The 72089-nt window shown below is 39.2% G+C and overlaps 1 long non-coding RNA gene across 1 annotated transcript; it reads left to right on the top strand.

The window, feature by feature from the left end:
* Positions 1-18810: 18810 nt before the first annotated feature.
* On the top strand, positions 18811-47683 carry LOC117090992. The gene is made up of 4 exons (XR_004440196.1): positions 18811-19083; positions 25004-25149; positions 45163-45205; positions 47372-47683. It is a non-coding gene; the product is annotated as an uncharacterized LOC117090992 (long non-coding RNA).
* Positions 47684-72089: the final 24406 nt, after the last annotated feature.

The following is a 72089-nucleotide window of genomic DNA, read 5'->3' on the forward strand; positions in this document are numbered from 1 at the left end:
AAATTCAAGACCTTTTAGAAATTCTGACATTCTTGAAAAGGGATTTCAGGCCCCCTTAGTCTTTCTTTCAAGATTCAATTTATGGACCACTTTTAAAAAACCCTGCTGCTCCTTACATAGTTTTGAGTGGTGCCTTCTAAGTTCCCTGTAAGTGAACTTAGAAATAAAATACACTTGCCTTTATGTTAATACTATTTCAAGTCTAAAAATGGCATTCACAAGTTTCGTCTTGCTCTTTCTACTCTTTTTGCAGTATGTAGTCTCCAGAATATGATTGATGGATGGGCTACTCCAGGAAAGAACACATCACACACACCTCAATTCCATTCTATTAGTACAGTGATGTTTTTGGGTTCTATTTATTCTCTGTCCCTAACCATGCCTCCTTCACTACCCTTGCAGCCAAATGTTAACTGAAATATCAACAGCTTCAAAAAAATATGTTTATTAACAGATGACCCAGTTATTGCGGGAATGAAAGAAAAGAATAATGGCTTTTAAAGGGAAAGAGAATAATTCGAAAGCAGTGGCAAGTCACACCAACAAACACTAACATATAGGCTGAAGGGTCTTTTGGAGGGTCTCTCAAATCAGGTGTCTGGCTTTCTCTTCTCTTTATGTTATGGTCAGCTCTGAACCTCAGATCTTCTCCAGAGGTGCGTTGACTTCATAGATAAGCACAGTGTGGGAAACACGTCCTCTGCAGGATACACAAGAGCCAACCCACTGTTCCCAGTGGTAAGATTTCTAGAGAGGCACTGAGCTTCTTACTTTATTTTGCAACTGCTCTCCCTCTCCCAACCTGAAATGGAAGGATTAAATAGCTTACATAGCCCGTTTATTTGGTGGGAATCCTGTAACAGATATTTCAACTATTTTGAAAGTTTATTCTAACTCCCCATTCCTTCTTTAAATGGAATTCATGGCTCTGTCCTTTGGCTCACTCAGCACCTATTCTTATTCCCTTACCCTCCTGAACACAATACTTTATTATACTTAATCATATACTATGTTGTCTGTTTCCCCCCACTAGTCTCCTTGAGAGAAGGGACTTGCTTTATTTATACTTGTATTCCTGAATGCATGACAGAGGTGTTATTTCAGTGTCCTACCTAAATGGAAAGATCAGGAAAGCATTTCCACTGTATTAATCCCTCCTCCCTCAGGGCACCATAAAGTAGTGATTCAAAAAGCAAAACAGGTGTTCAAACACATCCATTCCTTGCTGGATGTGTTCAGGTCACCAAGAGAAGTGTGGAAGGAGGTTTAATGGAACCATACATAACACACAATACTCATCCATGCCACGTAGTACCAGTAGTGGAGATAAAAGGAGAAATGTGACTGGGTTTGGGGCCATTTTCTCCCAAGCTTCTGGCTTAGGAGGAAAACACTATTGAAATTCTGCACAGTCAGACACCGTGGACACAACTCAAGGCTGTGGAAGTGACTACTTGTCTATTATTATTATTGTCACTGTCAGGTAACACCTTATCTTAGCATTCCTACATCTGCAGCCTTAGAGCAGAGGAGCCACTGGATTTCATTGATCTTAAAAGAACTTTCTTGAGTTCAACCAATACTGTTCATAAATTTTAAACAGGAAACTCAGAAACCTAGAAGTCAATGCTATCATTTCAAAAGAACGGTCTTAGTCAATTCAGCTTATCACCCTTGAATGTTCAATCCCTGAAAATGCAGCATATAAACCTTCACTTCAGGCTCCCTTGTTGTATTACCAGGGCTACTAATATAACCTTCTATTCTAGTCAACATTACAAAGTCTTTGGCCAGGAACCGTGTACTTTATAAAATAAACTTTCTGGTACCACTGAAGATGATGCCCAATGAATGTTTGGTGAATTAATAAATGAACTAATGAATGACATTTAAACTGGCTCAATTTCCCTTCTTCCACCCAGTATTCTTCATAATCACTTCCCTTGACGTCATGTGCGAGACACCAGTATCACAATGTGAGTTTAGTTCTGGAAGATGACAAATGTAAAGAAGCAACTTGGCTACCAGTGTCACAAAAATGCATCAGAAAAGTTATAGATGACTCCCAAAAGGAGACTTGGTAAAGTTATTACTTTTTTTAATCAACAGAGCCATAAATTCCAAAGACTAAGCATTGATAGGAGTTTAAACATAGAGTCCCTGTTCCTCAAGAGTATCAAAATAGATTGAGAGAAAGTCATAACACCAAATATATTTTTAAATTTACCTTTCTCCATAATTTCAAAAGATGTAATTAGGAGAAACCTATGAACGATTTCTAAATAGATCATTTCAGTCATGGTACTATCTGCAACTTTTGTCATGATGTAATTAATTTCTCTCTACAAATCTTTCCCTCCTTCCTTCCTTCCTTGCTTCCTTCCTTCCTTCCTTCCTTCCTTCCTTCCTTCCTTCCTAGTACCAGATATTGTTCCAAGTGCTTCGCATGTGCTATCTCAGTTAATCTCCACAGCAACCCTGAGAAGAAGGTACTATTATAGCTTCATATTATAGCTGGGGAAACTCAGGCACAGAGAGATTAAGCAACTGGCTACTGTTACAGGGCTGGTGAGAGGAAGAACAAGACGTGAGCCTCAGGGGTAGATTCCAGAGCCCATTATTCTCTCAGGCATTGGCTAAATTATCTCTCTTAGGATGTCCTATCTGCCCACTCCTGGCATCCTTCTCCTTGAAGTATGCTTCCTCATAAGTTTTTGTGAAATTATTTGTTTTTGTCTATCTTTCCTACTATAATCTCTATGAGAGTTCAATCACAACCCCTGTATCTAGCACTGTGCCTGGAATGTAACAGGTGACCAATAGATATTTGAAGAGTAAAAATTAGAAGGTCAAAGAGAGGGACAGATGGAGGAGCAGATGGTCTTTACTGGTGTATGCCTTTAAAAAATGGTGCCAGTCCATCTTGGCTGCTGAGCTTTATTTGCACACAAAAAAGAACCCTGTCCCTGGGTCAGCAATATTATCATCGTTTACAAAGAGCAGGGTGCTTAGGGCTACATATTTTGGACAGACCAGGTCTTGGCCCACCTTAATTTGATTTTTTCAACAGGAAGCACTACTGTTGCAGGATGCCCCAGACCTGACCAAACTTTTAAGAGGTGAAGAGGTCAACAATAAAACTGGTATGGAGCAGAGGAGTGGAATAAAATGGTATAGTATTTTTAAGCTGAAAGAGACCATACACATAGCCAGTGAAGCTTCATGCTGCAGTAGTTGATGTAGCAATGATTCTTAGTCGCTTGAGCCATATTTCTTCAACCATATCTTCATCTGTTTTTGGTATAGGCTAAGGAATTCAGGAGTGTTCTGACAGTGCCCTCCTATCTGGTGTGCTCTGCCGCTGTCAGACAAACATAAGATGCGGGACATTTTAGCAAATCCACGTGACTGTGATGCTGACCCTTTCGTCCAGTCTATGAATGAGACAGTGACTAATAATACCTTCAGAAACATCCTCCACTTACCAAATGTCTAAATTCAAACACAAATCGACAGTCTTAAGGCATAAAGCAGTTGTTTCACAGAAGTGTGAGGTTTGAACACAGGCTACTGAGGAAACAGCAAAGGTTTCATATTTGAAAATTGCAAGGCAGTTTTGGTGAAGATCAAAGGCTGATTTCAAAGAACAGACTTCCTGAATATTTTTCTTCATTCTGGTATCTAACCTACCTAGAAGTACAACTCCAAACCCAAAGGTTGCATACAAAATAATTCTTGGAGCACAGATATGTAATGAGAAAACTGCCCTCTTGCTAGCTGTGACCTTGGGCAAGTCAGTTGACCTCTCGGAGTCTCAGTGTTCTCATCTGCAAAACGAAGTGAGTTCTTCAACAAACACCTGGATAATGACTTCTGTGTGCAATGTATTGTAAATGATGGGAGAGCTATCAGTTCTCAAGTGCATACCATGTTTTGGGGGCCTTACCTCTATTATCTAACTCCATTCACAACAAAGCCCTTTAGTGGAAATATTGGAAACCAAGGCTTGGAGAGGTAAGCAACACAGTGAGTGGAAAAGCCAGGATCCAAATTCGAGTCTGGACCCCAAAACCTTTGCTCCTTTTGCTCAGCTTCACACAAGCCCATTGTGGGAAGGGGCTCTGAGAACTGGAAGGGCAAGATATTGATCACTATATGTATATGATCACAACATATCATTTATATGTAGTTTTAAACGGATTTATGCTCTCCTCCTAAATTCTTTCGTCTCCCATTGTTAGAGTGAAGCAAAATCCTTGGGGAAACTTTATTTACTCCATGGAATGCCATAGAAAAATGTAATGGAGCTTGCAGTAGATTTGCCTACCTGCCTGTGGCTCAGCCTAACCTCCATATTTTATGGGGTAGGAGAGTGGTTGTGATGAATTCTCTAGAGACCCCACAGGCTGGGGCAAGGGACCCAGACCTCCTTTCCTTCCTCTTTTCCGAAGCATCAGAGCATCTACATGCAAGATCCCTTCAACCCCCAGCATAAGTGTACACTTGGGGAGCATTTATTCTCTTGAAGATGATTTATCTGTAAAGGCTTCGAATGACGGAAGTGTTGGTAAACTCAGATGCTATTGTCTCATGCTCTTTTTTCACTTCTGCAGCTGCTGGTTGGTTTGAAGAGAGGGTTAGTGCTCCCAACAGCAATGGCCGGCATTGGGTCAATATTCAGCGGCCGGGAGACGAACTGGGTTACTACTCATGCTGCTTTGTTGTGAACTGGAATTGGCATCATGTCTCCAACATTCTGAAGCCAAGGCTGAGGGTGTGCAAGGTCTAGAATCATTAAGGGTGTGATAAAGTGCTGAAAAACACAGGAGAATGCGTTGTTCAGTGAATGAAAATTGAAAAGAGAGATGGAGACAGATAAAGAAAAAGACTGAATAATTGAATAGCTGATTTTTTTAAACCCTCAGGATGTTTTCTCCTCCTTGGATGGACACAATTGTGGTGTTACATGATAGTATTGCCTGGGGTGACCATACAATTTACCAACCGACACAGGAGATTTTGAGAGTAACGGAAGTGTTAATCGTATTCCCATACTCCAACTGCCTTGAGCAAGCCTGGAATGTCAGTCTCCCCAGTATTGCCCAATACATTTATTTTGCTAGCCAGGATCTGTCTTCAGAGATGTGTTTCTGATGAGGTGTGATGCCTCCTGGCCTGCATACTTGGCCTAATGCATAATTGCTGCTCATTAAATTATGGTTCCGCTTTCATCCCAACCCTGCTAGGCTCCTCATTAAGCTACATTTTCTCAAATGTGAAGATCAAGACTAGAGCTCTGCAGTCAAACAGACTTGGGTTTGAATTCGAGCTTTGTCAATTTCCAGCTGTGGGATTTGGGTAAGTTACTTAAACATTTGCAATTCTCCAATTCTTCATCTGTGAGGAGGAGAAAACAATAGTACCTGACTCCTATGGTCATTGTAAGGATGAAATGAAGTAATGCAGGAAAAGTGACTGACAGCACCTGTCACATAGCAAGTGTTCAATAAATGTTTGGTATAATGATTAGCTATTATTCATTATTAATGAAAAGACAGGGATGATATAACTCCTGATGTTTAACTCCTCAAGGGCAATGAATACCTAGAACAACATCCTTCTGCCCTCCCCATAAAATTAATTCCTTTTCCCATTTGACTCATACTCTTACACACTCCTGGTGTAAAGTTGATAGTGCATTATGGCCAACATGAAATGTACTTCCATCTGTATTTCCTCCCATTCTTTTCTTCTTTGTATCACTGGGTGCCTAGCACTGCCCAGCACCTGGTATATGCTCAGTAAATTTTTATTTATTTATTTTTATTTTGAGATGGAGTCTTGCTTTTGTCACCCAAGCTGGAGTGCAGTGGCACGATCTCAGCTTACTGCAACCCCTGCCTCCCAGGTTCAAGCTATTCTCTTGCCTCAGTCTCTTGAGTAGCTGGGATTACAGGCACCTGCTACCACGCCCGGCTAATTTTTGTACTTTTAGTAGAGACAGGGTTTCATCATGTTGGTCTCAAACTCCTGACCTCAGAAGATCTGCCTGTCTCAGCCTCCCAAAGTGTTGGACTTACAGGCATGAGCCACTGTGCCCGGCCAGTAAATATTTATTGAATTCAATTGAGAGTGTACATGTTAGGCTGTTCTTGCATTGCTATAAGAAAATACCTGAAACTGGGTAATTTATAAGGAAAAGAGATTTAATTGGCTCACAGTTCTTCAGGCAGTACAAGCATGACACCAACATCTGCTCAGGTTCTGGAGAGGCTTCAGGGAGCTTTAACTAATGGCAGAAGATAAAGTTGGAGCAGGTGTGTCACATGGCAAAAGCAGGAGCAAGGTGGGGGCACTGCCATACACTTTTAAATGACCATGCCTCATGAGAATTCACTCACTATGGCGAGGACAGCACCAAGCCATGAGGGATCTGCCTCGGACCCAAACACCTCCCACCAGGTCCCACCACCAGCAATGGGGATTACAATGAAACATGAGATTTGGCGGGGACATATATTCAAACTATATCAGGGTAGTTTGAAAAAGGCTGTTCAAATTCTTTTCAACTTAGTAAGTGTATTGTTTTGCATCATGTATGAAACAACCCATTTGCTCTTTCTGATGGGGAAGTATGCACTTTATTTTTTAATTTTATTTTATTTTTTATTTTTTTTGAGACGGAGTCTTGCTCTGTCGCCGGGGCTGGAGTGCAGTGGTCGGATCTCAGCTCACTGCAAGCTCCGCCTCCCGGGTTTTACGCCATTCTCCTGCCTCAGCCTCCCGAGTAGCTGGGACTACAGGCGCCCGCCACCTCGCAAGGCTAGGTTTTTTTTTTTTTTTTTTTTGTATTTTTAGTAGAGACGGGGTTTCACCGTGTTAGCCAGGATGGTCTCGATTTCCTGACCTCGTGATCCGCCCGTCTCGGCCTCCCAAAGTGCTGGGATTACAGGCTTGAGCCACCGCGCCCGGCCAGTATGCACTTTAAATTGAAGTTCCCAGCTGGGCGCAGAGGCTCACGTCTATACTCCCAGCACTTTGGGAGACCAATGCAGGAGGATCACTTGAGATCAGGAGTTTGAGACCAGCCTGGCCAACCTGGTGAAACCCTGTCTCTACTAAAAATACAAAAATTCGCCTCATGTGGTGGTGGTTGCCTGCAATCCCAGTTACTCAGGAGGCTGAGGCAGGAGAATTGCTTGAGCCTGGGAGGTGGAGGTGCAGTGAGCCGAGATCACGCCACTGCACTCTAGCCTGGGTGACAGAGTGAGACTCTGTCTCAAAAATAAATAAAAATAAATAAATAAATAAATAAATAAATAAATAAATTGCAGGTCCCCAGAATAGAGGTGTAGTTTTCAGCTGAGGTTTGGGAGCTAGGTCCGCAGACTTGTGGTTTGTTGTGCTGGGCCTGGGTGGACTCAAAGCCACCGAAAGCGGAAAGAATGGTGGCTTGAGAGACAAACAAACCTGGATTACATCCTGGCGTGACCACTAACTTGGAGGTTTGAGGTAACTTTCCATCATTCATTGAGCCTCAGCTTCCTCAGCTGAGGAGTGGAAATAATAACAACTGTAATATGTGTCAAGTGTGTTACATAAGTGGGAGCCCCCCAAAAAATGATGAATATTTGGGCATCCGGACATAAGTCCAGTTATCCAGATAATAATTTCCTGCAGGGCTGAGAAGATCGATTTAGAAGGTCAATAGGAAAATCACTTAGAAAGAGTCAGAAGACAGGAGAGGGGAGCTTCTGTTAAAAGTTGCCCAGGCTCTGGGTAAGGGGCAGATTTCTGCTGTAAAATAGGCCAAATCCTCAGCCAAATATGGGAGCGCAAGTCAATTTAAGTTTTTGCCTTATGTTTTTATGTTTTGCCTTATGACCCTAAGTAGCATCAGCAGCACCTGGAAACTGGTTAGAAATACAGACCATCAGGCCCCATGACTAAATCAGAATCTGAATTTTACCAAGACACCTGGGTGATTCACTTGGCCATCAAAGTTGAGAGAGTACTGACGTACCGGAACTAAGACATACCAGACTGAATTTTCTTTCAAATAAAATCTGCTTAAGTTCAATATGCCAGGAGTCCTGAATTCTCTCCTGGCTTTCCAGGGTCTGAGGCAGAGTAATCTTCCTGTCCACGTCCCCAACTCTTAAGGCCACTGACTTGTCAATGTTACATTAGCCCTCATGGGAAATAAGGGTCCTTTGCTGGGAACCTGAGGCTCGCTTTCTTTGGAAACCTAGAGTTCCATGGAGATGGGACCAGGTTCTCACAGAAGAATCTTTTATCTGCAGCTTTAAAATCATCTATTTTTCCTGCCACTTCCCTGTAAGATTGCCCAGCTCCTGTCTAGCCAATTTTCTCAATCTTCCTGAAGCATCTACCTCTCATTTATTTGTTCCACATCTTTTGCTTGGGTACCTTCCCACACTGCCCCAGTTATCCAAATTTGTCCAAACCTTCATCCTTCTTTAAACCAGTGGTTCTGAACCTTCGCTAGATGTTAAAATCATCTAGGTCCAATCTGCTGATGAGATTTTTGAAAAAGAAAGAAAGAAAAACAACAAACAACAAAAAACAATGCTCTGGCCTTACTTTTGACCAATTCTAAATATTTAGGGGTAGTTTCCACGCATTAGAATGTTTTTAAAGCTTCCTAGTTTATTCCAACATGTAGACAAGGGTGAGAACCACTACCTTCAGCTTTTGGCATTTTCTTTACTTCTAATCTGTCTACAGTTTTGCAATGCACAAGAAAACTTAACTATGTTTATTTTATGCTGTTCTCTTATTTGTCAATCATCCCTCCAAATTAATTGTTAGCCCTTACCACTGGTGCTGGGGGAAGGCTCCTATAGGCTTATGAAAGACAATTGTCATGTGGAAACGTGTTTTATAAGGTGGGCTACTCTGCATCTCTTCCCAGCTCTACCTTTAGTGAAATTACGTTGACAGCTTGGAAGTGGTTGTGCTGGGAGTATTTACCACACAGAAAGTTGGCATGTACATCAGGGTGTTTTAAATTTATTTATTTGTTCCATAATAACCAATCTTTGGCAAACTAGAAATTTTAAAAATTTATAAACTTTGAGGAATATCCACAAAAAATCAGATTTTAAGGTGAAATAGAAACATTTTTCTTGAAATAAAAAACAAAACGAAGAGGCTCACTCTTACTGCTTCATTTAGCATTGGTACTGAGGATCCTAGACAGTGCAATAGAATAAGAAAAAATAAAAGTAGGCTGGCACGGTGGCGCATGCCTGTCATCCAGCACTTTGGGAGGTTGAGGCAGACTGATCACACATGCCCAAGAGTTTGAGACCAGCCTGGCCAACATGGCGAAACTCTGTCTCTACTAAATACAAAAAAATTAGCTGGGCATGGTGGCACATGCCTGTGGTCCCAGCTACTTGGGAGGCTGAAGTGCGATCATGGTTTGGACCCAGGAGGTGGAGATTGCAGTGAGCAGAGATCATGTCACTGCATTCCACAGACTCTGTCTCAAAAAAAGAAAAAAGAAAAAAGGGAAGTATACATATTGGAGTGAAGTAAGTAAATCTTTCATTATTCCCAGATGACATACAATTATATATGTTGAAAATCTATGCAAATTATTTGTATATAGACTATTAGAATTAATACGTAAGCAAAAATTTCTTTTTAATTAATTAATTGATTAATTTTTTTTCCAGAGAGCCAGCTGTTAAATATTTACCAGCCTACCACTGCTCTTCTCTTTTTAATTTTCCCATATTGAGCCCAGTGCTAGAACTGGGGTAGATATTTAATAGGTTATTACTGGGGCAGCAGTTTTCAGGGCAAGATTTGTTGAGCCTAGAATGAAAAGGAAGGTAGAGACAGGGATAGCGAGGGAGGGAGGCAAGACTGTGTAGAAGAGAAGGGTGCTGAGGGAAAGGGTGGTGTGGGCTCAAGGGAGAAGCTGATACAGATGTGCTTTAACAAGCAGTTATTTTAGGGAACATCTTGTCAGCAGAGAGTCCAGGTGCCACCCATGATGAAACTTGAACAGAGACTTCATAGAAGAATATATGTCAGTGACCAATAATGATGCTCAACATCATGGTTCTCAGGAAAATTAAACCCACAATGAGAGGCCATTTCACTCCCAGCAAATGACTAAAATCAAAAGACTGATGAGGCCAAATGTTAGAAAGAATGTGAAGTAACTGGGACTCCCATACATTGCTGGTGCGGGTGTAAAATGAAACAAACTCTTTCAAAACATCTTTGTCAGTTTCTTACAATGTTAGATGTGTATTTATAATATTATCCAGGATTTCTGTTCCTAGGTATTTACTCTGGTGAACTGAGAACTTATGTCTGCGAAAAGACTTGTGCAATGATGGCAGCCTTGTTTATAACAAATATAAATCAGAAACAACCCAAATGTCTATCAACAGGAGTATGAATAAACACATCATGGTATATTCATAAAAGAGGATACTAATCAGCAATAAACTTAAAAGGATAAAATTACTGATATATACAATAACTCAGTTAAATCTCAAAAACATTATGGTGAGCTGGACACAAAACAGTACATACTGGATGATCCACTTATGTGAAGTTCAAAAATAGGCTAAACTAAACTACAATGATAGTAACCAAAATGGTGGGGTTTTTTTTCTGATAGGAGAGAAGAGTATGAATTAGTTGGAAAAGGAGACGAGGGAGTTTTCTGGGTGATGGAAATACTGTATATCTTTTTTGAGTAATGGTTACACGTTTGTATACAATGATCAAAGCTCACAGCATTGAACCCTCCAGATCTGTGTGTTTTATCTTACGTGAATTACACGGAAAAAAAAAAACAGACATAGATACTGTATCAGTTGTCTATTGTTCATAACAAATTACTCCAAAACTTAAAGTTTAAGTCAGCAAATATTCATCATCTCACACAGTTTCTGAGCATCAGAGATTCAAGAAGAGTTTAGCTAGGTGGCTCTGGCTCACGAAGTTGCAGTCAAGCTCTCAGCCAGGACTGCAATCCAAAGACTTGATAGGAGCTGAATGATTTACTTCCAAGCTCACTTGCACGGCTGTTGGAAGGAGGTTTCATCTTTCTACCACATGGGCTCTCAATGACTGCTGCAGGGTGAGTGCTCCTAGAGACAGAAGAATCAAGGCAGAAGCCATAATCTCTCACAACTAAGCAAGGCATCTGTCACTTCTGGAGTCTTGCACTGGCCATGCAGACCAATCCCACTACAATGTGGAAGGGGACTACACAAGGGTGTAGCCAGGAGGTGAGGATCATTGAGGGCCATCTTCAGATCTGGGCCCCTTATATATATATATTGTACGAAACACTTAAGCAGTGCCTGGCACATAGCAGCAGTCCAACGAATATCAGTGGTCATTACGTGGTGTCCCAGACATATTGGAAGAAAGGTCACACCACATGCATGAATCTTGAGTATGAGCAGGTCTCAGTAAAATCAGTTTTAGCTGAGTGAGGTGCGGAAGGCAGGGAAGAGCACACCTTTCACTACGTATATAGGTGCTGAGGATTTAGTTTGCCAAGAAAAGAACAAAGCAGTAAAAACTTTGGCCATGCAGGGAAGAGGAGAACTGGGCAAAGGGTTGACATGAAGCAGAGACAATGCATGATATTTGGGGGATAGGAAGATTTGAGCATATTTACTAGCTATCATGATACTTTCTTGGTTCTCCTCTTCCTTCTCTGAACTTTCTGGGACTTCTTGACTGGCTCATTCTTCTTGCATCCTGGAATGACCTTCTCCCCTCCATCTAACACCCATCAACACTACCTCTTCTTAGCAGAGGCTCCTTCTTTGCCCTCATAGTGCATCCTTTGTACATGTGTCTTAGCTCTTATTTTATTTCGGTTGACTTTATTGCTAGTCGTTCACCTCTATCTCTGACACTGTATTTTGAGTTTCCTGAGAACAAGGACTGTGGCTTATCTGTTTTCATACTTTCCGCAGTGTCTTTTACATAGTAGGTACTCTATAAATGTTGGTTGACATGTGGCATGTGGCAGTGATTTGAATTGTGTCCTCTAGCCCAAAATATATAAAGCCTCATATTATCTCTATTAACCACCCAATTAATTAGCAACCCCCAATAGGAAAGAATGACTCACCCTCTTCACATACACATTTCATTTCATTTTTGAAGCCCATGACCAAGTGGGTGTAAGGCAGTCTTCATAACTTTGTCCATGACAGTGACAATGGATACTGAAATTGAAAAGAGCACAGAGGAACCGATTACCTCAATAGACAAAGAAGAAGCCTGGTTCAAAAGGAGAATATCCCAGACAGCTGTGGGCAATTCAGCAGCTGAACCGAACATTCCACGGATTTTTGCTTACAGGTTCCAGTTCTTGCACTTTTCCTATTCATACATCCAAAGCAACGTGCTTCTAATACTCTCTAAGTCCCCTTTTTCATCGCTGTTTCTGGTCATTTCCTAATTAAAACTCCATCATAATATTCGATCTTTTTTTGTTGTTGTTGTTCTAGAAAGAGGATTTTACCTGAAGTAAATACATTTCTATTACACACTTGCAGTTAGTAATTTGATATCCTTGTCTGCTTCAAGGACCATCTGAGTCTCAGGTACTTCTGTTAAGGTGTGGGTCCAGTCATGGACAGGTATCATATGGTACAGCTTTAAGAGCTACAGGGGTTTTCTAGGTTAGAAGAAAAAACCATAATGATCTCACTCTCAGAAGCACAATTAGGCTAAGCATCCCAGCAGAGCCCACCAACAGGACACAATTCAGTATTTGCTGGCCCTAATCTGTCTCATCACTGAGGTCCATGTCCTGGGACTCAAACCAGCCCAATTTGTGAGTCAATCTTGACCTAAGTCAGATGTACAGGGCTATGGGCTCTACCCATGGGTGGACTCTGGAATTAGTCTTGGCTGCTTCTCCTGGACGTATCCATCTGCCCTGAGTCAAGCCCTTTCCCCAAAACCAGCAGGGCATTTTACTGGCGTCATTTAACATGAGTGAGAAACTAGGTATGAGGGTGGGACTTTGTGCTACTGTTTTCTCAGTTAGTCCTTTAGTTGGGTCCAGTGAAGTGTGGGGAGAAGCAATGTGATTTGTTTAATAATAATATCCCCAAATCTGAAATCAAGCTACTCCTAGATTATTTTTCTTGGTTCCATTTCTTATTAGCTATTTGGTCATGGGCACATTACACAATGTCTTTTCCCATTTGGGAAATGGGGGAAATAATACTTGTGTTACAAGTTTGTTTCAATAATTAAATGAGCAGAAGGTGTGAAAGCTTTAGCATGTAGTAAGTGCCCAATAATGTTATTTCTGTTTCCATCTTCCCTTAGACTGGAGTTCTGCCTTTCCGGCCCAATGAGTTTATTTCGAGCATCAGCCCAAAGATTCTATACTCTGCTGTGATGTCCACACACCAACCTAGTTCCTTGGAAGTGACATCAGTTCAAATCAAACACAAGGTTATTGTGTTCCTTTGGATTTGCCATACTGGATTGGTGGTTGCTTCCCTTGGAGTACAACTTGGCAGCTGATTCAGTTTTCCCTGTCTTGACCTTACCTGTTCACAGACCTTCCCATCCCTATATCTGATGCCAGTAACACAGAGGTAAGCAGAGTGGAATAGTGTTTAAGTGCATAGGCTTTCACACTGGACAACCTGAGTTTAAATCCCATTGCTATTACTTCCCTGCTGTGTTACCTTAGGCAAGCTACTTAACTTCCCTAAAGCTTCAGTCCTTTTCCAAGACAATGGAGAGGATCACATGAGATCATACATATGAAGCTCTTAGCAAACTACTTGGTACATAAGGAATGCTCAGTTAATATTGGCTATGATTTTATGCTTTGCAGCTGAACCTAATCATGCAAGGATGCTATGCACTAATCATTAAGTAATGTTTGTGTCTTGAATACCATTCACCAGTCAGTAGTTGGCATCAGGCCACAACTGTTCTTGCCAAATTAGGCAGTTCCAGTTTTTGTGTGATGAACTTTGGGTAAAAGAGACTGAGTGGTTCATTAGCCACAGGTGTATTTGATCATATTTTTATTTGCTTTATCTTATTTATTCACAAGTAGCCTCAGAATCTGGGTCTGAAAGAGGGAGAAAATGATTCTTCACTCACCTATGTGTATTCCTGAGCCACAAGGAGAAACTGAGTCTAGAAGAAATGAGGCTACACCTATAATCCAACTGAGAATCTCTAAAGGCCTGAGCCAATAAGAGGTATATGAGAATAAAAGTCCCCATGAATTCCAAGCCCTAGAGTGTCCTGCATATAGCAAACCCAGAAACGCTACATTTATCAGCGAACACACGGAGGCCTCTATGACTTGGAGTCTTGTACTCGGAGCCATCACAGCATTACTGAAATCCTACAACATTCACTTCTGTTGTGCATACCATTCAGGCCCCAGGGAGATACTTCTCCAAATCAGTTGACCTATGTCCTAAGAACAAGAACAAAAAGCTACATCCACATGCCATGAAGATTTGTGGATTGTGCTTCTGCTAATGTGGAAGTCAGAAACCGCTTAAGAAGATAGGGAGCATTTGAATGACAGGCACATTTAGATAAAGAAAATAAAAACAAATTACTTTAATTTGTCTAATTCTTCCTTTGTAAAGCAGGTGTGCAGAAAGATATTGGTTCTTTACATTGGTAACTAAATGTACATTGCCCTGCGGAATTGTGATTAGTTTAAGTTTTATAAACATATTTAATGACATTTAATTACTTTTTAAGAAAATAAAACATAAGCTTTATTTAATAATCTTTATTCATATTTGTGATACCTCTTAATTATAATTCATATTTCTCTTTTCGTGTTATGAAATAATTTGAATGTTTGAGAAGAAAAATAACTTTGAAAACAAAAAATGATTTTTATATTTTAGGTTTGCTTTATTTTATATTTTTAATTAAAGTATACTCAAACTTTGAATATTTTGGACATAATCACATTTTAATTTTTGATACTTTAGATCATCATTATCAATAGAATCAAACTTGTGATTTACTTAAATAAAAGCAAAGAAATACATTTTAAGAAATGCATATGAAATACTTTTTGAATTATATATGTTTTTACTTAATTCTTCACCCAAACTTTGGAAGCCTATCAATTGAATACCCAGACATGTACAATATTAATTAATTCAGTCATCTTTGATACTTTATAGATTTTCAAATGTACAAAAACAATAGCTTTTATATTTAAAACAATTTGTCATTAGGAAGATATACTAGCTTAGGAAGGGGATAGAATATATTTTATTGGGCAGTCTGTATGCTTCTGTTATAACTTTAAAATATTTAGACATAAGGCATGTAGGCCTCCTTCTGCACTCCTGACTTGGGCCCTGAAGAATTGGGAACAGCCTGCCAGGGGTACATTCATAGTCCTCTCATTTAAGATTGAGGAGGAAGAAACAGAAAAAATTGAAGGCGGTCATGATCATTTGAAAACCAACCAACCAATCAACCACCCAACCACTGAACCAACCACTCACCCAACCACTGACCCACCCACCCACCCATGCAACCAACCACTGAACCAACCAAAGACAGAGAGCATATACCAGCAGGGAACAACTACTGCATCTGTTTCTGGCTCCTCATACAACGGGCTTTACAACTTAAACATGGTCAGTCTGCACTCTGAATGCATTACCCATACATTTTAGGCAAATCTGTACTTTTCAAAATTTTATTTTTGAAAAGAAAGGTACAGTCTACAGAATCTTTCATTCCTGATTCGATCATGTTCAACCCATTGGCCACCTGCTATTGTTGAAGTGAAATTCAGTTGCGATATACGTAATTCAAAAAGTCAATATCCAGGTATTTTTACCTTTTTAGAATCTAAAGACCCAGTCTCTAGGTAACAGTTAGAGAGGACCCAGAGACCCAGTGCTCCAATCAAGAAATATTGACCAGAAACTCAGAAGGGTGAGTTTCTCATCTTATGTTTCCCCACTGACTCAATGAAAAATGTTACCTGGATACTACTGAAATTCCAAGTAACTACATGCTGCACCACTAAGGACAGCAATTGCTTTTCTTCCAGAATAATCAGGTTGTCATCAAAGTGGAAGGCTGCTGAAATGGACAGCAAGCAACACGCACACATACACAATATCACCTATTTTGTTCAGAAAGACATAGGTCTGGGTTTGGGGTTCAGAAAGACCTATGCCAACACATTATTAGGTTTTTAAAAATATTCTATGGATCAATGAATAGAGAGAGAATTTATTCTTCTTGAGGAGTAGATATTTAAGAAATTAGTAAGGATTAGGAAACTTTTAAAAACATCTCTTTGGACTTACTTTATAAGGTTCTATGACACAATGAAATCATTGTTCTGTATAGGAGTCTAATCTCCTTGGGAGTGACATTTTACTACCTGGTTCTATTGCTTTGTACCTGAGTGTGTATTAAGTCTGATATCTACATACAAGCCACAGGGACAAATGGGTTCCTTTTGTAAATACTCCCTGCCACAGTCTACATTTGTAATCAGACGATCAATATGGTTAACATGTGCCAACTTCACTGGAGAAGGGTGAGTGAGCCTGGTTGAGATCCATGATACTGGAGAAATAATGTGAAGAAGCTGTATGAATGGGGTCCATTGTTTGTCTGTATTTTAAATGTTCTCATTTTCCACAACATTTTATGGAGAGCTCTTAAGAGGCCTTTATTGATAGAGATAATCATTAAATGTCAGTTTAAAAAGAGGCGTTGTTGATGTAAATGTAATCCAATCTGCTTTTGCACCGGGCCTTTTTATCCTTGTGTACTGAGGAGTACTTTGCCAACCCAATCCTGTCACCAAAATCCAAGATGTAATTCATAGAGGCTTGGAGAACCCCTTTCTAGATTTAAATTTAGAGGCATGGGATATTTATTAGATTAAATAATTTATGTTAAAAAGTTGACATAAATTTGGCACAAGACTTTCTTTCTCTGTGACAACTAGACCCCGAATATTTACTCATTAAGTGATCATGCGTTGAGCATCTACTCTACACCAGGTGCAGTGCTCTGTAATGCGATAAAAAAGCTAATGTCCTCACCTTCAAAAGACAGAAATAGACATGCAAATAAGTTGATGACAATGCAGGGTGACAAGTGCAATGTAAGGAACCTGTGCAAGCTAACCAGTTTGAATAGAGCATTGATTCTCAGAACCTGATCCCAGCAGAATCAGCCTTATCTGGGAACTTGTTAGAAAGGCAAATTCTCACTGCAATAAATGAATAAATAAATAAATAAAATGACATGCATGTAAGGTAATGCATGTATCAATTAGCTTGATGTAGCCATTCCATAATGTGTACATATATTAAAACATTGTGTTGTACACCATAAATAGATAAAATTTTTGTCTGTTTTAAACAAATAATTTTTTTTTAAAAAAGGAAACAAAATAATGTGAATACTAATAGTAAAAACATCAGCAAGTCCCTTAAGAAACAAAAAACAAACAAAAGAAAACTTGGTATGCAACAAGATTAAAAAAAAAAAAAAGTAGAAACAAAACAAAACAAAACAAAAAACCCCAGAAAACAAAATAAGAAAGAAATACAATTTCTCAGGCCCCAGAGCTACTGAATTCTATACTCAGGGGGTGAACCCTGCAATCTCTGCCTTAACAAGCCCTCCAGCTGGTTCTGATGCCTGCTCAAGTCTGAAAACTGCTGGCCTGAAGCAGTGATTGTCAAACTCTGGTGCAGATTAGAATCACCTGGGGAGCACTTAAAACTCCCAGGGCTCAGGCCATATCCTAGACCAATTAAATAAAAATCACTGGGGGTAGATGAAGCGATGATGTCTGCACCAGTTTTTAAAGGTCAAATAAGATATTTCCAGGAAGACACAGTAAGAAGGCATTTCTGGCAGAGGGAAGAGTCCACAAAGTCACAGAAGCATGAAACAGCTCTGTATTTTGGAGGTAAAATCAACACTATTACTGAAGCATACAATTTAAAGGGGTGGTCAGGCGTGGAGGCTCAAGCCTGTAATCACAGCACTTTGGGGGGGGGGGCAAGGCAGGCGGATCACTTGAGATCAGGAGTTCGAGACCAGCCTGGCCAACATGGCGAAACTCCGTCTCCACTAAAAATACAAAAAACAATTAGCCAGGCGTGGTGGCGCATGCTTGTAATCCCAGCTACTCTGGAGGCTGAGGCGGGAGAATCGCTTGACCCCAGGCAGCGGAGGTTGTAGTGAGGTGAGATTGCGCCACTGCACTTCAGCCTGGGCGACAGACTCCGTCTCATTAAAAAAAAAAAAAAAGTTTAAAGGGAACAGTAGACAGAGGTCAGTTCACAAGGAGCCTCCAGGCTGCTACTACGTGGAAGATGAATTGAATCTTACTTATAAATACATTTTGTCTGTTTTTTATTGGAAAACTGGCGTGGGTTCCATTTTGCTACCTACCCATCTTGCGTCCTGGTGTTGACTTTCCTATCAAAACCATTCCTCTAAGCTGAGGCTGTTTATAATTAAGATCAGTGATTATCTAGCACTCGACAAAACTCAGCCACTGCTGCTCTGAGCGGAAGGAGAGACAGACTTGGTAGCAGATAACTCAGAAAAGAGGATCTGAGACAAAGCAAAGGAGCTACAGAAAAGGAAATGGTTGCTTTAGCCTTTTATTCCAACCCCCCTCCCCCAGCTGAATCAGGGAGCGACTCTGGAATAAGTGCATCTGCCCTTTAAGAAATCAAAGCCAGACTCAGGAAGTGGGTGGGAAGCCTCCTAAAGAGCCTCAGCTGCCGCGTGCCTTCTGTCTGCTGTGGGCCCAGCAGCTGCACAGACCCCTCTTGTTGGGAGACAAGACAGGGCTCTTTCTCTCCCGTGACCTCAACCTCATCTCCAATGCTGGGGCAGAGAGACACTGAAATTCTTCCTGTGACTGAACACATGAGAATGTGACAGTTATTTGGGGTAACAGGTTTCCTGTGGGTCCTGTGTTCAACAAGGACTATTGTGTGAAGAGTATGCATTCGTTCCAGTGTCAGGGGAGAGGAAAAGAATGAGGAGGAGGTAGGCACGTTCCATTGTTTGATTTGCATAATACAAATATTTCCAGAGGGCAAAGATGGGCAGAAGCTTTAAGCCACAGCCATCTTCCATCTTGACAGAGGGAACCATGGTAGTTGAACAAAACGCCTAGCGCCCTCTGCCCACCTCTCCTCCCTTCCACCTCCCCTTGAACATTTTTAGGTTTTCAAGTGTAATAAAGAAGTCTACTGTTCCAGTTTGATTCAAGGTCTGCTCTAACTGGGTGTTCACATTCATAGCCTGCTGACCAGATCGGAGGTAGTTTAATAAACAAAGCAACTATAAATCAGCTATGAAGATGGTGAACACCCTGGCCTGGACCAACTTTATGAGGTTGAAGTCTCTACTTTTGCTAACCCATGAAATGGGGAGAAATTGGGGATGCATATGTTTTGGACAGATGAGTCGGCAAGTTGAGCCTGAGATTGTGGTGAGCAGTTTAGGCACAACTTCAAGGTCAGCCTCATTTGAAACGGGAGGGAAGGGAGTTCTCTCCTGAGGGAATTTGTTAAGGAGCGCATCACTGGTTTCTGAATTGAGCTCTGTCGGCCATCTTAGCATCATCTCACACCTGCACACATCATATCGTGATACACTTGGGAGAAAGGGCCAGGTCAATTTCCTCCTGGTGGGTGATTTGGTTTTCCTCTTCAGCGAATGTTTAATGTTTCTCTTTTGGCTTGCATGTGGAAGCCTTACTCTATGCTAAGCTATGATAAGCACTTTACATGGCAATATGATAACATAGTCCTGTAACCACGGGCTTTAGAATCACTCTGCCATGTTCAAATCTCAGCTTCAATCATGAAATATACCCAGGGAAGAAACCTGCATGCATACCCACTGAATCTAAAAGCTGAAAAAAGTCTCTATGCTACATGAAACAAAAACAAAAACAAAAAAATCTAAACTTTATCCCTTTGGACAAGTCACCTAATCCAGTCAAACCTGAGTTTTCTTAAATACTAAATAGGAATAGTAATAACAGTACAGGTACTTGTTGGATTGGGTAAATATGAGGGTTCATAAATTTATTCATATAACATCCTTACACATAGTATGTACTCAATAATGCTACATACTTTTACTATGAACCATCCTTTTCACAACCTTAGGAAGTATATACTCCTCTCCCTATATGCAAAACAAAAGAGAAATTTAGACACTTTAAGATCTGCTTCAATGTCACAGAACTTGTACATGGGAGATTCAGGTTTCAGACTCAATTCTTGGGATGGAGTCCATGCTATTAAACATTACACTAGACAGCCTCTACTGAACAATGACTTTTTATTACTTGACTGTTTAAATTCACATCTCCTCTCCTTCTCAAAATGAGTACCAATTTGTCCCATGCATAATTTATTCTCAAGCCTTAACACTTGCTTTTCTGCCCTTGTTTGATTCCTTTTCTCAGTCTCCAATTTCACTGTTGGGTTTCTACATTGTACTCACAACATTTTTGAGTACTGCCTGTTATAAACTAGTCATTTTGCTTCCACATATTCATTCTTAAAGAGAAGACTGTTTCTTAAGAAAAAAGAGAATAAAGGAGGAACAGATTCTCAGATGTAATCATCATGGTGTGCAATGAATACCTGGGCACTTGCAGGGCCATTGCACTTTCAAATATTCCTTTTCTTGTCTGCATAACAAGGACTCAGCCACACTCTCCTAAAGACAGCTGGCTATAGTAGTCTGGGTGAAAAGCCTGACCAGTAGATCTGTGCTCCATACTGAACAGTGAGAGAACAAAAATGGTATATTTCAAGTTTCAGATATATGTGTGTGCATATGCATATAAATTACATATATTCATATATTTATGTGTGTATATATACATTCATGTAATCATGTTGGAGTATTAGAGAAGATTTAGCTAAGCTCTTGTAGGCTGGACCCACAAACCACAACCATAAACTGAAAAAGAATTCAGCTACCTAACAAACTATTGAATTGAAATAACTGAAATTGAATCATTTTTCTGGGACTGTTTAGGTGTAGATAATTTGGAAAGTCAATTATTGAAAGTCAACTACTGCCATATGCTTCTGATATCAAACAGGTTCACTTTAGACCTATAGATCAAATAGGTCCTTCACAACTGTGGCAGGAATGGTTGTATAATATATGTGTAAATTTTTGTCAACTGATATGCTGTTTTGTTTGAGTTTCCACTTAACCGCACTGCTGTGGTTTCTTGGGAGTAAGAGCTGTAATACACTCAGACTCCTTACACCCCCTCCAGGGGCATGGTATTTGGCATATGGTTTTTACTCAGTAAATGAAGAAGTGTAATGAACTGAAATGCTTTCTCCCTGTTTCCTAAGATGCTATTTAACTAGTTAAAAAGTTACAAGTTACAAAAGTCTTTTTAAAAGCCTTTTTAACTAGATAAAAAACACTTATTAACACCTTTTTATGTATAGGCCACTAGCATGTAAATGAAACTGGCGTAACAAGGTAAATGTGTATAAAATAAATGACAGAAAAGATAGAGTTCTGATGAGCTGTTTCAGTGATGCAGTAGATAACAAATGATGATTTTGGAGTATTTTTTGATTTCCCCAATTTAATAATTGATGTTATCAAGTATGTTCACAATGATTATTGTGTCCAAGATGTACCTTAGAAGAATGTAAAGAAGTGTTAGACAAAATATGGGTAACCTATCCCTGCCTTCAGGGAGCTTCTAGACTGATTGCACATAGGTCTGTATTTAAATAATTATCAAGCTACAGATCTTGTCTCTTGCCTGTGAACTGTAACCATATTCTAGAATCAGACATAGAATCACTTCCTGTGTTAGTCTTCACAAACAGAACTCGTATTGTCTGTACTGTGCTCTTTACTTTTTAACATTAGCCCTTCTAGGTTGCATCAAGAATTCAGGAAAATCACATAGGAGAAGGCCCAACATTTTCTGGGTTTTTAATGTGTAAACATACTTGATAACATCAGTTTTTAAACAGCTCCCCATTGATGCAAACTCAGCTACTTACTTACCCTTTCTCTAGCTGCTCTGCAGGACTCCATATTTTATGCGTGGGGGCAGTGATCACAAAGTTAGAAGGTACCAGGAATGGCATGCCCATTTACAGATGTACAATAGCCATTCAGCAATCACAGGTATATCACAGTGATCATTTCTGGAGGATAAACTGGGGAAATTGAAAATTCTACATTAGGGATCTAAAATACTCCAGAATCATCATTTGCTATCTACTGCATCACTGCAATAGCTCATCAGAAATCGATCTCTTCTGTGATTTATTTTATATATATTTACCTTGTGCCAGTTTCATTTACATGCTAGTGACCTATACATAAAAAGGTATAGTGCCTGTACCTAATAAATTTTATGACTGACTAAATTATTTGAAGACTACAGATATGCTACATCCACTTCTAACCCTTCTGAAGGAACAACTGTTAGGTTCTGAAACTATATACAGTATTTGCGTTAAGAGACTACGGTATAGGAAGTCCTGAAATGTACCACAGAGTATGAATAAGTTGTGAATTATATATTATGCTGAAGCTTAATGGGTACTGTAGCTGAGGGCAAGATATCTCATAACTAATTATATTCATTTTGCATTTAGCAGTACATTCAAAATACAGATATTAAAAATGTGGAAGATGAACTTCTGTTAAAATTACTCTCCCTAAGAGTTAAAATTACTCTCTTGCTATACTTTAGGCTACATTTTCAGGCTGCCAAAACACTTCATTTGATTTAAGAAAAAGTCTGTCCAACTGTTGTCAAGGATCATGTAACAACCAGTTGTTTTTTTTTTTTTTTTTTTCAGCCTTGTAATTGTACATTTTGTGTTTTGGTGACCCAGGCTCAGGCTACTTGAGAGAGATAGAATTAAAAGAGTTGATTTAAATAGGGAATGAAAAGGAGAATATGCATTCATACAGAGCTTTGGTATTTGGAGCCCTTTCACATACATTATCTCATTTAATCCTCCCAGATGCTCTACAGATAGAGGTACTATGATTATCCCTGATTTTCAGATGAGATTTTATTTGAAGAGAAGAAGTAATGGAGACTAGGATTCAAACATAGGTGTTCCGACTCCAAATCCTGGTATTTTTCTAGGATTCCAAAATCTTGAAAAAAGGAACGTATTTCTAAAATCCAGTATGTGCTGGGACAAATCTTTGTCAGACTACATTTGCAATCTGATTGTTGATGTCATAATGCCACTGTAGGTTTTTTTTTTTCTTAATGTGTCATGTGTATAAACCAGAATTCTAAGTCTGAGGTTCTCTAAAGGAACCTCACGTGTTTCAGATGTCAATAGGAATTAGATTCAAATGTCAATATTTGAATCTAAGGCATCAGGGAAACAGTATGGTATTTATTAGTAGCCTCAGAGTCTTCTTTCTAAGGCTAGAAGTAAGAAGTATTTTTAGTTCTGGACTTGATCTGCAATTTATCTTACAATGGGTCAACAGGGACAACCAGTTGTTGTGGACAAAGCAATGGAATTGCGACTTTAGTGAAGTTTGAAATACTTTTTCAATAGGAAGTGACTTAAGTTCACATAAGCTAATATTCAAATGGCATCTAAAATGTGCAGGACACTGTGGCGATGTTAAATGGAAGTGGGGAGGGACATACATCTTCTTTCGCACAGAACAATCCTGATTTATGCCAGTTGCCCTAGTGCCCTGTCTGCCTAGAGCCACTGACCTCTTCATTCTCAAAAATTACATGGTCAGCCTAGAAAGACTCTGTCAAGTCTCAAGGAGATTGTATTATAATGTAATGGGGTCCAGTAGAAGAGGGATATAAGAAAAGCGTGCCTATACATATAAAACAGGGCAGACGTTTCCAAGTGTTATATTTTAAAATAACATAAAGCAGGCTAGGTGCAGGGGCTCACATCTGTAATCCCAGCACTTTGAGACACTGAGGTGGGCGGATCTCTTGAGGTCCAGAAATCAAGACCAGCCTGGGCAACGTGGCAAAACCCCGTCTCTACCAAAAATACAAAAATGAGCCAGGTGTGGTGGTGCACAGGTGGTGCACAGGTACTCCGGGAGTACCTGTGTAGTCTCAGGTACTCTGGGGACTAAGAGAGAAGGATTGCTTGAGCCTGGGAGATGGAGGTTGCAGTGAGCTGCAACTGAACCACTGTACTGTAGCCTGGGTGACAAAGCAAGACCCTGTCTCAAAAAAATAAAAAATAAAAAAAAGACATAAACAAATGATTTGGAAATTTAGATAGAAAGATATATTTAGTAGGAGTTAATGAAGAAGGAAAATATCATCCTATGTCATTTTCAACAGTAATGATGAAAGTTATAAAAAATGCTGGGATATATACAGAATATATACTAGCACAGAGAACTCTTGTTTCACATGTCACTATCCTTGTTACAAGAGAATTGTAACTTGATCTACCACTCTGGGCAGAGTATCTGATTAAAGATAAAGTTACCTTTAACAACATTTGGAGCGACTGTTTGAATTGAGGCCTTAGGAAAAGATAAACCCCTCTTACCAGCGTCAGGGGTGCTATGTCCAAGACAAGTCCCTAATATTCCCTTTGTTAGTGTCCGGTTTAGAAATAGTCATGAGGTCAATTCTGGCCAACGAAATATCAAAGGAAGTCATCTTGGAGAGTTCCAGAAAAGTTTTTCCCAAGAAAGAGACACAGGGAGAGAAGGTACCAACTTTTCTTCTGCCTGATAAAATGTCTTTATGTCATAGCTGAAATGGTGACATGTATGAATCTGAGGATATAGACAAAACACAGAGAGGAGCAGAGGGAGGGGAATCGGAGACATGGAAACTTTATGGAAGAGCACTAACTGCAGAGAATTTATAGTGTCTTGATTATAAGTCTATTTTTGTATCTGATTCTGTCCCTGTTTCCTTTTGCAGAGTCCCATGTGGATGTCGGTGTGATGATTAGGATGCCTGATGCTTCTGAAACAAGAATACACTTTACAAAAATGCCCAGTCGAAAACACTTTTTACTTTCTATCTTGCGCTAAGAGTGCCTTTTTGGACCCCACGGCTTCATAATGGTAAGAACATAAATTTTAAGCTGGTTTCTACCGTGAACAGTCTTTATCTGATTATTTAAATCCTTCTACCTTGTGGTTACTTCCTATATTGAACTCTTAAATCTCCCACTAGTAGGAACCAGTTCACATCTTCCACCTATTTTATGGCTGTTGTAAGAGGAATTGTTTGTTGCTTTGCTAAGCTACTTCTTTTTAAGCGTCTGATGTCCGTTAGCGTGTGAATTACACTAGACCCTGTGGGTGATCAGAGAAAAGCAGTAAATAATGTCCTTTGACCTTAATAGAGTTGCCACACATATTTTGCTCAGACAGTTCAAGTTTGTGGGAGGTGTGCCAATGTAATTATTAATAACATCTCTTTTTATTCTCAAAAGTGTTCCAATTTGGATAATAAATTACATGGTTCCCTAGACCTTAGAGGCCTTAAATTCAGTTAGGGAGATGGGAGACCCAAACAGAAAAAGGCAACTAACCCAACAAAGCAATGTGTGATGAATACCAAATACATGCTCTGTGCTATCAGTGAATGGAGTCATATTTTAGGAGAGACTGCTAAGGCCTTCAGCGATCTGGCAAACTACCTGAAGATGAGACAAGATGGCTCTTGAGGAACATGTAGAGTTGAAGCCAGCAGTGAAGAAAGGAGATCATGTAATCAACCTTTCACTTGAGAGACTGCTAAAATCAAAGTAAAGCATAATTTTTCAACCTGAATAAGTATTGGCAAAAATGATTTCCTCCCCTCTTCTGAGCAAGCTGATACTACAGGCAAACCAGCTGGCAGCTTGAGCAGAAAGCTCATTTTGGCCCATTTCAATACATGGGTGTTTTCCAAATGTTCAATCTGGCCCCCCACCACATTAATGAGCCATTTGCCTTGCTGACATAATCACTACCCCGTGGCCATGAAGGGGAAGAAAGAAATGAGAGCTGGATGGGCTGAAACCTGTGCCCAGTAGAGGACCTCCCAGAGGGCAGCCTGGGCTTTAGTGACAGCTCCAAGATGTGGTGCTGCACACACCACCCACTTCCTGTTTGGCTGCATTTTAACCCAGCTCTTGGTCCAAGTGGGTACAGGCACACTGTGAGAAGGAACTGTTGAATGAAAACATGCTTAAATATACTAACTCCATTTCAAAAGCATTTTCAAAATATACTAACTTCATTTCAAAAGGGTGTCCATGGACTATAACTTATTATTCAAAATGTTCATAATGAACAGAGTTGTTTAACACTTTTAAATCTAACCTGTGAATGTCACCGCCACTTTGCCTTCTTTGAGCATCACACCATTGAGTTAATGGTATTATGAGCCTTCTTGTCCCAGAGTTTGATTACATCAAGTTTTTAGGTTTTTTTCTTTAAAGATTAGAACCTTTTATGCAAACAAAATCTTAGAAATAATGCTAATTTGTAAGTGATAAAGCATGCTAGTTACCAGCTCAATGTTTCCTCTCCCCTTCTTTCTTATTAACCAATCCCCAACTTTTATTTGGGACAGCAGTATGGTCAATTTAAAGCAATAAAAGCTAGATTCCCCACTTTTCTTTTATATCTGTAGTTATATTACAAAGAGCTAGCCAAAAGAAGATACAATATGAGATGTCCAGAACAGTTCTTCTGAGAGGTCTAAATCAAATGGCATGCACCTTTTTGCCCTTTCCCTTTCGCTCCTGGCTGCGTGAATTGTCAACATGAATGGCCCTAGCTCTGGCAGCCTTCTTGAAAACATGAAGATAGGGCTGGACTCTAAAGATATAGGAACAGAACGCCAAAAGGAATGTGGGTATCTAATAATTTAGTGGAACTATCATACCAGAGCTTGCATGGCCTACTTCTGGACTTGGTTATGTAGGAAAAAAAATTGTCTCAATTTCTCATGTTATGTATTTGAAGATTTCTGTGTTAGCACAAAAAGTAATTTTTACTGTTGATAAACTGATAAATGTCAATCTGTTGAATGTGAAACTGACAAATAGGAAACTTCTCTGGTTGAAGTAAAGGTCAATGGAGGCCAGATTTCCATCTACCATAGTATTTGAATTATAACACATTTATAAAGCAGTTTTGGGTTAATATGGTATTTCTAGAGGTACTAATAATTAAATGCAGGACCATCTGTAAACTATTTAATCTTATTAGAGTCACGACCCTTCGCATTGACTGTAAAATGTTATATAAGGTGAAATAGAAGAAACTGTAATTTCTTTCTCTATTATTTCAGAACAAGTGCTAGTAAATCTGGAGTGGTCTAATCCAGACCTTAATCAGCATTGAATAATATGCCTTTTTCTCAGTTTAAGTGGAAAAGACTGGTGCAAAATATAAAAAGGTTTCTTTGAGTATCTACTAATTGCTTGGCATTTTATCTATATTATACCATTTAACCATCACTACAAATCTATAACAGAGAGAGACCCTATATGTTGCCCATCTCCAGTAGGCCTCCAAACCTATATGTTGACCAACTCAAGGAGACACTGTTCACATTGAATACAGTAAGAGTGTCCTCTGGAGCGGTGCAATGTAGCACCTCTTAAATTAGAGGACATAACCTGTTTCTATTGTCCTGTGTTCCTTTCTTTACAGAAACAGCCAGCCTCAATTCTATAGCAGTTCTTATCATTCACAGAGCTGGATGGGCCTGACTGTTCCCTTTACCCAAGGCCTCAGCATGGTCATTTTGAAATGGGAATAGTCACCTTATTCCCCTCATGGGGCATGCGACAGGGGCGTGGCTTCTTCAGTGCCCATCTGCTTAAACCCTTAGTGGGTGCATGCAGACAGGCAGGTCCTAGGGAGCATTTTTGGGCTCCAACCCCACAGCAGCGTCTTGGGTTGAGTGTTTACAGTTCCTGAAGGCCCAGTGGGCATGGGTTACAGGGAACTCTTTCAGCTTTGCCATCTGTAGGCGGCTTATGTTAATCAGCTCAATTAGATCCTCTGCCTTATCGGAAGGACAGAGGTTTTCTGTATCCCAGGTTCTTGCCCTAGTGTACCAGAAAAATCGGATCACACGTGGGCTTGGAGGTTGAGCATAAGATTTTATTTGGTGATGAAGGTAGCTCCAGGTACGATAAATGGGATGCCAGAAGGGGGATGGAGTGGGAGGTGGTGTTCCCCTGGAGTCAGACTGCCCAGGGGCTGGAGTCTCCTCCAGTTGCCTGCTGCCATATTCTCCTCGGCGTATGCATCATTCCACCATCACTGGCCTGCTGGTGTCTGCTGACGTGTTCTTCTGCCCCTCTCGACATCCAACCACTTGTGTGTGTGTCCGCTCGGGTCTTGGGTTTTTATGGGCACAGGATGGGGGACGTGGCTGGCCAAAAGACAACTTTTTGAGTATGAAAACAGAAATGCCTGTCCTCATTTAGGTCTGTGGGCACAGGCCCAAGGGTGGAGCCCTCGCCAGGGACCCCGCCCTTCTTTACCCAGCACTTCCCTGCCCCCTCTCATATCAATTTGATCCAGGCTTGGCTTATCTGACCACTCATATCCTAGCCACAGTTGATTCAGTGATGTTCCTGACTAAGGACAGATCAATGACAGTACCCCCTGGGATGCCGCTAGAGTTAAGGGAAAGCTCTTTTGTTCCTCTTGGATCCTGAGTTGTAAAGAGCATATGATCCTGCAACTGCTAGTGGCCATCTGACTATTATGTATCAAGAGTTTGCCTGAAAATGGAGCTATAACATTAATTGAGCAACTGGATCCAGTCATGTTGAAGACTCCTTCAGTTACATGAGTCTATTAACATTTTGTTCTTTAAAAAAGGTAGTTTGATTCTATTTCTACCATTTGCTATCAAGGAGTTTCAACTAATGCAGGTAGCTATTACCACCTTCATGAGGCTCTGAGAAATTAAGTCACTTGGCTAAGCTGGGTCAGTAATTGATGAAACGGGATTCTAAAGTAGGGTAGTCTGGTACCCACATCCATCTTCTTTTCATTACACTATGCTGCCTCCCCAAACCAATGAAAATAAATTGATGGAAATCGTGATCTATCATTAGGCTTTCTAAAATATAATATTCCTACAAACAATTTCCCCATCCCAAATTTCATGCTAATTCCAACTGGTAAATTTATGAAGCAAACTCATTACTCTTTGTTAGAAAAATGTTTTCATATTTACAAAACTTTAAAGAATATTTCAATGAGGCTTGTCATTCTTTCTTGAATACCTACTATACAAGGGATTGGGATTAATTATTAACAAAGAAATTTAATAAAGAAACAAATGAAAATAGCAGTCTATACAGAGCATAGCACATTTTTAAGTCACTCTGTTCCAGAATGGGAGGTAGTAACACCATAAGACCAACATCAATAAAATGTCATGACAGAAAGGGGTGGTGTGCCATAGCACACCAGAAATAGGGGTAGTATTTCTAGGCAAGAGAAATCATATTGATTCTCTTGAGGATTGAACGTGAGGCAATGTGAACAGAAAGTTCTAGGGCAGTGCTGTTGAATAAAACTTTCTACAGTAATGAAAATGGTCTGCCAGGTGCAGTGGCTCATGCCCGTAATCCCAGCACTTTGGGAGGCTGAGGTGGGCAGATTGTTTGAGTCTGGGAGTTTCGGGAACAGCCTGGCCAACATGGTGAAACTTTGTCTTTACTAAAAATACAAAAATTAGCCAGGCATGGTGGCACATGCCTATGTTCCCAGCTACTCGGGAGGCTAAGGCTGGAGAATCAGTTGATCCTAGGAGGCAGAAGTTACAGTGAGCCAAGATTGTACCACTGCACTCCAGCCTAGGCAACAGAGGGAGGCTCTGTTTAAGAAAAAAAAAAAAAAAAAAAAAAAGTGTTCTATATCTTCTCTGTCTAGAAGGGGATCTTATCTTTCCAGTAGCTACATCTGGCTAGTATCTAACATACTAGGGAGTTAATGAGGTAGCTACTGGGCACCTGAAATGTAGCTAATTCTACTGAGGAACTGTATGACTAATATCTACCATATTGGCCAGTGCAGTTCTAGACAAATAGGCAAACAATACAAGAAAATATACAAGATGGGAAGAATGGAAAGCACGGGGTTTATATAAAAGATAAAGTAAGTTGTCTACTTCAGCTGGAATTGAGCTTATAAGGCAGTCAAATGAGAAATAATATTTGGTACAGTTGAGTGGATCCAGATTATGAAAGACTTTGACCATTGCTTTGGGACAATTGGAGCTTATAATGTCTCCTGAGCTAAGAAGTGTTATGTTCAATTCTATGCTATGGGAAGATTAAACAGGCAGGGGTAGCTATGAAGAACCAGAAAGGTTACAGAAGTAGAGATGCTACGTATGAGACCACAGTAAGAGTCCAGACAAGTTAATGAAAACCTGAATGAAGACAGTAACAAAGGAAATGTAGGGAAAAGACAGATATGAAACATATCTTAAAAGTAGAAACAAGAAAGTTAAGAACTAATTGGAAGAGTTGGAAAGCAAAGAAGAGAAATGCACTTTGGAGAACAAAAGATGAAAGAGAAATTATAAGACAAATAGATTTGGTAGTACAGCCATCTGATTTAGAAAGATATTCCGATTTTTGTTTTAGATCTTTTAGGCTTAAGGTGCTAATGTTAGAAATATAACTATACGATTAAAGAGAAATGTTAGAAAATGTGGTAGAAATGTAAGGACAATCCGCATATAAATTAGGGGTCTACAAACTATAGCCCTCAGGTCAAATCCAGCCAACTGCCCGTTTTCTAAATAAAGTTTTACTGGAACACAGCTTCTCTAATTTGCTTATATATTATCTATAGCCGTTTTCTAGTATAAAATGAAGAGCTGAGTAAATGCAACAGACTGTTAGGCACACGAAGCTGAAATTACTTACTATCTAGTACAGAACATATTTGCTGCCTCTGATATACACAATAGAAATCACCAGAACACATGAGATCCTAATAATTTTAATATAAGAAATTTTAGTATTCTATGGAGTTGAATAGAATACTCTGTTTACTCTTACCATTACATTGACACATCTATAACATACTAATTATATTCAGAATAAATATACGGAGTTCCTCTATGATCCTAAAATATCTCTTGGATCACCAAGACAAGATTATTCTCCACATAAAAATAATACTAAATATCATGTGTTTTTGTCTAGATATTTGGAAAGTGGTTCTCCTTTTATGATTTATATTTGATTTTCTATTAACTATAGTATTTTATTAACTAGAGTACTTCATTCTCTATGTATGCCAAGTGACATATATTTTAAGCCATATGAAATTCTTACTTTGTTAATGTTTCATCAGTTCATAGAAACTAAATTGCATCTGAAACATGTTTCATGTTCAAACTTGTGTGGTCAAAGAAGTATGGGCAGCTGTTTATATCTTACAGGGAGAATGTATTTAAGTATTAGTATTATCTTAGTCCATTGGGGCTCCTATTGTAAAATACCTGTACTTGGTGGCTTATAAATCACAGAAATTTATTTCTCCCAGTTTTTGAGGCCGAGAAGCCCAGAATCAAGGAATCAGCAGATTCGGTGTCTGGTGAGGTTCTGCTTTCTGGTTCACAGACTGCCATATTCTTGTTGCAACTTCACATGGCAGGAGGGTTGAGGGGTGCTCTCTGGGATCTCTTTTATAAGGTCACTAATCCCATCATGAGGTCTCCATTCCCATGACACCATCACATTGAGGGTTAGGATTCAACATATGAATTTGAAGGGACACAAACATTCAGTTTACAGCAAGTATAATTTAAAAAATGAAAGAAGGAAAGAAGGGGGCGAGAGAGAGAGAAAAAAAGAAATACAGGAAGAAACAAAGAAAAGATGGATGAAATAAGCGTGAACTTTGAGGTCAAACAGATTTAGTTTTAAAACGTTCTCCTATCACTAAAATATGTGTGAACTTGAACATGTTATTTAACCTTTCCAATGTCAACTTTTTTACAGCTAAACTGTAAATATCAACTATTCTGTAAGTTTGTTCTAAGCACAGTTTTTTCAAATAAAATACTATGTCCAGTTAAATTTTAATTTCATAAAAAGAAGAATTTTTAGTATAATTATGCCCCATGTATATTTGTCATTTATCTGAAATTCCTGTTGAACTGAGCATGGTAGGCTCAATAATAGCCTCAAATATGTCTGTGTCTAATCCCCAGAACCTATAAATGTTACTTTACATGGCCAAATGGACTTGTAGAAATGATTAAGCTAAGGAGCTTGCAATGGGGATATTATTCGAAATTGTCTGGTGGGCCCAAATGTGTCTTTATGAGATGGAAGTTGCAGGAGGAGTCATAGAAGATGATGTGATGATAGAAGCAGAGATTACAATGATACTCTTTGAAGATGGGGCAAGGGGCCATAAGCCAAAGAATGCAGGTGGTCCCTAGAAGCTGGAAAAGCCAAGGAGATGAATTCTCCTCTCAGCACCTCCTAAAAAAACCAGCACTGCAAATACCTCCCCTTGAGTCCAGTGAAACTGATTTTGGACTTCTGACCTCCAGAACTGTAAGAGAATAAAGTGTGTTGTGTTTAAGCCACTAAATTTGTGGAAATTTGTTATGGCAGCAATAGAAAACAATTATACTGAGACCTCCTGTATTCTTATTAGCTAAATCTGGCAACCTCGCTAATGATTAAATGCAGTAGGCTAGCACGAACTTCCCCTTAAACATGGCAGAGTGAACATGTGCATTTATCTTTGCTCCCTCCCAAACCCTCACCACAGTTAAATTAAAAGAATAAATAATCTATAAATCCATAACGAAGGGGGGAAATGAGAAAAAAACAAATTATAGCTGCCAATCTAATTTTAGAAACTGGAAGGGTAATAACTGATTTAAACTGTGACCATGATACTGATTAAAATAGGGAAAGAGCTGAAACTTTAGAAAAAAGATGATAAACCCAACAAGGAGTAGTTAATTCATATTGCAAAACTTGGAGCGGCTCAGACATTAGAAGCATTAGGTACTACAGCAGGCAATACTGAAAGCTTGTTGAAAATCTGCTTAAGAACCAATCAGTTACCAAATCCTTTCCTTTACCCCTAAACTTCAAGTGACTATTCCTTACTCACTCTGCAAGAGGTACAATGCTCATTTTCCGAATACCTTATAAGAGACTCTGGAGTCAGAGAGATGAGGCACAGGAGGGTAAATGTGATGTCCTCCCGTAAAATGGTGCAAGAATGAAGCATTACATGAAGGTTGATACACGGAAGAGTAAAAATGAACCTCCTTCTTTGAGAGTATTTCAAGATGCTAGACATGAAGATTATACTGCTTAGGTGGGAAATTAGAGCATCCTATCCAAGAAAAAGTATCTATAGATATTGAAAATTTGGTTTCCCAGAGCAAAATACTGGATCCCTGCCTGATTAGCCTGCTGTAAAATTGACAGGTTAAAATCCTCTTTCACACACAGAGTATGTCCAGGTAGCTATTTAGTCTCTCACAGATTCAGAGAGACAACAGATACCTCCAGAAGTTTGAGAGAAAAACATAAGGAACCAAACCAAATAAACAGAGAAAAAGGAAATCATAGAATACAGAAATAGTGCAGAAAGTAGAAAAAAATCTTTACAACATCATAATTAATGTCCTCAGAGAGAGAAAGAATGCTTTATAAAAATGCAATCATCAAAACAGGAATGAACATAGGAAATTTAAAATATGCTAGTTGAACTAAAACATTCAATTAAACATTTGCAAAACAAAATCGAGAAGATCTCCCAGAAAGTAAAACAGTGTAAGCATATGAAAACGTTAGGAAAGAAAAGAAAATCTGAGGATCAGTCCAAGAATATCCATGAGTTATGACAAGGATGAATCCTAGAGGGACCAGAAAAAACAGAGGGAAGGAATTTATCAAATAATTTTTTAAATGATGATCATGAGGCCTTACATAAAAGAACAAACAAAAACAAGATATACACCAAGCACATTATCATGACCATCTGGATCACCACAGCCCAAGATAAGATTCTAAAGGTATCCAGAGAGAAAAAAACAGGTCACATTAACTAGGTTGACCATCCATCATGGTTTGCCTGGGATGATCCCAATATATACTTGTTCTAGAATCATATTTGCCTTTTTATTTGTCTAGTATTTATCAGCTCTTATCAGCATGGTAGGCTCAATGATAGCCCCAAATACGTCTGTGTTTAATCAAATTACGATTATTAATTGCATTAAAATCATCCATGATGGTTTTATAGGCCTCTGTTTTGTAGTTGCAGCTGCTGCTGAAAGTTTCATCTAAAGCACATGAGATGCATTTGTAATAAGCAGTATACTCACTTTAATACATGGTTAAACCTGAACGACCATCAGCAATTAACCCATCTTTCTCTTCCTTGCCCTTTCTTTTTTAAATTTTTGTCTTTAATTTTTTTTTTTTTGAGACAAGGTCTTAATCTGTTGCCCAAGCTGGAGTGCAGTGGTATGATCGTAGCTGTCTGTAACCTCAAACTCCGGGGCTAAAGCCATCCTCCCGCCTCAACCTCCTGAGTAGCTAAGACTACAGGTATGCATCACCATGCCTGCTTTATTTTATTTATTTATTCATTCATTCATTCATTCATTCAGTAGAGACGAGGTCTCTCTATGTTGCCAGGCTGGTCTTAAACTCCTGACCTCAAGTGATCCTGCTGCCTTTACCCTTTTTGGTGCAATATAACTATTTTTTTCCTTCAAAGGACAGCATTTCTTGCTGACCAGAAAAGGAAATGCATTCTGACAGTCACATGTTTTAGTCAGAGGTAATATTGAATGCCAGGGCTCTGCTAGCCACCGTGTACCACCTAGTTGTTCTGTTTCTGCAAGATGCGTGAAGTCCCCAGGAGGTAAGGCAGTGGGAATGTGCAAAATATAGGTTAAGGGTAGGCCAAATATGTGTGGGCAACAGAGTCTGCACTTATGTGGAGAGCACATAAAGAATGGTTTTAATACATTTCCTACAGTGGTTTTGTCATTTAGTTTATTTCAGAAATCTAAAACTATTATCTTGTTGTTAGATAATATGTTTTTATTTTATTTCGCAATAAGCTCTTTTAGCCCTAGACAACTAAACTAAGAAAAGTTTGTGTTTAATTAAAAATGATGTGCTTAATTTCCATTTTTCAGAAAACTTGAGAGGATGAATAGCTAACTTGCATACAATGTTTGTCAACATTTCCCATCTGTATTAGCACTGTCAGCAGAATGTTGTGTATAAACCATTTTGAAACATGGTGGCTTTGCAAACAGGCATTTATATTTATCCTCAAGAATCTGCAGATTGAGATTTGGCCGACTAAGAAAGGAATCAGCCAGGTTAGTTAGTTAGTTAGTTATTTTAGAGACAGGGTCTCACTCTGTCGCCTAGGCTGGAATGCAGTGGTATAACCTTGGCTCACTGCAGACTCATCTTCCTGGGCTCAGGTGATCCTCCCACCTCAGCCTCCCAAGTAGCTGGGACTACAGGTGCAGGCCAACATGCCTGGGCAATTTTTGTATTTTTTGTACAGACAGGGTTTCACCATGTTGCCCAGGCTGGTCTTGAACTCCTGGGCTCAAGCGATCAGCCCACCTTGGCCTCCCTAAGTGCTAGCATTACCAGTGTGAGCCACCATGCCCAGCCTGTCATGATCTTTTCATGGAAGATTATAGGAGAATGCAAACAAGTGAGATCACATAACATGTAAAGATTTGACTCCTGTCAGGTTTGCCGACATTCCATTGGCTAAAGCATGTCATATGAATAATCCAACATCAATCAGGGGAGAAAGTAAATGTGGACTGAACACTAATCCACACTATCACCTTTTATTTTTCTTATCATAGAAGCCATAGTAATACCATTAATCACATGACAGCCAGAAGACACAAACCTAGTAAATACCAGCATCTATTTCAAAAGTTATTAATTAAACCAAACCATACCTGAAGATGACAATTTAGCATGTGCAACTAAAGAAAGTGCATTTGCGTATCACTCCATGATGCATGACTTTTCATTTCGATCAAATGACTACTAAGTTAATTTTGCTCATTTATAATTTCAAATCTTTTTTATACATGTTAAAGATGAAAGGCTTTTTAAGTACTGGCTTCGCTTCATTAGCAGAATACAAACTTCCTGGAGTTCAATTATGCCAATTTTATATCAATGCCATTGAATGTTAAACAAAAATTAGTGAATTCCAATAATAGAAAGGTTTCTTTCATGCAATCAAAATGAAGCATTTGCAATTGCATTTTATAATATTATAGGCAAAATGCCAAATATTATTAGGAATATTATTGTAAAATCAATTAAAAGGTTCCACATTGAAGATACAATTTTGCTTCTGCAGTAATAATGTGATATGACATTTGGCAAAACAAATAATGGAACTCATAGAGCAATAATTTACTTGGAATTAGTTATAGTGTGCATTAGTACATTTTCATGCTGCTGATAAAGACACACCCGAGACTGAGAAGAAAAAGAGGTTTCATTGGACTTACAGTTCTGCATGACTGGGGAGGCATCAGAATCATGACGGGAGGCAAAAGACACTTCTTACATGGTGGTGGCAATCATAAAAATGAGGAAGATGCAAAAGTGGAAACACCTGATATAACCATCAGATCTCACGAGACTTATTCACTACCATGAGAACAATATGGGAGAAACTACCTCCATGACTCAAATTATCTTCCACAGGCTCCCTCCCATAACACATGTGAATTATGGGAGTACAATTCAAGATGAGATTTGGGTGGGGACACAGAGCTAAACCATATTATTTCACCCCTGCCCCCTCCAAATCTCATGTCCTTATATTCCAAAACCAATCATTCTTCCCAACAGTCCCCCAGAGTCTTAACTCATTTCAGCATTAACCCAAAAGTCCACAGTCCAAAGTATCATCTGAAACAAGGCAAGTCCCTTCTGCCTATGAACCTGTAACATCAAAAGCAAGCTGGTTACTTCCTAGATACAATGGAGGTGCAGGTATTGGGTAAATACAGCTGCTCCAAATGGGAGAAGTTGGCCACAACAAAGGGATTACAGAGCACATGTAACTCTAAAATCCCGTGGGGAAGTCAAATTTTAAAGCTCCAAAATGATCTCCTTTCACTCCGTCTCACATCCGGGTCACACTGATGTAAGAGTTAGGTTCCCACAGTCTTGGGCAGCTCTGCCCGGGTGGCTTTGCAGGGTATAGCCATCCTCCTGGTTGCTTTCATGGGCTGACATTGAGTGTCTGTGGCTTTTCCAGGTGTACAGTGAGAGCTGTCAGTGGATCTACCATTTTGAGGTCTGGAGGACGTTGGCCCTCTTCTTACAGCTTCACTAGGTGGTGCACCAGTAGGAACTCTGTGTTGGGGCTCTGACTCCACATTTCCCTTCTGCACTGCCCTAGCAGAGGTTCTCCATGAGGGCCTGACCCCTGCAGCACACTTCTGCCTGGGCATCCAGGCATTTCCATATATGTTCTGAAATCTAGGTGGAGGTTCTCAAACCCCGATTCTTGACTTACAATTCAAGATAAGATTTGGGTGGAGACACAGAGCCAAAGCATATCACAGTGCATACATAATCCATAGGTGCTTTTAAATAAGCAGCAGGAAAATCAAAGCTATAGTTGTCAAAACTTACAAGTACTTTAACATACATCTATTAAGTAGTTTATATATTTATACATAGTTACATATCTGTGGTCTGAGCACATATATATACATATATGTAGTTTATATATTTATAATATATATTTATATATAATATATATTAAGCAGTTTAATATATATTAAGTAGTTATATATACATAAATATATATATATTTGAAGTGAACCATAACATATTTGTTTATATGAAGCTGATGTTAAGAAAGTTAAACAAAAAATTATATTCTGGAAGTATCTATTTTCTCTCTTTGTTGCTTATCTTAAATTAGATTTTACAAATATTTAAGCCTTTGAAGAACTTTTTAAAATAATGATATCAAATGAGAAGTCTAAATTTAATGATACCAAAATGAGAACTCTAAGTTTTCAAAAATAGTTTAGAAAAACTTTAATCAAAATATTCAAAAGAAATGGAGCACCAAACGTTCTCGAACTATTTAGTGATTATAGTTATTAAAAACACATTTTTCAGATAGAAAGACATAATTTATTCCTACAAAAACAAGGAAGAAACAGAACAAATTAAACAATGGTACCTTGCCTGGTGAACAAAATTTAATTTTGAAATTCTGTAATTGTGTTTTTAAATATCTCAACTTGCAAGAAAAATCTTTTCAAGGACCTCCACTTTAAAATGGTGATTTATATTACATGAGAGAATAAAATAAAACTAAGAAGGCTATAATTTTTGCAGGGTCAAAATTGGCAAAATATTAAAATAATCGCAGATAGAAAAAACTTATTCAATGTTTTGTGTCTCCTAAAATGTATTTGAAAAAAAAAGGAGGCACTCTGAATAAAGGGTATGATATAGTACCTTTAAAATAACTAGACCAAAATATTTATACAATTCAATAACTCCCTTAAGAATATCCTTCATTGAACAGAATTGACTCTGCAGTTACAAAATACCTCAGCACATATGAGACTATTTTCTCAGTAAAAATATTATGGCTTTTATGATCAACAGAGAAAAAGTCAATAAAGGTTGTCAGAAATGTCAAATTCATTAACTATTTAAAATACAGCTTTAAAGAAGATTGTAGGCAGTTTTGTGGAAAAACATAATAAGCGCATCGCTGGATCACAGAGGATTTCTAGGGCAGTGAAATTTCTCTGTATGATACTGTAATGATGGATGTATGTCATACATTTATCTAAACCCATAGACTGCACAACACTAGGAGTGAAACCCAATGTAAACTATGGACTTTGGATCATGATGTGCCAGTGTAGGTTCATCAGTTTTAACAAACGTACCACTCTGGTGGGAGATATTGATGATAGGGGAAGCTATGCATGTGTAGGGGAAGGAGGTATATGGAAAATTTCTGTACCTTTCATCCAGTATTGCTATGAACCTAAAACCACTCTAAAACAGTCTCTTTTTTTTTTTTTTTTTTTTTTTTTTAAAGTTAGGCACAGTGGCCCATGCCTGTAATCCCAGCATTTTGGTAGACCAAAGCGAGGGGATTGTTTGAGGCCAGGAGCTTGTGACCAAACTGGGCAACATAGTGAGACTCTGTCTCCACTAGATAGATGGATAGATAGATAGATAGATAGATAGATAGATAGACAGATAGATAATAGACTGTCCTGAGGCCAGAAGTTCAAGACTAGCCTGGACAACATAGTGAGACCTCTGCTCTACAAAAAATTTAGAAATTAGCTGGGCATGGTAGTGCCTACTTGTAGTCCTAGCTACTTGGGAGGCTGAGATGGGAGGATTACATGAGCCCAAGAATTCAAGGCTGCAGTGAGCTGTGATTGTGCTATTGCATACTCTAGCCTGGGCAACAGAGTGAGACCTTGTCTCAAATTAAAAAAAAAAAAAAAATTCTTCAGAAAATTTCTGGTGTCATGATACTAGATCTACATGTAGCTTTTAACGATTAAATTACATAAGTAGTACCAAGATTCATTGTTGTCCTTATATTATTTGTAGTATTAGGGAAATCAACATAAAAAAGAATTCTTTTTTTTAAATTTATAGATTTAAAAAAATTTAGACAGAATTTTAAAACTGTACATTATAGCCCAATCAATATATACTAATAGTGTATTAGCTCTGGAGTGCTGGCGTGGTACTAATGCTTATCACCATCACCAAGGCCAGCTCAACAGCAATGACCTCACAGCCTTGCTGGGTCTGATCTAGAGGAGTCCTCACAATGTGTGGACTGCCAGGACCTTGAACCCAGGCTGCACCTTGGGAGAGGAACCAAGGGAGGTACCGAGAGCCAGAGTTGATACATGTATAGCCTGATGCTTAGGTGGATCTTTTGCATTGCATGTTTGCTGCTTTGATAGTAATTCCAAGGATACACAACTTTAGCCAAAAAAAAAAAAAAAAAATCATTATTCTCTCCAAGTTCTCGGCCTGGAAGAGCCTTTGTGGCCTGTCCTAGTTCTACTGATTTAACTAGAAATTTTTATATAATCACATTCAGCCTATGGGGACAGGAGTTGATGTAAAAGAAAGATATCCTCATTTTACCTGGAGGAGGCCATTATTCAGTGGTCAATAAATTTTCAAAATAATCAAGAAATAGCTATATATATATAATATACAAATATGGAAATAAATAGAAGAAACTGCTGAAATGTTTGAAAGTAAGGAATGGAATTGGGAATGAGAGGGTAAGAAGTTTATATTAAAAGTTTTGTTATTGTATTTGCGTTTTTAGAATTGTGAACATGTATTGTGTTAATTTTTAAAAAGTAAATAAAGTTTTAAATTAAATGCCTCATATACGTAGTAGGAAGTCAAGGTTTCCTTTTCCTGTTATTCCCAATTTCTATAAGTTTCTAGATATGCATCTGATTTCCTCCTGTTTTTTTTGACAGTTTCTGCACAAGAAATTACTAATCCGCTATGATCTGAGGGCCATGCAGACTGCCCTAGATAATCTTGAAATTTGCTAAACCATTATGAAAGGTTTTCTTTTAGGTATATTTCAATCCCTTTACCACTCAAAATGTTGCTAACTGAAAACATTTTTACAAATACACAGTTGATTGAAATCTGGAAAAGTAATGAGCTTATTTATTTGCTTATATTCAATTCCCAGTATCACACACTGTAATTTAAAGATTACCTACTACCTGTGGATATCCTTCTTACCACGTTAAGGCAGAGACCACCCTCTTCCCATTTCCCATGCTGGAGATGAGACAGAAGGAAGCATTAGTATACATTAAGATCAGTGGTGGGTAGAAATTCGGCAATTCAATAAGGAAAATTACACACCAAGGTTAAGCTTGTTACCAAAACTTCTTTTTTTGCAAATCACCAAGTTCTCCTTCCTCTAATTTTTGGGTAAACAAATTAATGCTGAGTGTTGTGGACTGGCCCACGGGTTTTCCTGCAATATATTATCTGGACTCTGTTAGCGAAATGCACGTCATTGTCTGTACATTAGTCCCTGAGACTTGCAGGAGTTGTTGCAACTTGTTCATTCCAGTGTTCAAGTAGTTCAGCCGTTGTGTCAACATGTTCGGGGCTGGTCTCTGATCATGATGGGCCAGGCTCACTCTTTATGATTGCTGGTGGATTCCCTTTCATTTGTGCTCAGACTACGGATTAGCCTCTACCAAAACAGATCGGCAGGGAAAGGTAGAATATTTCTTGTTGAAATTACCAGGGGAGTCAGTACAGGGTCTGGATAGGATTTCACAGAAGATTGGAAATGGTATCAGGTAAAAAATGCGAGTTAATATTGAGGGCGATTCCACCAGCTTGCTCCTGCCTCTGCTTTAAGAGTAAGGAAGTATAGTCACTGATGATAATCATGGCTGTAGTCACTGAGGCTTACGGTGTACCCAGACAGGCATGGTTTTAATTGCTCTGTCTTATCTCATTTAGTCCTCATCACATCCGTAGGTGGTATTTCCCTTTCACTGGAGTAAGTAAAAGAATACCTTAAAAGTGCTTAACACAGTGCCTGACAGTATGTAAAGAAACATTAGCTTGTTATCATTGCTAATCATCAATAAAGGCTCAATAATGTCTTTTGGAAAAGCTCCATCTTTTGGAATCCTGCCAGTGCAAGGTAGACTCTTTCCCCTTGGGGGAAGAATGCAAAGAGTGGAATTGAAAACTCTGATGCAAGTTTACATTCCTGTATTTTAGTGGCTAACACTCTCAACAGATGAGGGAAAGACAAAATAAATTTTTCAACACTAATCCTAGTAACTAAGTCACATGTCCAGATATTGATTCCATATGACTTGGCTGGGCCAACACCTACCTTGCCAATCTAATACTAACATTTTTCGCCTAGTAACCAGACACTCAGTATTACAGCCCCTACTTTCCGAGGAGGGAATGAGATGCTTTGTTCAAACAGAGGTGAGCCTTGTTAGATGTTGCAGAGGAAATTCAGACATCAACTAAATGCCCTTTAATGCTGCTTGTCACTCAGAATGTGTGATGCTAAGAACACATAATGTTTTAACATTTTTTTAAGGAATTAAATGGAAGACTCCGTTACTGTATTGCTAAAAAGATGTGACCAAAGGCAAGTGTACATTTTGGAAATAAAACTTAATTGAACTTTAATTAAAACCTTTAACTTTGCCCCCCCCCCCAAAAAAAACTGCCATAAAAATAGACATTAAATAGTCAAGCATTTGAGTCCTGAGTGGTTACAGTTGTAGTGGACAAGGGGCATGATGGAGGCCTGTGATTAAATCAAGGGCTTTGGCCCAAGCAGATAACACTGGAATTAAAACATGGTCCTGACCACACCTACCTGTGTCACTTTAGGGAAGTTATCTCTTTATGTGTGCATTTTCACATCTGTAAGATAAGATACTTTGTGGAATTGAGAGACAGGACTAGCTGGATTTCCTATGCTGACTAAGAATTCCTAAGCCTAGCTGGGGAAGGTGACCCCACCCACCTTTAAACATGGGGCTTGTAACTCAGCCCATACCCAACCAATCAGGTAGTAAAGAGAGCTCACTAAAATATAAATTAGGCTAAAAGCAAGAGGTAAAGAAATAGTCAATCATCTATCACCTGAGAGCACGGGGGAGGGATAATGATTGGGATATAAACTCAGGCATTCGAGCCAGCAGTGGCAACCTCCTTTGGGTCCCCTCCCATTGTATGGGAGCTCTGTTTTCACTCTATTAAATCTTGCAACTGCACAGTCTTCTGGTCCGTGTTTGTTCCAGCTCGAGCTGAGCTTTCGCTCGCCATCCACCACTGTTGATCGCCACCATCGGAGACCCGCTGCTGACTTCCATGCCTCTGGATCTGGCAGGGTGTCCACTGTGCTTCTGATCCAGGAAGACACCTGTTGCTGCTCCCGATCGGGATAGAGGCTCACCATTGTTCCTGCATGGCTAAATGCCCGGGTTTGTCCTAATCGAACTGAACACAAGTTGCCAGTTCCACGGTTCTCTTCTGTGACCCACAGCTTCTAATAGAGCAGTAACACTCACCACATGGGCCCAAGGTTCCATTCCTTGGAATCCGTGAGGCCAAGAACCCCAACTCAGAGAACAAAAGGCTTGCCGCCATCTTGCGAGTGGCCCGCCACCATCTTGGGAGCTCTAAGAACAAAGACCTGCCAGTAGCAGAATCTTTATGAGGATTCTGAGATTACAGCTTTGAAGTACTTGGAACACAGAAGATACTTAATAAATGACAGTTATAATGATAATGGTCATGAAGAAGGGATCCAGGAAGTACCTTGGATTCCATAAATTTGGTGTAACAGAGGAACCATTATCAAGTCACCGAAGTCAATGATTTTCTTTTCTTGCCCAAAATGGGCCTATCCAACCCCCATTATTTTCACAAATCAGTGTAGGGAAATGCAGTACCAGACAGGGAAGGATAGAGAGACAGGTTAAATGTTCCTCACAATAAAACGCCTCAGAGGTGGTACATATTTTCATCCAAGGGAATCCCATACAACCTTTAACACATAATAATCACAAAAACAAAAACCAAGTAAAACAGGAAGCACATTCAGCAGAAACTCCATTCCCGATAGGAAATAACCAGCATTCCAGAGTTTCCCAAAGGACACCAGGAATGTGGAACTTGCCAATGCAAATTCCATGGAATCCAGAAATTATCTGTAAAGTGCAAATGGCCAGATATAGGGAACTAACCATGCCAACCAGTCTGGTAATTCTAGGAAACACAGAGGCCAAACACTAAGAGATATGCAAAATTGGGAGATGGAAAGAGAAGGGTTCCAGATCCCATAAGGCAGAGAAATGGCCAACTCTCCAATGAGGAGAAATTGCATGCTAACACCAGAACTACACTTATTTGTTACATAATTAACTTAGGGTGAACTGTTTCTTGTTTTCATTCTATAGTATATACACTGTCAATCATCCATATCTTTAAAAAACCTCCTTCAGTTGCTGTTAATAACACCTAAAATAACTGAACCCCCAAGTGACAATTTTAATAACAGTGTTGGTATAAATAAACCAAGCCAGGTGAACACCACAATTTAGTAAAGCATGGTCTAAAATGGGTGGGCTAGGCATTATATTTCACATCAATTTGCTCTCTTGATCTCAACACTACTTTTGTTATCAGGAAGGGAAAGTATTGTACCCATTTTACAGATGACAGAATTGAGCTCCTTGAAATTTAGTTAATTTCCCAAGTTTACAGAGTTTATATTAAAACTGGGAGTAAAACCACCCAGGACATCTCCTCTTTATCGTCTCGCCCTCTGAGAAATCCTTCTGTGAATAATATGATGTTTTTATTTGCTTCTGGTTTTGAAATGTTACATTTCAAAATCCAGTTTGGATTTCAGTCTAGTATATGTTGAATATGGAATCTCTGCTCTGTGAACAACCTTGTGATATTTCTAAGGCTTCAAGACCTATATACAGTCTAAAGGAAAATCAGTTATGATGGAAATGATGGTTGCACTGAATGGGCTGGATCTTTAAAATATTCATTTCCCACAAGGAAATATTTTAGAGTTCTACTCCATGTTAATACCGTGCAGAAAATATTAATATCAGTAGCCCTCTGGGATGAAATTAGAGAAGAACCTAGCCCTAAAATTTCTATGTTTAGCATTTATTGAAGCAACCATAGTCGCATTCTGAAGATTACAACTCATTTTGTTATATTCATATGTATATGTGTGTGTGTGTATATATATAGTGAGACAAGCTAAAAATGTAAGTGTAATATAGTTTTCACATGTTATGTGTGAAAATGTTCTCCTTTTGGTTGATTGGTTATGGAGACTTTGAATTCATAGACCCTGGCATCTGCAGATATATGCACATTTGCAGATGGTAATTAGAGCTACACTCCTGCATTTCCCCTCACCCTCCCATATCCTCCATTTCTCTTGTTCACTTTTTGTTTACCTTTGCAGTACTCCCAGGGAGGAAGAGGCTACAGCACTGGTGCGCTCCCAAGTATGAATCTAATGTTTTAGAACAGCTACACTATGAGGTCTTGTATATTTGGTTTAGAAAGATTGGAGTAGGTTTCATTTCATCCCTAACCTGAGGATGTTGCGAAGATTTCAACCCATGAATGAGTAAGCTTTGTGGTCTGGGATAAGTCAATTATTTTATACCAGAAGGAGTAGATCCATGTCAACAGTCAAAGGTCTTTGATGTCCTTACTCCATATCCTCTTTTCTGATTTGCCTTTTAATGATGCTAATAGAATAACAGCTTTAAATGACTTATTGAATTTTCCATCTAGGAGAGATGTTAGGGATTACTGGATGTCATTCCTCTCATTTTATGAAAACAGAGGCACAGAGAGGTGACATGCTTTTCCCAAAGCCACACAACTGGTAGTGGCAGCTGGAACCAGAAACCAAGTTCACTGACACCTATTGCTTCAATCTCTGCCTTCTAACCCAGTCAAATAAATGATTTAACTGAAATAGTCACTGAATTAAGCAACTGTTTTGATTGAACTGGTGTAATAAATTTCACGTTCCTACAACTAGGGGTTATTTTTCAGTTGAGCTACAATGCTGATAAACAGACTTGAAGCTGATTAAGCATTTCAGATTTAATTCTTTCTAGATTCCTTGGGCCATGTTCCCATCTGGCTCAACCTCAAAATAAAGAACCCTAGAACATCTTATTTCCTAAAGAGTACAGTTAGGCCTGCCATATAAAATGTATATTCTTGTGCGATTATAGGAATTTTGCCATTATACCCTCTCAGCCAAAGATGATTTTATTATGTGGGATTTAATTAAAGTCATGTAAATGGAAAAACAGTATTTTTTGAACACTAAGAAAGAACAAGCACTGCAGAGAATGTGATAACATCTTCATCACATAAATGTTGGGATTTAATGAATACGTAATGTTACTTGGAACACAGAATAATGGAATCCAAGAAGGAAATAATAAGCACCACCTTAACATTTCTCAAACACATCTCAGGAAAAAATGCACCACGAAACAGGCACAGTAGCAATCACTATAAAACATCTAACAGTTTTCTTTCAGTTGTAGGACAAAGGAATTTGTGTCAACAAAGATAGGAAATAGGATGCAAAGATTAATACTTTTTTTCCTGCAGCACTTGGCCTGGTGTTTTAAAAGTCACAAAGTACTCTTTTTATTCATGGCACAGCAAGGTATAGTTTAATTGATCATAAAATTGGTTAAACAAAGGCATTTATGAAAGCATATAAAATTGATGTGAACAGAGAAAGTTAGACCATTAGTGTATTTACCATAAAAGTCTGCTATGTCTAAGTACATATGCTTCAGTTATAGCCACATTGATTGACTTTTTGTTTAATCTGCTATTTCCAGCAGCAAGTTCCTTCCCTGTTTCATGCCAAGTTCCTTTTAGGATTTCCATGTGACTTGCATTAGCATTTTTGGCTTCAGAATTACCTCTAATGAACCATTTATAGTTTTTTTTTTTTTTTATATAAAGAATGCTCAAAAAATTAGGCTATGACAGTTATCCAAAACATAATTTGTTATGCTGTTTAATTATTTAATGGCTGTTTAAAAATTTAAACATGGTCCCTGGTTGATTGGTTGATACAATACCATTAAGGTATATTTGAAGCGCCTACAAGACTGTAATTATCTGGTGGGTCCTTCATGGTTCAGATTTATAAATTAGATTGTGTTCTAATAAAACGTTAATTCAAAAATGTCAGCTTAAGTGTTTTAAAAACTATTTCTTTAACATGTTACTAAACACCTACATCTTTAGAAAAATAATTACTAAGCAAAGGAAATGGAGTGAAATTTTCTGTTAAAGTGAATGTGCTCTAAATCTATATACTGTTTATTTATTACAAGTATATGCATTCTCTTATATATCTATTTCTACATTCTCAAAATGCATGACTCTTTTCTACAAAAATATTTTTGACCATTAGCATGGCTCAAATCTTCATAGTAATGGTGGGTCTTGAGGCAAACCCTTTGATAGCTCAACAAATGATTATTGAATATCATGACAAAAATCTCACACTCTTTTTATGGGAGAAAAATAAAAGTGAATGATAGATTTATCTGTAATGCAGTTATCAAATTGTGCTTCTCATTGCAAAAAGAAAATAATTAATACTGCATTTTGGTTTTCAGGAATAACACATACAGGAAAACAATGCAGGCAAGATACAGTTTTTTTGAAGAGTACTCTGAAGATCTCTGCATTAGAATCACCTGTGATACTTGTGTAACATGAAGATTCTTGGCTGCTTTACAGCTACAGAATTAAAGAGTTCCCTAAAATTTGAAAACCAGTGATCAAGATGCCAAGCTATTTTGTTTGTTTGTTTTTTTGTTTCAGAACATCTTCCCTAATGTCCAGTGCAGTGATTCAGGCCTGTAATCCCAGCACTCTAAGAGGCCAAGGCAGGTGGAATGCCTGAGCCCAGGAGTTTAAGACCAGTTTGGGCAACATGGCAAGACCTCATCTCTGTAGAAAACCAAAAACACCATCTTCCCTAATCTTCCTCATGAACAGATTTGCTGCCTTTCCCATATTCTTCTTGTATTACATTACCTTTGCATTGTGAGGACTGCCTAGAGGGCAGGGGCCATGTCTTTTTTACTGTTATATTCTCAGAGCTTAGTACAGTAACTGACATAGGGTAAAACTGTAAGAAACTATTGAAATAATAGATGAATGCATGAATGGATGTATGACTAATAAGTAATACATAGAACTTTGTGGCCGGGCACACTGGCTCACACCTGTAATCCCAGCACTTTGGGAGGCTGAAGTGGGTAGATAGCTTCAAGCTAGGAATTTGAGACCAACCTGACCAACATGGTGAAACCTCATCTGTACCAAAAAATACAAAAATTAGCTGGACACAGTGGCACATGCCTGTAGTCCCAGCTACTCGGATGGCTGAGGCAGGAGAATTGCTTGAACCCAGGAGGCAGAGGATGCAGGGAGCTGAGATTCAGGTGACTGCACTCCAGCGTGGGTGATAGAGTCAGACTCTGGCTCTAAATAAATAAATAAATAAATAGAACTTTGTCCATTATTAAGCAGAATTGATGATAATCCCATTTCCCAAATCACAGACAAAGCGATTTTAAACAAAGAGTAATTTCTTCCTTCTCCCTTCACTAATTTCATCACCACTTCAGGAAAGAGTGTAATTTTAACTATAATTTTCCAATCCACCATCTTTAAAATGGAACTGTCACCTCAGTAGTGATATTAAAGTGTCTACAGACCTATAACTGTTCATGGCTGATCTTTTGCAAATTCAAATTTAGAAGTGGAAGTGCTCACCACCCTCAGTGCTGAGATAAAAACGTGCTCTAAAGTCAGGGGAATCGGGAGAGATTTGTTAAAGGATAAAAAGTTAGACAGAAGGAATAAATGCTAGTGTTCTATAACACTGTAGGAGGACCATAGTTAACAATAACATGCAGCTTCAAATAGCTTAAAAGAGGGGATTGAATATTCCCAACACAAATAAATGATAAATGTTTGAGCTGATGAATATGCTAAGTACCCTGATCTGATCACTATGCATTGTATGTATGGAAACATCACTACTCCATAAACATGCACAGTTATTGTGTCAGTTAAAACGATTTAAAAAAATAAAGTGTTTCTGGAACAAACAAAAAAAGAATGCTCTTAAGAAAAGGAGTTAAAAATGCAAGATAAGAGAAGTTCAGTGCAGCAAAATGGTTGACTAGGAGTTAAGGGAAATAGAAGCCACACACACTTGAAACCTTGTGCAATTCTTGGAGGTTAAATCTGGAAATAAGTTAGAAAGCCATAGTTAGAGAGTTTTGAAAATTTTGGCCAAACATTCAGGATTAAGGAGAGTACCTTATTTACTTAAATATAGGGTACAGTTTGTGTTAAAAAATCACTTCTTAAAGAGAGAGCATGGAGGGCTAATCTAGGAAAATGGCCCTAGGGCACCTGCCCTCACATTTATCTCAGAAACCACACTGCTGGGATAAAAAGGAGCAAAATGAGGGAGCCGCCTGGAACATTTTTTAATTTAAATTACACATTTAGTACAAAGTGTCAGTGTCAGAAGGCAGCAGACCATGGCTGTCTCGAGGTCAGAGATACGACATCTTTACTTTTGTGTATTCTCACTCCTAAAAGAGATCACCCTCGTAGCAGAAGCTCCTTGGCCAGTGCTTGCTGAATATTGAATAAAAACAAAAGGAAAATACACACAAGGCAAAGAATAGAGTGTTAAGCAACTGGATTTCTTTCTATCATTAAAATCTTTTTCTAGGGTACTAAACTTAAGTATGGACTATACTAAAAGTACCTCCACTAAGGTATAGACTCAGATGGGGTGTGAGGTGGAAGTTTGGCCACTGGAAAGATATGTACAATTATTGAGGCCAGGTATAATTCTGAATAGCTGAGATAATGGCCTGAGGTTTCTCTTCCTTTGCTTTTTTTTTTTTTTTTTTTTTTTGAGGGGATGGAGTCTCACTCTGTTGCCCAGGCTGGAGTGCAGTGGTGCAATCTCAGCTAACTGCAACCTTTGCTCCCAAGTTCAAGCAATTCTCCTGCCTCAGCCTCCCAAGTAGCTGGGATTACAGGTGCACGCCACAATGTCCAGCTCATTTTTGTATTTTTGGTAGAGATGGCGTTTCGTCATGTTGGCCAGGGTGGTCTCGAACTCCTGACCTCAGGGAATCCACATGCCTCAGTCTCCAAAAGTGCTGGGATTACAGACGTGAGCCACCATGACAGGCTGTGCTTTGCTTCTCAAAGCCTGATCGAGTTGAAGACTTTCAAATGGCTGTTGAAAGAGCCCAGTGGTGAGACAAAGTCTGTGAGAGAAAGTTGGAAAGTGGTTAAGTGTGATAAGAGATCTAGAGGAAGTTTTCATAGTTTGACTTGTAGAATCTTCCTCCTAGAGCCCACCTCTTAACATCGCCCAGGCAGGGCCAGCTTCATGCATGTAAGACCTACAGAGTCACCCAGAGTCTGTGCTCAAGGGGCTACTTGATTGGTTTAATGCTCTAGTGTCATCAACTTGAAACTCTCAGTAATTTTATTATACGACTTGTGTTTTGCAAGTGGAGTCCCATGAGACAATGGAGCATGCACATGAACAGAGAAGACAGGCGCGATATATGTGTCTGCCATTTCTTGCCACCCTACTCTCATAGAGTGTTTGTGGTGCCCCATAAACACAATTCAGGTGGTCCCATGAAGCAGGCAAGATGAGCAAGCTGGAAAGTGAGTACAGATAACATTTAAAACTGAGTGAGTTGAGGATGCTGACAGTCCCAAGAGCCCACACTTTCTGTCTGAACCAGAGTGTACCTTGAACAGAAAAAGAAGGCAAGGGAATTCTAAGAAATGTTGGCAATCTGGGAATTCTATGATATGATTTCTTACCCATGTGACTTCCCTGTCTTAGCTACTTTTGCAGAAAAAGACATGGAAGGAAAGGGGAAGATGGCTCAAGCCATAGTTTCGTCTGCTTTCAGTCCTTCTTACTCATCAATAAGCCAGAGATAGAGAGTATTGGTAGAATGTGCATATATCAAGAAGGGAAAAAAAAACAGGGCAGCCTTTCCTCTCTTGTGGAAAGAACAAAATACATATGCATATACAAGCCGCAAAATAGAAATTGTGTCATTTCAGTAATTCTGCATATGCTCTTGCATTTGCATTCAAAACTGGTATCACACAATATAAAAATGAACAGCAAAATTTATGCTAATAATTTAAAATTTTAATTTTTCTTTACTTAGAATGATGTTAAATAATAAGCTATAATAAGTCAAAAGAGAAGAAAGAAGAATGGAAAAGGTTTTATATTTTAACAACTTTAAGGGTCCTTTTTTTGTTTCTGCTCTTTCAGCAAAGAGCTGTGTTTTTATTTTGCACTGGTCTCAGCAAGTTATGTAGTTAGCCTTGCTTTCAGGCCAGTATTCCAAGGAAAACCATCATGGAAAATGTTGGAAAGGAAGAATGCATAGCAGAGAGCTGAAGCCTAAAAGATAGCTAATTTCCTTCCCAGCTGCAGGGCAACCAAAGGGTATTGTCAGGAACCCTGGAAAAATAAACAGAGCCAGGCTCTGCCCCTTAGCCTGTGTGGACTAGTGAAAGTTGCCTTACCTTTCTGAGCCTCAGTTTCCCATCTGTAAAGTGGAATAGTAACTTGCATTGGTGTTATCAGGGATGAACGTAACTTACACAAAGTGTCTACCACATAGAAAGCTTGCAGTATTTGACAGCTATAATATTGTTCTATAATTATGAGTTGTGTTCTTTCTAGGACCCTGTTTTAGTCAGGGTTCTCCATAGGGAGAGAACCAATAGGATATATGTATATACAAAAGGGAGTTTATAGCGAGAACTGGTTCATACAATTACAAGGCAAAGTCCCAAGACAGGCCGTCTGCAAGCTGGGGGAAGAGAGAAGCCCATAGCATAGCTCATTCCAAGACCAAAAACCTCAAACCAGAAAAGCTGACGGTGCAGCCCTCAGTATGAGGCCGAAGGCCCAAGAGTCCTGGGAAGGCCCCTGGTGCAAGTCCCAGAATCCAAAGGCTGAGGAACCTGGAATCTGATGTCCAAGGGCAAGAGGAGAGGAAGCAAGGGTCTGGTATGGGAAGAGAGAGAGAAAGTGAGAAGACTCAGCAAGCTGCTTATCCCTTCTTCTATCTGCTTTGTTCTATCTGTGTTTGCAGCCAATTGGACGGTGCCCACCCACTTTGAGGGTGGGTCTTCCTCTCCCTGTCCATCGACTCAAATATCTGACAATACCCTTCCAGACACACCTAGAAACAGTGCCTCACCAGTCACCCTCAATCCAGTCAAGTTGACACCTATATTATCAGTGACCCATAGCACTGACCTTATATATATGGCGGATGAGGCTTGCTTTTGTGGAAGGATTCAAAAACATACTGTCTTCCTCTCAAGGCCTAAAATAATCCAGTCCTGATTATTCCAATTTTCCTTCCCACAAGCCTATCAGAAAAAGGTCTGATACAAATCCTGAGCATTTTGGTGTGAATGTAACAACAAATAGAAGCCACGCCTGCAAGAGCAGTGGCCACGGCGAGGGAGGCTGAAAGACGTTTCTAAAAGGGAAAAGGGAACCTGAGTGAGGGAAAGAGAGAAGAAACACGAACAAATGCCACTTCTTGGAATCTACAATTTAGAATTGGGATCATCAATCTGGGAAAGCTCAAATCAATGAAACATCTTACAACCCATTAGTCTCAATTTCATAGAAAAGAATGGGCTGATTACTGCGAAAGTGCCTTTCATAATCCAAGGTTTAAAAATTCAGCAAATATTCATTAGACGCCTGCTCTATATATGACACAGTGCTAAGCACTTTGAGAGACACAGAGAGGAATAAGGAAAGGTCCCTTCCCTCCAGGAGTTCACAGGAAAGAAAGGATGAGATCAGCATACCACTGTGTATAATGCAGGAAGGAACAAGTACGGTTGGAAGAATAGAGACCGGGAGATACCGAGGAAAAAACAGCTGTCTTTGTATCTTGAGGCCTGCATGCCTTTCTCTCTACTCTTTCTGTCTCATGCTAACCTATGTAAACTTTTTTGTTTTGCTACGTACTGATGAGAACTACAATAATTATTTTTTGTCGCCTAACAGTCTGTGTCAAATGATGTGCCATAATCTTTCAATTATGTCATATCAATTAATTCATGTAAATACTACTAGAAAAGAAAATGGGCTAAAATGTAATCTGAAGACTTGCTCAAAGTCACCCAGTTAATCTGCATGAGAGTCAGGATTCAAATCCAAGTGAGTTTGCCTCCAAAGCCCATTCTCTTTCCATTTCACTTTTGTGAACGTCTACCTGAGGTTCCCTGAAGAGAACGCATGGTTATGTCTGTCCCTTTTGTACGTGCTGTTCCTCTGGAGTGTCTTTAACCGTTTGTCACCTTGATAAACTTCTATATATAATTTCCAATCCCTCTCAGTTATTAATCATCTTTTTCCTACCATTTCAGCCCCTCCAAAATGTTCACCACTCCCTACTCTGTGCTAACAGGTATCTCCTCTGTGGACTGCTATTCATCTATTTGGCATGCTGTAGAGGAATTGTGTAGTTTTACAGTTGTGTCATCACTTTCAGGTGTTGCGTTCCTTGATTGAAGGGTCATAACTTTTCTGATTTTGTACATTTACCACATGGTAGGAACACAACAATTTTTTGCTGAAACATGTTGAATTAGACACACAGAGAAATCAATATTGGCTAAGGATGTATTGCAGAGTTCAGCACACAGGTTCTATAAAGGACTATCTACTTTTTTTTTTTTTTTTTTTTGAGACAGAGTCTCGCTCTGTGGCCCAGGCTGGAGTGCAGTGGCCAGATCTCAGCTCACTGCAAGCTCTGCCTCCCGGGTTTACGCCATTCTTCTGTCTCAGCCTCTCGAGTAGCTGGGACTACAGGCGCCCACCACCTCGCCCGGCTAGTTTTTTGTGTTTTTAGTAGAGACGGGGTTTCACCGTGTTAGCCAGGATGGTCTTGATCTCCTGACCTCGTGATCCACCCGTCTCGGCCTCCCAAAGTGCTGGGATTACAGGCTTGAGCCACCGCGCCTGGCCTTTTTTTTTTTTTTTTAAGACAGAGTCTTGCTCTGTTACCCAGCCTAGAGTGTAGTGGCGTGATCTCCGCTCACTGCAACCTCTGCCTCCTGGGTTCAAGGAATTCTCCTGCGTTCAAGTAATTCTCCTGCCTCAGCCTCCCAAGTAGCTGGGATTACAGGTGGCCACCATACCCAGCTAATTTATTGTATTTTTAGTAGAGATGGGGTTTCACCATATTGATAAGACTGGTCTCAAACTCCTGACCTCAGGTGATCCACCCGCCTCAGCCTCCCAAAGGGCTGGGATTACAAGCGTGAGCCACCGCGCCTGGTCTAAAGGACTATATACTTAAATGAATGGGTGTAGTTACGTTCAAACAAGACTTTGTTTACAAAAACAGGCTGGTAGGCCAGATTTGGCCTTTAGGCTATACTTTGCCAACCCTTGACATATTGTATGCCAACAAGTGCAGATTAGGAGTGGGAATACAGGAGCCCTTCCAAGCAGAAGAAACTGCATATGCTAAGATGCTGGTGGCAGTATATGTTCAAGGAAAAACACAAACTAGCATGGTTGATTCATGGTGTACATGGTAAAGGAGTAATAATAGCTAAAACTACAGCAGGTGAGGTACTGCACATCTGTAATCCCAGCACGTTAGGAGGTCGAGGCAGGCAGATCGCTTGAGCTCAGGACCAGCCTAGGCAACATGGCAAAACCCTGTCTCTACAAAAATTACAAAAATTAGCTGGACATGGTAGTACACATGCCTATAGTCCTAAATACTCACGAAGCAGAGACAGGAGGATGGTTTGAGCCCAAGAGGTGAAGGCTACAGTGAGCCAAGATCATGCCACTGCACTTCAGCTTGGGCAACAGAGTGAGACCCTGTCTCAGAAAAAGATAAAACTGGAAAAGTGGGCTATGAGAATGGAGGACCTCAAATGCCAGAGGAAGGAGTCTATTCTGATCTCAGTAGGTGTGGGAATGTCATTGAAGTTTTTGAGTGAATTAGAGGCCTGACAGTTGCTGTCTATCAGAACCTAATCTGTCCACAGTATAGTAGGAGCACAGAGATCAACAGGTTTATGAGATCACCTAAGCACAAAAGTGATGACAGTAAAAATGGAAAGACACGAATAAAAATGAGAGCAGAAGAGGCAAAGTTGTCAGGATTTGCAATTGGTTTGCATGTCAGTGTAGAGAGAATAAAAGATGGCGCTGAGTTCCTAGGTGGGTGCCTGGGAATATGGCAGATCCAGTAATAAACCAGGAAGGCAAGAGAAGGGACTTGTTTTAGAAAAAAGGAGGAAAGGAAGGAAGGAAGGAAGGAAGGAAGGAAGGAAGGAGAGAGAGAGAAAGAAAAAGAAGGAAGGAAGGAAGGAAAGAAAAAGAAAGAAGAAAGACAAAGAAAAGAATGAAAGAAAGAAAGAGGAGAGAAGAAAGAGAAAAAGAGAAAGAAGAAAGAAAGAAAGAAAAGAAAGAAAGAAAAAGAAAAGAAAGAGAAAGAAAAGAGAAAGAAAGAAAGAAAGAAAGAAAGAAAGAAGAAAGAAAGAAAAAGAAAGAAAGAAAGATGGAGGGAGGGAAGCAAGGAGAAAGGAAAGAAAAGGAAGGAAAAAATAAAAGGAAGGAAGGAAATTTGTTTCAGACATGTTAAGTCTGATTTTATTTAATACTTGTTTTGCCTGGTCAAATGCTGTATCTAATGACAGCATTCTTTTCCAAAAGTGGATTAAAGTGTTTCTGACATTTGGCAGGGAAAAGACTTTTAAGCTCTTTTCTGAAACATACCTTTCCATGATATTTGATTTCTGCTTTATTTTTATTTTAACCTGCACTTGTCCTAACAACTAAAGAATACCTAGAGACCCAGTTCTCCCTTGTTCCTTGAGTCTTTTAATTTTCCCGTTATGTGCTATGTAATTCTGGACCAATTACTTTAGGTTTCTGTATCCTCCATAAAATGGGGAAAATCAATGGTCAGAGCAGGAGATTTGGGTCCTTCCTATGAACTGTGATTACTGAGATAAGTAGAGTCAGAGTATAATCTTATGATAAGAACACAACAACCTTAAGGCCAAGCTAGAGGGACAATTAAATTCCCATTATAAAATGTGTACTGAAGGAAAACCAATATGGCATGTCAGGCTACCAAATTTTGATAAGAAGAAATAGCTAAAATCAGAGGCAGAGCAACCAAGTTGAATCACAAGGTTGAAATTCATGTAAAGAAATCCGGTGAGGTTGGCCAGGCATGGCCACTCACACCTGTAATCTCAGCACTTTGGGAGGCCAAGGCGGCTGGATGACCTGAGCTCAGGAGTTCGAGACCAGCCTGGGCAACATGACAAAACCCCGTCTCTACCAAAAAATACAGAAAAAAATAGCCACGTGAGGTGGTGTGTGCCTGTAGTCCCAACTACTTGGGAGACAGGAGAAACACTTGAGTCCAGGAGGTGGAGTTTGCAGTGAACCAGAATCTTGCCACTGCAGCACTCTGCCTGGGTGACAGAAGTGAAATCCTGTGTCAAAACAAAACAGAGGGAGAGAGAGAGGAAGGAAGGAAGGAAGGAAGGAAGGAAGGAGAGAGAATAAATCTGGTGAAGTTGAAAATACAGAAGATTAGCAGAGGAGAGAGTGGCAATGTGCTTGGGGTCCCCATTGTCAGTCCAGGGAAGAGCTGGTTTAATACATAACTTAACACAATTGGAAACTACACTCAACCACCTGTAATATAAACAGACAAACAAAAACCCCATAGAGCCTAAAAAAGGATGATCAAATCAGAAGTTACAAGAAAAATTGCAAATAAAAACCATTCCACAAGCTGAATAACGTCTGCAGTTGAGTTCATCATAATTGTATCAATGATGATTTCTTAGTTCCGACAAACGTAGCATGGTTATGTAAGATGTTAACATTAGAGAAAGCTAAGTGAGAAAGTATATGGAAATTCTGTACTATCTTTGCAACTTTTCTGCAAATCTAAAATCATTCCACAATTTTAGAGACTTGCTGAGTCTTCCTGCCCTTGAACATCAGACTCCAAGTTCTTCAGCTTTTGGACTCTTGGATTTACACAAGTGGTTTGCCAGGGGCTCTCAGAACTTTGGCCACAGACTGAAGGCTGCACTGTCAGCTTCCCCACTTTTAAGGTTTAGGGACTGGGAGTGATCCACCACTGACTTCCTTGCTCCTCAACTTGCAGACAGCCTATCATGGGGCTTTACGTTGTGATCACGGATCATGGTGGATGGGAGGCAGGACTAGATTGCAGCTCCAACTCGGATGGACAGAGTAGCATGTGGAGGCTTGCACTGTGAATTTTTGCTCCAGAACAACTGCAGGAATAAATCAGGAAACCCAAGAGGACCCACAGACCCCCTGAAGGAAGCAGATGGCTCCTGCAGGACCTGGGAGATGCCCCAAATACTGTGAGTGCTCAAACTGTGGAAGTGAGAAAGGGAGAACATCTGGCTCCAAACACACACCCCCACTGGGGACACTGAAGGCCTAGATTGTGGGAGAAGATTTTGATCTTACCTGGAGCTGAGTCAATTTAAAGAGCCAAGCAAAATGCAGGAGTAGAAGAAGCAGTGAGAAAAGCCCTGGGACCTTGCTGGACCCCCTAGCAAGCTGTTTTTGCCTGGCCTCACAGGGGTCCTTTGGGAGGGTGGCCAGAGGTGCTGAGCAAAGGCCACAGGGAGGAGGAAATCTTCAGCTGAACTTTGTGACAGTTTGAACTGATCAAGAAGCCTTCTGGCCAGAACTTGGGGGAGCATGTGAATTCAGTGTGCAGATTCCACAGGTAGGGGAAGAAGGAAAGCCATATTTGCTTTTGCAGCTTGGAGGCGGGTAGCCTGGGGCAAGTTCTTAGCCCTGCTCACCCACTGCCTGGAAATAGACTTGGTGCTGTTGGTGGGGGCACAGTGGGAGTGAGATCAGCCCTTCAGATTGCATGGGAGCTGGGTGAGGCCTATGACTGCCGGCTTTCCCCTATTTCCCTGACAACCTGCATGACACAGCAGAGACAGTTATAATCCTCCTAGGAACATAACTCCATTGACCTGGGAACCTCACTCCATCCTCCACAGCAGTCACAGCAATAGTTGTCCAAGGAGAGTCTGAGCTCAGACACAGCTAGCCCTGCCCCCACCCAGTGGTCCTTCCCTACCCCCCGTGGTAACTGAAGACAAAGGACATGTGCTCTTGGGTTCTAGGGCTCCACCCACCACCTGTTCCTCCACATACTACCACAGCTGATGCTCTTTGGAAAGTGCCACCTCCTGGCAGGAGGCCAATCAGCACAAAAATTGGGCATTAAATCACGAAAGCTAAGAACCCTCACAGAGTCCATTTTACCCCCCTGCCACCTCCACCATAACAGGTGCTGGTATTCATGGCTGAGAGACCCACAGATGGTTCACATCATAGGACTCTGTGCAGACAACCCCCAGTACCAGCACAGAGCCTGGTAGACTTGCTAGGTACCTAGATCCAGAAGAGAGATAACAATCACTACAACTTGGCTCTCAGTAAGCCACATCCACAGGAAAAGGGGGACAGTACTACATCAAGGGAACAACCCATGGGACAAAATAATCTAAACAACAGATCTCAACCCTAGACCTTCCCTCTGACAGAGCCTCCCCAAGTGAGAAGGAACCAGAAAACCAACTCTGGTAATATGACAAAACTAGGTTCTTTAACACCTCCAAAAAATCACATTAGCTTACCAGCAGTGGACCCAAACCAAAAAGAAATCCCTGATTTATCTGAAAAAGAATGCAGGAAGTTGGTTGTTAAGCTAATCAGGGAGGCAACAGAGAAAGGTGAAACCCAAAAAATGATACAAGAAGCGAAGGGAGAAATATTCAAGGAAATATATAGCATAAATAAAAAACAATCAAAACATCAGGAAACAATGGACACATCTATAGAAATGCAAATTGCTCTGGAAATTCTCAGCAATAGAATTGAACAAGCAGAAGAAAGAAATTCAGAGCTCAAAGACAAGGTCTTCAAATTAACCCAATCCAACAAAGACAAAGAAAAAACAATAAGAAAATATGAACGAAGCCTCCAAGAAGTCTGGGATTATGTTAAACAACCAAACCTAAGAACAATCAGTGTTTTTGAGAAAGAAGAAAAATCTAAAAGTTTGGAAAACATATTTGGGGGAATAATCGAGGAAAACTTCCCTGGCCTTGCTAGAGACCTAGACATCCAAATACAAGAAGCACAAAGAACACCTGGGAAATTAATTGCAAAAAGATCATCACCTAGGCACATTGTCATCAGGTTATCCAAAGTTAAGACAAAGGAAAGAATCTTAAGAGCTTTGAGACAAAAGCACCAGGTAACCTATAACGGAAAACCTATCAGATTAATAGCAGATTTCTCAGCAGGATTTCTACAAGCTAGAAGGGATTGAGGCCGTATCTTCAACCTCCTCAAACAAAACAATTAGCAGCCAAGAATTTTGTATCCAGCGAAACTAAGTTTCATATATGAAGGGAAGATACAGTCTTTTTCAGACAAACAAATACTGAGAGAATTCGCCACTACCAAGCCACCACTACCAGAACTGCTAAAAGGAGATCTAAATCTTGAAACAAATCCTGGAAACACATCAAAACAGAACTGCTTTAAAGTATAAATCTCCCAGGACCTATAAAACAAAAGTACAATTTAAAAAACAAAAACAAAACAAGGTATACAGACAATAAATAGCACAGTGAATGGAATGGTACCACACATCTCAATGCTGACACTGAATGTAAATGGCCTAAATGCTCCACTTAAAAAATGCAAAATTGCAGAATGGATAAGAATTCACCAACCAACTATCTGCTGCCTTCAAGAGACTCACTTAACACATAAGAACTGACACAAATTTAAGATAAAGGGATAGAAAAAGACATTTCAGGCAAATGGACACCAAAAGTGAGTGAGAGTAGTTATTTCTTATCTCAAACAAAACAAACTTTAAAACAACAGTGGTTAAAAAAGACAAAGAGGGGCATTATATAATGATAGAAGGCCTTGTCCAACAGGAAAATATCACAATCCTAAACATATATGCACCTAACACTGGAGCTCCCAAGTTTATAAAACAATTACTAATAGACCTAAGAAATGAGATAGAAAGCAGTATAATAATAGTCACGGACTTCAATACTCCACTGACAGTACCAGACAGGTCATCAAGACAGAAAGTCAACAAAGAAACAATGGATTTAAACTATACCCTGGAACAAATGGACTTAACAGATATATACAGATCATTCCATCCAACAACTGCAGAATATACGTTTTATTCAACAGTGAATGGAATGTCCTCCAATATAATAGGCCACAAAACAAGCCTCAATACATTTATGAAAATTGGAATTACACCAGGCACTCTCTCAGACCACAGTGAAATAAAACTGGAAATCAACTCCAAGGGAACCTTCAAAACCATGTAAATATGTGGAAATTAAATAACCTGCTCCTGAATGATTATAAGATCAAAAACGAAATCAAGATGGAAATTTAAAAATTCTTCGGACTGAACAATAGGGACACAACCTATCAAAACCTCTGAGACACAGCAAAGGTGGTGCTAAGAGGAAAGTTTATAGCCCTAAACACCTATATCAAAAAGTCTGAAAGAGCACAAACAGAAAATCTAAGGTCACACCTCAAGGAACTAGAGAAACAAGAACAAACCAAACCCAAACCCAGCAGAAGAAAGGAAAGAGCAGAGCAGAACTAAATGAAATTGAAAGAAACAAACAAAGATGCAAAAGCTAAATGAAACAAAAAGATCATTCTTTGAAAAGATAAATAAAATTGATAGACTGTTAGTAAGATTAACCAAGAACAGAGGAGAGACATTCCAAATAACCTCACTAAGAAATGAAATGAAATGGGATTTGTTATATCTGACACAACAGAAATACAAAAGATCATTCAAGGCTATTATGAACACCTTTATGTGCATAAACTAGAAAACCTAGAAGACATGGATAAATTCCTGGAAAGATACATCCATCCTAGTTTAAATCAGGAAGAATTTGATACCCTGACTAATTACAAGTAGCAAGATTGAAATGGTAATTAAACAATTACGAATAAAAAAAGTCCAGGACCAGATGGATTCACAGCAGATTTCTACCAGACATTCAAAGAAGGATTGTTACTAATCCTATTGATACTCTTGTCCAAGATAGAGAAAGAGGAAACCCTCCCTAAATCATTCTATAAAGCCAGCATCACCCTAATACCAAAACCAGGAAAGGGCATAACCAAGAAAGAAAACTACAGACCAATATCCCTGATGAACATAGATGCTAAAATCCTTGACAAAATACTAGCTAACTGAATCCAACAACATATCAAAAAGATAATCCACCATAATTAAGAGGGTTTCATACCAGGGATGCAGGGATGGTTTAACGTTCCAAGTGAATAAATGTGACACACCACATAAACGGAATTAAAAACAAAAATCACATGATCATCTCAATAGATGCAGAAAAAGCATCATACAAAATCTGCATCCCTTTATGACTAAAACTCTCAGGAAACTTGGCATACAAGGGACATACATCAATATAATAAAAACTATCTGTAACCCACAGCAAACATCATACTGAATGGGGAAAAGTTGAAAGCATTCCCTCTGAGAACTGGCACAAGACAAGGATGTCCATGCTCCCCACTCCTTTTCAACATTGTACTGGAAGTCCTAGCCAGAGCAATCAGACAAGAGAAAGAAGTAGAGGGCATCCAGACTGTCAGAGGAAGTCAGACTGTCACTGTTTGCTAATGACATGATCATTTACCTAGAAAACCCTACAGATTCTTCCAGAAAGCTCCTAGAACTGATAAAAGAATTCAGCAAAGTTTCTGGATACAAAATTAATGTACACATATCAGTAGCTCTTCTATACACCAACAGTGACCAAGCTGAGAATCAATGAACAACTCAACCCCTTTTTAAATAACTGCAAAATAATTAAATACTTAGGAATACACCAAGCCAAGGAGGTGAAAGACCTCTACAAGGAAAACTACAAAACACTGATGAAAGAAATCATAGAAGTCACAGACAAATGGAAACGCATCCCATGCTCATGAATGGGTGGGTAGAATCAATATTGTGAAAGTGACCATATTGCCAATAGCATTCTATAAATTCAATGCAATTCCCATCAAAATACCACCACAATTTTTCACAGAATTAGAAAAAACAATTCTAAAATTCATATGGAACCAAAAAAAGAGCCCCCATAGCCAAAGCAAGGCTAAGCAAAAAGAAAAAATCTGTAGGCATCACATTACCCAACTTCAAACTATACTATAAGGTCATAGTCACCAAAACAGCATGACACTGGCATAAAAATAGGCACATAGACCAGTGGAACAGAATAGAGAACCCATAAATAAACCCAAATACTTATAGCCAACTGATCATCAACGAAGCAAACAAAAATATAAAGTGGGGAAAGGACACCCTTTTCAACAAATGATGCTAGGATAATTGGCTAGTCACATGCAGGAAACTGAAACTGGATCCTCATCTCTCACCTTATACACAAATCAACTCAAGATGGATTAAGGACTTAAATCTAAGACCTGAAACTATAAAAATCCTAGAAGATAACATTGGAAAAACCCTTCTAGACATTAGCTTAGGCAAGGAGTTCATAACCAAGAAACCAAAAACCAATGCAATAAAAACAAATATAAATTGCTGGGACTTAAACTAAAGAGCTTTTGCACGGCAAAAGGAACAGTCAGCAGAGTAAACAGACAATCCACAGAGTGGAAAAAAATCTTCACAATCTATACATCTGAAAAAGGACTAATATCCAGAATCTAAAACAAACAGAAATCAATAAGCAAAAAACAAACAATCCCATCAAAAGTGGGCTAAGGACATGAATAGACAATTCTCAAAAAGAAGATGTACAAATGACCAACAAACTTATGAAAAAATGCTCAACATCACTAATGATCAGGGAAATGCAAATCAAAATCACAGTGTGATACCACCTTACTCCTGCTACAATGGCCATAATCAAAACATCAAAAAATAGTAGATGCTGGCATGGATGCAGTGAAAAGGGAGCACTTCTACACTGCTGGTGGGAATGTAAACTAGTACAATCACTATGGAATATAGTGTGGAGAATCCTTAAAGAACTAAAAGTAGAACTACCATTTGATACAGCAATCCCACTACCGAGTATGTATCCAGAGGAAAAGAAGCCATTATACAAAAAAGATACTTCCACACGCATGTTTATAGCAGCACAATTCACAGTTGCAAAAAACGTAGAACCAACCCAAATGCCCATCAATCAATGAGTGGATAAAGAAACTGGTGTGTATATATATATATATACACACACACATACACGATGGAATACTACTCAGCCACAAAAAATGAATTAATGGCATTTGCATCAACCTGGATGCTATTGGAGACTATTACTCTAAGTGAAGTAACTCAGGAATGGAAAACCAAACATCTTATCATCTCACTCATAAGTGGGAACTAAGCTATGAGGACGCAAAGGCATAAGAATGATAAAACGGACCTTGGGGACTCAGGAGGAAAGGGCGGGAAGAGGGTGAGGAATAAAAGACTACAAATATGGTGCAGTGTATAATGCTCTGATAGTGGCTGCGCCAAAATCTCACAAGTTGCCACTAAAAAACTGACTCATACACCAAACACTACCTGTTCCCCAATAACCTATGAAAATAAAAATAAATAAATAACATTATTCCACAATTTAAAACAATTTAAAATTTAAAACAACTTATTCTACCTAGTTGAAAAATTAGTTATTGCTCAGGGTAACTTTTCCACACACACACACAAAAAGTCAAATAACTCAGTTGCTCAGGGCACGTGTGTAGAAACTAAACTGATGGACATTGGTCCTAAGCCTGTCCTTGTTATTTACTAGCTGTGTGACTTGGAGCGAGTTTACTTATCTTCTGTTTATTTCACCTATAAAATGAGCATACTAATAGTACTTTTGCAAAATAATCTGGGGTGTTTTGTACATTGCCCGGCACAAGGATAGTACTCAATGAATGGAACAGTTATTACTAGTAGAGTGTTGACTGATGTTTGTCTGCCATGTGTGTCTGTTTGTGTGTGTGTGTGTGTATACAGACAAAGTTGAGTATGTAGCACCTAGAGTATTTTATCACTGCTCAAGGAAACATTTGACTTGTTGTGCTGTGCTTTGGGTTTACAAGCCGATAACTGGTTTCAGTGTTCTCTCAGAAATATGATATTCAATTCAGCTCCTCTGTTATGTTAAAGTAAGCACTGTGACCAGATGGTCTCTGTTCTGGAGTTCCAGAATGACATTAAAAATGAGTGGGCTGAGGGATTTTATTAGTCATTTGTTGGCTTTGCAGCAGCCATTTCCATGAAATTATAGGACAATGATAAAATTAAAGCAGCTTATGCTGGGTTTTGGAAAGCTGGTCCCAAGGTCTGCAAATAGTCATGGATCAGGAATGTAGAACAGGGGCAATAAATTGGAGGATTATTGCCTGATGATCCCAAGTCTCTTTGGCAGAGAAGCCAAGACTTCTAAGGAGCTTGGCCCAAGGAAAATCGGTCAAAGACAGGAAATATTGCCATGCTGAAGAAAGTCTGGAACACCTCAGATCTCTGGTTAGCATGATGCCTCCAGTGGAAGGGAGATACCTCCGACTGGGCAGTTGGAAACTTCTCATGAACTGGATCTAAAAGACAAACAACTTTCAATTAAACTGGGGACCTTAAGTCAACCCATCCATGTATGGGCTCCTCTTCAAGTCTTCCTTGGCCTGCCAGTGCCTTGCTTAGACTTCATTACCTTGTACTGTCCTCCTCTGTCTCTTACTGTTCTTCCATGTAACTGCCTTCTCACTACTTATACCCATTTCCCACCAGCTTGGCGGTGGGAGGATCCAGTGAGATCCAGTGCAGGACCTCAGAGGTTAATGACAGGTGTTGTGAAACAAATGAATATGAAGCTAAAAAACTTAAAGTCTGAGTTCCAATCCTAACTCTACCATCTGCGGGGATGGGAAAGAAACTGAATATCTCCCATAGTCTCGTGTTTTTCACATCTAACAGCTCCCTTTTACATTAAAAATAACAATAATTTCCTTAGTTGGTCTATAAGATCTATATGAGGTTGTTATGAGGTTTAAATGGAACATACATAAAAATTGTTGAGTACCTAGTAAACGCTCAATAGACATTAATTCCCTTCACCTTTTTATCCGTTGGAAGTTCCCTGGCAGCATAATTTTCACAACCTGCTATATTACAAATGTATGAAATAACCTCACTGAAAGGGTTGGGAAAGGGTGTTGAACCAAGTAATTTTGAAAATGAGTGGAGGCTATAAGACTAAAGCAAAAGAAACTGTACATAAGCACTGTGCTGTATTTAATCGAGTTTGGTATTGGTTAACAACTCTGATATCACTATGCATGTACACAGGAATGAAACAAGGAATGGATAGGGAGTACAATGAAAAGAAAAATGTCTTCAAATTCCAAGAAATATCACGTGTCAATATTTAGTTGTACCGTAGCCATCACATGTGAATGATGCCTTTTGAGATTTTAAAAGCCAAGTGAATTTCCAACTTGGATTGCCTGCTTTCTCTGAGCCCAGATTTCTGATAGCAACTGATTTTGATTAGTACGCCAGGATATGTAAGAAGTAATTAGTTAATTGGATGACCTTCTTTCTTAATACCCCTGTGATATTTGCTTGGATAAATTTGCCTACTCTTTTCACTTGTATTTTTACTCTAAATCCATTGAGAAGAGAATAGTGAAAGCTTCTTATCCAGATCCTGTATCACCTTGAAAGTTTTTATGAATATTTCCAACATAGGCACCCTCTTTTCCCAAATATACATAGAGGTGATTAGAATCCAGTTCTCCAAAATATGATCCACTTTTCAACAGCTCCTAGAGTTTCTAAAAGAGATAGGCTCCTTTTGAGTTTTTCTTTCTTTCTTTTATCTTTTTTTTTCCCTGAGAATGATAGGGAAAGGAAGGTCATTTGCAAAAGACTGAAAGGTTGTATTGACTTTTAAAATTACCTTTCCTCTAGATTTCAAGTTTGATACTTAATCGCCTTTGATTCTAAAACAGAAAAGGCCAGTCAACTGCATCCCCTTACATGAACGGCATGCTAGTAGCTTCAGAGTAACTGTCAGCTTTTGTCGGGTGATTTCAGCAAGGTGCTCATATCTGTCTTCACTCCTAAAATTTCTGAAATCACTAATAATTGAGAAGGCTAGCACAGAGTTGTAGGCAGGTAAGAGTTAAATTCAGCATGTAGCAAAAGGAATGTTTTCAGGAGAGAAAAAATGAATAGAAGAAAACCATGAGAGTAAAGTAGGAGAAGAAATAATCATGACTCCAGGGAGGTGGGACAATACAATGGTTGGGAGGACAAATGCCCTGGGTTTTCAACCCAGGACAACCCGTGCTAGCTTTGTGATCTTAAGGAGGTTACTTAACCTCTCTATGCTTTAATTTTTGTACCTGAAGCAGAGATTATGTGATAATGGTATCTGTCTAATAAAGTTGCTATAGAAATGAAATGACTAGGTTCTATTACATAGTAAATACCATATAAACCTTTCTTAAACAAAAATAATAATGGCATAGTGAATATGACTATATAACACCATGCATTTGCCAAAACTCATGGAAATTTAGAGCATAAAGAGTGACCGTTAATGTATGCAAATTACAAAAATAATTTAGAAGGCTGAATGGAATGCAGAATATGAGAAAATAGCCTAGCTTATTACAAATGCATGAAATAACCTCACGGAGGGAGTTGGGAGAAGGATGCCAAACTGAGTAATTTTGGAAATAAGTGGAGTCTATATGACTAAAGCGAAAAAATTATACATAAGCACTGTGCTCTATTTGATAGGTGTTGGTTAACAATTCTGTGCCACTATACATGTATACATGAATGAAACAAGGAAATTGATGCAAGGTATTTGAAGCTACTTTTCTCACTGTTAAATTGGGGGGTTACAGATGAGCAAGGGGAGGAGGCCAGAGTGATCTATGTAGCAATAGATTTAGAGTTGGAGACATCTGTGTGAACTCATGTTTAATACTGACATAGATAGTTACATATGGAAATGTTTATAGATATATGAATATACATGGGCTTGCATATCCACATATTTTCTTGTTCTGTCAGCTGAGGAGCCCTAGAGGCAACAATACAGAGTAGGAATGAGCACATCTTGCACCTAGATCCTGGTGTCTGATGCCATTCTCCAACACAAAGAACCAAAGTTCCTTGGAGAAATGGTTGGTCTAGGATGGGGGCGGGAAATGTACAAGCTGAGCTTGAAGCATCTCATGGTGCCAGAAAGTAAAGAAGTGCTCAAAACAAACAAAGCACCATATCAACAAGAAGCATCCTTACATGAATGAGAATGTGTTAAAAGGAAAGAAGAATCAACTGAAAGAGCTCCCAGTGTCCAAAGCTGAAACAATTTGAGCAAATACTGCTTTTGTCCAAAGCAGTATTTAATGATAGTCCAAAATATAACATAAATATCCATGAGCCCACACTGATACAAATAAGCAAATAAATGGGGAGGGGGAGGAGAAGAAGAAGGAAATAGACAAATCTTCCATGCAGATGATTTCCAAATGATTTATGTAGTTACTCTGCCCTTAAGGAAGTGGAGCATAATTTCCTCCTCCTTAAGTGTGGGTGGTGCATAGTGACTGCTTTCCAAAGAGCAAAATTTGGAAAGGGAGAAAAAGGAGTAAATGTGTAATGGAAATAACTGACAAATACCACCTTAGCCAGGTAATCAAGGTTAACATCAAGAATGCCCTGTCGATAGCATGTATGATGTGATGAAAATGACACTTTATCTCTGCACTCTTCCTCTCAAAATCCTGAATCCCAGTATAATCATAAGAAAAACATCAGATACATCCCATTTGAGGGACATTCTACAAAATACCGGACCAGTACTCTCTAAAGCTGCAAATGTCATGAAAATAAAGTCTGAGTAACTGTCATAGCCAAGAGGAGCCTACGGCAACATAACTACTAAATGTAGTGTGGTATCTTCTATGGAATCCTGAAACAGAAAAAAGCCTTAGATAAAGACTAAGAAAATCTGAACAAGGTATGGATGTTCATTAAGAATAATGTATCAACATTGGTTCATTAATTGTAGCCAACGTACTATACAATGTACCATACCGATTTAAGATACAAACAGGGGAAACTGAACATGGGATACAGTAGTTCCCCCCTTATCTGCAATTTCACTCTTTATGGTTTCAGTTACCTACAGTCAACTGTGGTTCAAAACTATTAATATTAAGTATTTTGACAGAAAGAGAAAGAGAGAGAGACCACATTCACATAACTTTTATGACAGTATATTGTTATAATTGTTCTATTTTATTATTTTTGGTGATTTCCTACTGTGTCTAATTTATAAATTCAACTTTATCATAGGTATGTATGTACAGGAAACAACTACATAGAGGGCTTGGTACTATCTGCAGTTTCAGGCATTCACTGGGAGTCTTGGAACGCATCTCCAGCAAATAAAAGGGGATTACTATCTATGGCTATTCTGTATTATCTTCATAATTTTTCTGTAAATCTAAAACTGTTCTAAAACACAAAGTTTACTTAAAATGATACATGATTAACATTTATTAAGCATTCACACTATGATAGTAAATTCTCATACATTAATTTTATTACTCAGAAATAATTGGTGGCAGAAAAATGTCACTTATAAATCCACTAAAAACAAAGTCCTAAATTTTATAGTAAAATTATGAAACATAATAGGTTTGATTGGATGTTCATTTTGAAAATCAAAACTAAAATTATGAAACTGACTTTATTAAAATACAGAATTTTTTTTTTTTTTAGCTGAGCACAGTGCCTCACACCTATAATTCCAGGACTTTGGACTTTGGGAGGCTGAGGCAGGAACATGGCTTTAGCTCAGGAGTTTGAGACCAGCCTGGAAAACATAGTGAGTCCCTGTCACTACAAAATTTGTTTAAAAAAATTAAATGTGTGTGGTGGCATGCACCTGTGGCCTCAGCTACCTGGGAGGCTGAGGTGGGAAGATTGCTTGAGTCTGGGAGTTCAAAGTTGTGGTGAGCTGTAATCATGCCACTGAACTCCAGCCTGGGTAACAGAGAAGACCCTGTCTGAAATACACACACACACACACCACACACACACATACACACACACACACATACACACACATACACACACACACTCTCTCTCTCTCTTACATATTATACATATTTAGATATATAATTATGTAGGAATGCTTGGCACTAAAAAGGAATAAATTAACCCAGAAATTTTTTTTCTGTGGGGCGGAGGAGAATAATTTTTGCAACCAAAATATATAATGGCATGAAATGACATCTTTTTCTTTATAATATAATCATAAAGGAAATATTTTTACAAAAAAAAATTTATGACTTGCTCTGTTTTCCTAGTGTTTCTCTTAATTCTCTGATGTTCAGATCATTTTTTTCTTGAAGAATCTATCCTGCTATCATCCTTGTTCCCCATGAAATACAGCCAGATCCTCTTGTTAGATTTCATCTTTCCTGTCTTTGACCTACAGAATCATTTTGTCCATACTTCTCTGACAGCCTTCATTTCATTCTGTTAGGTATTAGAGTTAGTTGTTTAAATGCCTTTCTTCTGCCAGAAAATGATACTGAGAATTGCAACAATGTCTAAGAAAGTTTTGTGTCCTTTGTAGCACCTAAAATGGTGCCTTGAGTTCAGTCCACCTCAATTTCTCCATTTGCAAACCAGGAAAAATTTGTTTTTCAAACTTGCCATTCCTACTTCACAGGATTACAGTGAAAACTCATGAGCCTGACTGTCTTCACAGGCAGGGCCATGAGTCCAACTGGCACCTTCCTGGTCTTTCAGAAGAGCACCAATACTCTGTTTCATAAGCCACAGTAGAGAAAGAATAGAACTTCAGCTCTTTCCAACAGAGCAGATTTGTTAAACAATTTAAACTTCGTGGCAACTCCAATCTACTGACAGTGACTGTTGAGGTGCAGTGTATTAGTCTGTTATCATGCTGCTAATAAAGACTTATCCAAGACTGGGTAAGTTATAAAGAAAAGAGGTTTAATGGTCCCACAGTTCCACATGGCTGGGGAGGCCTCACAACATGGCAGAAGGCAAAGGAGGAGCAAAGGCATGTCTTACATGGTGGCAAGCAAGAGAGAGTGTGTAGGGGAACTGCCTTTTATGAAACCATCGGATCTCATGAGATTTATTCACTGTCACAAGAATAGCATGGGAAAAACTCACCCCCATGATTCAATAACCTCCCACTGGGTCCCTTCCAATACATGTGGGGATTATGGGAGCTATAATTCAAGATGAGATTTGGGTGGGGACACAGCCAAACCATGTCATGCAGTATTGAGAAGAACTCAGACTATACCCAGGACCAACAGGGGAAACCACCATGTTGGGTTAGAAATGTCTGCCATGGCTTTGAGATCAGGAACTGGTGGCATGTGTTCTATAGTCTCTTAAGTGTGATGACCAGCAATTCCTCAGACCTTGTATGTACATGCTACTCCTCACATTAAGAGGAAGAGTTGATTGCCCCTCTTCGTGAATCTGGCCTAGCCTCAGGACTTGCTTTGACAAATAGAAATTGGAAGAAATGATTTAGGATTTTCTCAAGCTATGCCTTAAAAGGGGCCAGCAGTTTTTGCATCCTTTCTTTTGGAAGCCAGCCTCCATCTAAAATGTCTTTCCAACCTGAGATCACCATACTGTAAGGAAGCCCAGAATAGTCATGTAGAGTGGAGGTGGAAGATCACTGAGGTGCCAGTCAAGTGAGTGAAGCCTTAGTGGACCTTCAGGCCCAATCCAGTTACTGGTTGAATGCAGCTGAATGACTCTAGGTGACGTCATATGGAACCAGCCAGCTAAGCCCTGTCCAAATCCCTGACTCACAGAATGATGGAAAATAGTAAATCATCATTGTTTTAAGTCATTAGTATTGGGACAGTTTGTTACACAGCAATAAACATCTAACACAGTATGTGGGACAGAGTTTTGCCATTTTTGTATTAAAGGGTACTGGTTAGCTCCCAGACCCCTGGTCCACATACTATTACTTGATTGGTCAGGGATTAGGCCCAGGGATTGGTGTATTTCAAAAGCTCTTCCTTAAATTGTCACATAGAACTAGGGTTCAGAATCACTGATCTAGCCAGAATCATAAGTGCTATACACCAAGTTAGAGAGTCAAACTGAGCTAAAACAGAGTAATAAAACTTTAGCAAGGCATTAGTATCCCGGATTAATGAGATAACCAAAAGGAAATGAAAATTGCCCCTTCCCAGTCAACTACAACATGCCATAATAGGTTGGGCAAGCTGCAGAAAGGTAAATAAAGAAGAACACAGCAATTAGAGACAAATGAGTAAACAGGTAAATAAAAGAACACTCCTCTTGTTCGTCCTGAGCAATATAATAGGACTTCACCCCCCAAATTTAGGCCCAGTAATTCGTCAGTTGCAACCTAATTAGCCTTATAATTAAAGGAAAGTACAGCTTTTCTTGGTGGGGGGCAAGATTTTTAGGATTGTATTTTGTGCTTCGTTCCATTTTCAACTAAAATTTGGATAACAATAAGGGTTTGACAGTTTTTGGCGAAAGCATGAGGTTAAGGAGTTTACGATTCTCAGACGTGTGGAGTACTATTTGGTATTTTCGTATAATACTGGAAAGTCATTAAGGAGATATGTATTCCAAGCCACATCACCAATTTCTAGATATTGACTTTAACTGAGATGTCAATATTCTAGTCACATCAGCAGAGTTTAACCTCAACTAGTATCTGCTGACATATGACACTTTGCCTGCCCTTTTAACCATTTATAACTTTGCATTAGGCAAAATGGATTCTGTCTCTGTTGATACATAATTATCGAATACTTGAATCTAAAACTCTAGACTTAACAGAACTTAAAAAAAAAAGAAAAGAAAAAAGGGAAAAGAAAGAAAGCAAAAGAAAGTGCTGGTTTTCATTGGAGGCATGTCTGCCTTTGAAGCTTGATATTCTAGAAGCTGAAATGAGTGTCTCCAGTGGTTTTGATTATAATCATTGCTATGTGGACCTCGAGTTTTCCAGGGCACCACATATATGACCACG

This window comes from Trachypithecus francoisi, unplaced genomic scaffold (assembly GCF_009764315.1).
Source record: "Trachypithecus francoisi isolate TF-2019V2 unplaced genomic scaffold, Tfra_2.0 Lachesis_group11, whole genome shotgun sequence".
Taxonomy (NCBI): Eukaryota; Metazoa; Chordata; class Mammalia; order Primates; family Cercopithecidae; genus Trachypithecus; species Trachypithecus francoisi.